Source organism: Acanthopagrus latus, chromosome 7 (assembly GCF_904848185.1).
Source record: "Acanthopagrus latus isolate v.2019 chromosome 7, fAcaLat1.1, whole genome shotgun sequence".
Taxonomy (NCBI): Eukaryota; Metazoa; Chordata; class Actinopteri; order Spariformes; family Sparidae; genus Acanthopagrus; species Acanthopagrus latus.
In genome coordinates this window covers 1,853,597-1,916,957 of record NC_051045.1, presented here as the reverse complement: position 1 = coordinate 1,916,957, position 63,361 = coordinate 1,853,597, and the positions used below count along the sequence as shown (strand labels likewise).

Below are 63,361 nucleotides of genomic sequence, written 5' to 3'. Positions count from 1 at the left end.
CAGCCAGAAAGGTGATTGAATATTTTTAATATATACAGACACATTACAGCACATTATAAACATATTAAGATATTAAATATTAACATTAAAACACAAAAGAAAACAGGACAAACTGCAGCCTAACTGATCGTAACGTTCAAACAACAGAGAGCTTCAAAGATGAAAAACTAACAGAGGTTTTCAGGTGAGAACGACACTGAAGGGATGTTTCATACAGGCGGTGATGAAAAGGTTGCAGGAGAAAAACAACAGTGTCGAAGGAGCGACAACAAAAAGTGACGCTCACTGAGACTGAAGAGGTGATCTGAACTCACCTGGAGGCTCCAGGTGTGATGAATACAGTCAGACACGCTCCCAACACGTCCGAACAGAGAAGGAGGAGAAGATGACGGATGTTTTCCTGTAAAACAAACCACATTTATTCTTATAGTAAACTGTGTTCTGTAGCTAAATAAGCTAATAAACTAATTATCTGGTACTATTGTAGTTCAATTTTTAGCCGTCTAACAATGTACAAAACCGTTTGTTTATTCATTTGTATTATTCTGCACTGAATCATTTCAGTTTCAACCTGCAGCTTCTGTTAAAAACATTTCATACATTATACATTATATTCTGCCTGAGCTCCTTTAACACAGGAGAGGTTCATGAGGAAACATGGACTCCGTTTTGGATTTCCATGACAAAATATAACAATAAACCATCAATAAACTGAATATCTAACTGTCACTGTATTCTGAAATGAGGAATTTGTCCTACAGATATCAGACGTTAATTCAAACCAACCAGAACACCAAAATGAACAATATATAAAATAAATAAAACAAACATTTATTCAACTAATCTATTAAGTGTTCAGTCAAAAAGACGTTCAATTCTTCTCAACTTCAATCATGCCGATCAACAAAGCGCTCGATCATCTCTTGAACAGTGTTTGAAATACGATCACACCAGGTTTAATGTTCTGCGATTAGGTTTCGATGTTCACTCGTAGCTCGTGATATAATCAGTAACTTCCTGAACATGTGAGCGTTCATTTTCGCGCTCGTTATCAAGCCTCCAGCGAGGTCACGTGACCGCCGTCGACCACAGATATAAACTGAACGCCCCCCCAGTGTCCCAGTGTGCTGGTACGATTCTCACTGCCTCTCCTTTGTTTCGGTCCTGCGTCTCTTTCCTCTACATAAAAACATCATCAGCTTCTTTTCCTCAGACAAACCACAGCCATCTGGTCGCGTTCAGATAAGCTCTGTAGATGTGCAGTTGTGTCTCTGTGTGGTCCACAGCTTAGACGACACACACTGAGTTTGCCTGCACAGCCCACACATCTAGAGCAGCAACCTCAAATCCCCAGGAAGGAGTCGGCCTCTGAGGACTTCAGAGGAGAAACGTTTTGTTGATTTTTCACATCGTACTTTGGGTTTTCTGTCTTATGAATGATGGTGAACACAGTAAACTGCATCTGAGTCTGAGCTGCATCTCCGAAATGTATCATGGCTGGAAAACCTACGATCGTCATCTCTCCTGTCTCATCGGCATCTTTCCTTCATGACAGAAACGGAGTTAAATACAAGAATCAACTGGAGTCAGTCAGATTAAACACGTGGAGGAATTTAGCCTTCAACCAGAAAGCTGGCTACAGTCAGCTGTTACTGTTTCAGTTTATTGATCGCCAGATATTCTGCTTTGTTAAACTCTGAGACGTTATGATTGTTCCAAATTCATAAAACATTACATCAGGTCATAATGTCCAGTCGTGCTGATGATCAGGTTAGCTTCTGACGCACCTTAAGATGCTGCTTACAACATACTTACTTTTTAAAGTAAACGGACTAAATAAACCGCCCTGATTCGAGGAGAGGAGGACTTTATATCATCAGGAGGAGGAGAGGAGGACTTTATATCATCAGGAGGAGGAGAGGAGGACTTTATATCATCAGGAGGAGGAGAGGAGGACTTTATATCATCAGGAGGAGGAGAGGAGGACTTTATATCATCAGGAGGAGGAGAGGAGGACTTTATATCCTCAGGAGGAGGAGAGGAGGACTTTCATTTTTGGGTTAACTGGTCCTTTAAAAACATTCCCTTGAATCTTTAATTAACTTGAATCTCCATTTTTTGCTTTTTCGCATTCTAGATAGATAGATAGATAGATAGATAGATAGATAGATAGATAGATAGATAGATAGATAGATAGATAGATAGATAGATAGATAGATAGATAGATAGATAGATAGATAGATAGATAGATAGATAGATAGATAGATAGATAGACAGATGGAGGTTTATGTGTAGAAACATGTAGTTGTGTGTGTGTTTTGTGTTGTTCTGTTGGTGTCGTACAGTCTGACAGCACCAGGTAGGAAGTCACAGCCTGTAACATAAAGTCTCATTAGTTCTTCTTAGCAGTACAACAGAAGTGTGTCGGTCTCAGATGAATGTTTTGTCTTTTTAAAGTGTTTGAACACTTATAACTGTGTCACTGTGTGCAGCTTTGTATCACAGCCTGTGATTGGTCGCTTACACAGCAGTTAAAGAGGCTTCGCTCTATATGCACCACATGATTACAGCTGTGCTGCAGAGCAAACACACACATACACATTTCTCATGAGCTAATAAGACGGACAGCTCACACACACACACACACACAGCATGCATTCATATTGGTCTTTGTCGGTTACACACACACACACACACACACACACAAGCAGCCAGGCAGTAATGAACCGCTGCATGTAAAGCAGGTTTAATCATCCTGCCGAGACTGTTTCTCGTCCACAAAAGCAGCTTCCTGTTGAAGTGCGACCCGCCTGCTGTCAACAAGCCACACATGCAATCCAACAAACACACACACACACACACACACACACATTTAACCAGAGACACACACACTCTGACACATTCACCTCCTAAATCCCTGTCAGAGCAACTTCTCCTCACTACACTACAACCTGAGCTCTGTGGTTCTGTTGAGCACACACACACACACACACACACACACACACACACTTCTTCCAAACACCTTCACAGGCACATAAAGATGCCCGTGCATAATACACAGTAAACACACCCTCCCACACACACATTACTGAGCCGCCGTATGTAAAGCGTGTTTATTCTCCGTGTGGAGACGGCTTTGTGTTCATGAATGCAGCGTGCTGGTGGAGCGTGACCTGCAAACGATTCCCTGCCTGCTGTCGACACACACACACACACACACACACACACACACACACACACACATACAACTGAATTATCATATGTACCGTACACTGTGTTGTTAGTCTAAAGAGAAATATACTTTTATTAAGATTTGGTCATTTTACCTACAGATTTTCATCAGTTTTAGAACAAAAAACATGAATAAAGTTTCTAAACGAGAGAACGAGATCGGATTTAAAGTAAATCCACAGTTTACCTTTATTCATGCAGACTACTTAATATGGATGTGACAGTTTAGGTGATACCAAATAACAGGACGGGACATTCAAAACTGTCTAAAAATGATGGAAATAACAAAATTAAAAAAATATGTCCTTTAGATGTTGCTGATTGATATTCACTTCCTGTCTTTCTGATGGGAATAAGGGATCATAATATATATAATAGCAGAAAGAAGATTATAAATGGTCTTTGGAGATGTTTTTTGTTTAACTTCACCTGCATTAATTGAATGTTTGGAATATGAAGGAGCTGAAACAATCAAATTAATCTGTTAGTTCATCTACAGAAATCAGCAGCTACACGTTCAGTCTGTTCTGCCACGTCTACTTTTATATGATGCATTTAACTTCCAGGTTCCTCTCAAACACTGTCGTGTCATGAGTGATTTCATTTATATGGTTAAAGATGCAAAACGAATTTTGGTTGAAAACATTCAAAACATTCACTAAAATCAACAGAGAAGCACAGTCGTCCTCAAGAACGACATCAAATTCAAATAATACGTCAATAATTGAGCATCATACACAGTTGTTTTAACTGAGTTGCGATATTAAATTGCAGACTAAATAAAAAAGTGTATTTTTTCATTCCATTACTTAAATGTGAGTCATTTCCTAAATAACTGATAGTAACAATGAATATTTTTGGGATTTCGAACAGTCACGAGTCATCTTGGGTTTTAGAAAACTGGCAAATATTATTTTTCACCATTATCTGTCATTTTTAACCAAAAAAGTAACCAATCAACTGAGAAAATGATCAGCAGATGAATCAATAACTGTCAGCTACAGCCCTCGTTTATATTCCCAGAGAACATTTACATTTACTGCACTACAGTTAATGTTTTATGAATAAACACCAACAGGCTCATAATTATAAAACAAGCATTTTAAGTAACTAACAATATAAATAATAATAATATCACAGATTTTTATCTGATGATATTGTGGTTTTATCTGACTTCCACCAGCTTGAACTGTTACTGTTACATGTGATGTTATTCTGTTTAATCATTAATGATATTTTATTGATTGTTTTATTTGTATTTTACCTCTCATGTCATCAAACGTTGCTGCTGATGCTGCTGCAGTGACTCTTCTGAAGCAACACTGTGAAAGACAAAAAAACTGTGTATTCCTTATTATATTGAATATGTTTTAATATTTGGCTTTCGTAAATTACTCACAACATTAATTTACTTGTACAGAATGTTTTATAATCTTTAAGGGTGATATTTTTCCCTTCTCCTGTGAGTGTTCTGACTTTTATCAGACACTCTTTGTTCCAGTGTCCCTGCTGTCACACCTGGATGTGTCTCGCTGATCAACAGTGCCCTCTAGTGGTCCGGAGCCCAACATGTCTGTCAGTAAACCTGTTGATCCTCCTCTGGTCTCACTCTTCATTAACTTCATTTGTGATTTTGCCTGATTAAGTTCAAACCACGTGTAACACACTCCCTTTTGTTCCGGCTTCTGAGCTTCTGAGCGCTGTGTAAAGATTTTCTTAAAGAAAGGATCAACGCTGACATCACCGTCTAATCCCTGAGTGTTTACAGTCACACGAACGTGAGCAGGTCATTTTCTGATTATCCATTCTGAGTTTGTATGAAACAGTGTGGGACGCCGACTGAAAGAGTGTCAGTGTTTGTGTTAGCGGGTTGTCTGTGAATACATTATCACCCACACACACACACACACACACACACACACACACACACTGCTGAATCACAGCGGTGTGTCTGCAGCGGCTGATTGCTCCAAGTCACAATTAACTGTTTGTTGTTTTGGTTTTTTTTTTCACAAGTGAGAACCAGAATCTGCAAGACCTGAAGAGGAGGAGGAGGAGGAGGAGGAGGAGGAGGAGGAGGAGGAGGAGGAGGGAGACCGGATTAAAAACAAGCGTCGTGGGTGGGTTAGAGATAAATTTGATTATTAATGAGGTATTAATCCCTCACACACCAACACACACACACACACACACACACACTCCACAGGTGAAGGGAAAGCTTTGTGGTCAAACAACAACAGAGCTGTTAACAGGTGTGTGTGTGTGTGTGTGTGTGTGTGTGTGTGTGTGTGTGTGTGTACCTTTGTGTAAAGACTCAACCCCCTACCTCCCCACCAGGAGCTGCTGCTGTGTGTGTGTGTGTGTGTGTGTGTGTGTGTGTGTGTGTGTGTGTGTGTGTGTGTGTGTATTGTTGGGACAGGCCCACCGCGGCTGGAGCGCCACGCACTGGGATGGGTATGGTTGCCAAGGTAACCCCATCAGCCCAAGCAACCGTGGCAACTGGTAGCTAAGTAACAGGAGCCCGGCAACCAAATGGAGAGGGGGGATTAGATAGGTACCTCTGAAGGGGGTGAAATTATAGGCTGCCGCGAGTGTGTGTGTGTGTGTGTGTGTGTGTGTGTGTGTGTGTGTGTGTTGGTGAACATCAGAATTTTCCTCTAAAAACACGCAGACGTCCGTCCACCTTACAACACGCCTGAATATTGGGATGCAAATATTCAGCAATTTCTTTAACCGATAAGCTGATTAACAATCAATAATCGGTTAATATGCTGGACGGTGTTTTATCAGTAGAATATTGGTTTAACCCCCGACATGATGTCATGATCTCTGTTCGATGTGAAATATCACAAACGGCGACATTACGAGATAGAAGAGCAGATAAAGTGAACACAACGTCACCTGACTGATGAACTTAACAACACAAAACAACTAGAGAAGGAAAGCTGACAGCGAACGGGCAACGCTGGAGGTTACACAACTTAAAAACACAAAATGGCAACTGACCCAACAAAATCTGACCCACACTGATGCGACTAAATGGATGAAATGCCATAATATCCATTTATATAGAATATATTTACTTGTATTTTAATGAAAGACGCTTGTAGATGTATTTGTGTCTCTGACTGTCGATTAAAAGCTTTTTTTAATCCGTTAAATACTTAACAACGATTAATCAATTAAACAATAACTTCCCTGATCTGGATAAAACATATATATTGTTTATTCAAGAAGCTTTTGTTCAGTTTCTTGGTACCAAGAGACCAAGAGACTGAACAAAGTCATTAAGGAGGCTGGTTCTGGTTCTGTTTCTGGTTCTGTTTTAGCATCTTGACATTGGACACTTGTGTCTTTTATAACAGATCTTTTCCCGTACACCTTCGTGCAACAGCTTCAAGGCATCAGATCTGTACAACACAAAGTTCCAGTCTCTAAACTGTCTAAACTTCTGTGCAAAAACCGTTAAACTCTCTCGTTTTCTGTGCATCTTTATCCACAAATACTTGAGGATCAGAGGCCCCTTTCCTCCGGGGCCGAGGCGGCACTGGAGTGTGTCGGGCCGAGATAACAAGTTCTGGGTCTGGCCTGGACAGCAGCTGTGCGGCCCCCCCTCGGTCCTGCAGACAGGGCGGTTGTTCTCACAGTTTGAGGCAGGAAGACATTAATTACCATCGGCAGAGAGAAAGAGAAAGAGAAAAACCACTTTGTCAGTAAATCCACATGAGGAACAACTGCATGAGTCGAGACAAAAGCCTCACTTATCAATAAAACACACATGCAGAGACACACACCACACACTGCACCTCCACAACCTCCATGAACCAGATGTTTCCCCCCACTGACTCTGCAGTTCCTCTCCTGTTCAGCAGAGGGAGCTCTACAACAGGTGCTTCACTACCTCAGATCAAACTCACTCCACTCACCATTTCAAGCATCAGGTTTCTTCTAAACATCTTTTAGATTTTCTGCACCAAACACAACATTATCTTCAACACATTTCTCCTGGACGATCCAAGGTGATGATCTCCAAACACGTCACCTCCAGCACGCAGCTGTTTTCGCTCAGTGTTGTTCTTTTGAAATGTTTTTACGCATCTTTTTGTGTTTCTCAACAACACCTCAGTGATTTCCAAGGCTTAAATTAAGGTTTGACCATCAGTCTATTCTTCCCCATCATGCAACAGGTTGCATCCAATAGTTCAACAATGAAAAATAAAGGAAACAAACAATGTTGTCAGTGCTGGTGTTCATGTGTAGAGACCCTGGTGATGCTACCAGCAAAGTTTCATGTTGTGTCGAGACTTCTTACTGTTTTAAAAATACAGATTTTGATTCTATCGTAAAAGCGCCCGTAGCACTCCCACTGAAAATGAGTTTGAACGGAAAATGAAAATAAGGTAAATCTTAAAAGTTCCTCTTTCATCATAATTATGCTTTTACATGAAGGTTTGACTGATATACATTCACAAAATATATTGCATTTTGGCGAGAGTTTCACTTTAAGAGACATCTCAAACCACTTTGCACAAATATTGAAATAGAAATCAAACAAACACTGTTTAGGTGATTTACGTGTCAAGAAACATCTTGTAAAGGTTTGGTCAAAAGGTGACGACCCAAATGCAGACAGATATTTACCGAGCTGTAATCCTAAGATTAAAATGAAGTCAATAGAATAGGTATGAGTGGTACAGAGAAAAAGAGGTGGGAAAAAGACAAAGACAGGAAGTGGAACGTAACAAGAAGACAAGATGAATTCTACAAAATAAAACAATAAACATCTAAACTGAAAACGAAAACCTCGACACATCTCAACACACAGGGATGCTGCAGCAGAGAGGGCTCGGAGGAAAGATGCACAACTCAAACTTTAACATAATATTTAATTGAAGTATTTACTAGCAGCTTGTTTAACCTGTGCTACACTCATGTCAAAGTAAAGCTGCTGCTGCTTCCAGCGCCGGTCTCGGCAGCTGCCCCGGTCCCACCCTGTCCCGAGGGGCCAAACCTTCCACTTAAAATGACAATTTTATTTCCTTGTTTTTCAACCTACAGAGAGGCGGGTTTCCTCTGCAACCGGCCGGGTGAAACCCCTCTGTCTTCCCCTCCACTTTAATAATGTCAGTGTTAGAGGTGGACACTTTCACCTGCAGGGAAAACTGCCTCAATAAACTTTATGATGGTACGAATAACTTGGCCAGCAGAGATTCAGGCGGAGGCCGGACTGGACTTAACATCCAGTCTCAGGAGGGAGGAAGAGGAGAAAAGGACTGAAAGACAATAAGGGCAGTTTAAAAAGCTGTTTTCAGGGATATTTGTGCTCTTGTGAATCCTAATTCGTCAGCTAATACTGACACTAACGCTGCTCCTGCTTTACTTCAGCTTGTCAAACACGAAACATGCCCAGACACAGTCCTCTATTTACCGTGGGGCAAAAATGTAGTCCTCTGACCTCAAAGGTGTAAACTGCGATAAATAAAGCACTCTCGTCTTTCTCTTCAGTCTCTGGGTTTTGTCTCCCTGCACCTGGACTGAACACACACACACACGCACACACACACACACACACACACACACACACACACACAGATAGACACACAAGCATCACCTTTGTTCTGACCAGACAAAATCTTGAAAAAGGAAAACTCATCACAGCCTCTCTCTACATCAGGTGGAAGAAATAATGCATTATAGTAACTGTGCTGAACAGGAGAACACACACACACACACACCCACACACACACACACACACACACACACACACACACACACACACACATAGCACACATTTACAGCTTGTAATGTACATCCTGTGTGTTCTCTGCTTGAGGGCACAATGAGAAGTGAAGTGGCAGCTGTGAGCTACTGGAGTTAGTTCCCATAAACTTCCTCTTCCCTCTGTAGGTCCAACGGTAAAACGCACACACACACACACACACACACACACACACACACACACACACACACACACACACACAGTTCTTTCCCTTGAAAGCATGTGGTTATTCCCCACTGGGAAAACACAGACACACAGCATCCGTGTGGACATGAGGAAGAAAAATACACAAATGAGGCTGCAGGTGAGGGACGAGCTTATCATTGAAGAATTACCCTTCTCACCCCCGATGAGAGAAAGTGGACAGAGATTTCCCGCAAATGTCCAGCTGTCAGGAATACAAAAGAAGAGAAAGAAAGCCATCAGCAGCACAGGAAGTTAGCTATTAGCAGATTGTGACTGTCAGACAAGATGAGATCTCTACACTCCTGCTCCACACAGTCGGAAGTTAAAACAGGATAAGAATAAGAAACAGAATAAATCAGATGAAGAGATTCATCAGATAAAAGTCACGTACAAGCTTAGTGTTTCTCAAAGTTCAAGAAGAGGAACATCTTGGACCATTAGGACATCATGCAACCGACTACCGGACGCAGCTGCGTGGCCTCATAGGGAAGTAAGCAGAGTCTGAAGCAAGAGACGGTCCTCCGCTCTCTGTCCAGCAAAAACTCACGAAATAAAACACTAGCTGCTAATTTTCAGATTCGTAATTTTACTTCAGGTTGCTACTTGAACAGGTTTGAATGCTCTGATCTCTGTTTCAGCTGCTGTCTCTTTAAAGCCCCTCCTCCTGAACACTCAGTCTGCTCTGATTGGTCCACTCACACACGCCTGAGTGAGCAACGCTAGTAGCAACAGAGCAGCTGTGCTAAATTAACTCTCACATGTCAAACGAGTCGCTAGGCACATATCATGCAAATCTGTGACATTGTGATGTAGCGTGATGTCATGAAGTTGTGGGATTAAAGGCGGGGCTACTGACGAGGCGTTCAGGAGCTGTGTTTTCTGTGGGAGACAGGAGCTTCTGTTGGTGAGAACTTCAGTTGGTCACGCTGTATTTATATTTTTTGTATTGTTTTGTGGTTTTAAACCTTCAGAACACAAATGCGAATTCTCTGGATGTGTAAACTTACTTGGCAATAAAAGCAATTCTGATTCTGATTCTTTTACATGCACAAGAAACATAAACTTATAACATGCTTAAGGAAAAGAAAATAAATTAAAAAGCAAAACAGCCTCCAGCCTGCAGCCTCTGCAGACCTCAGGCGACGTGCTGTGACGTGTTTACTGTCAACACGTCGAGTCTGCGAGGGCGTGAGACCGTGACGCTGTAATGAGCCGCTGACAGACGGACCTACATAACGTCCATACGGTGACCTCTACAGCCTGCGCATTACTTCAAGTAATGTTATGATACGGTGATTGTTTTACACATTCGTGACTAGTTTTACAACGTCACGCCTGTATCGTGATGAGCTGTTGGTTTGGACAGCACTGAGCTCTGCACGGTCTGCAGGAACGGTGAAGTTTGGATATTTGGATGCTCCTTTAAACACATATCAAGTCTGTGAAGTCACATCGGAGGACGTTCCTTCATCTCTTCACGATGACAAAGATGTGTAAACACAGAAGAATGACGCCTCTTTCCTTTACAATCCAGGGTTTTAATCCAGTGACCTGCTCCTCAATGCTCTGAGTTGTTTTAAAGTTGTTATGTTTCTCAGGAATATTGCATCAGTGGCACTTACGTAGTCACAGACAGGTTGAAAGAAGTTTGTTTGATTATTTTGGTTTTATCCCAATAGACGGAAACACGATGACAGAAAGAAAAAACAATTGAGAGAAGCGCAGGAGATCTCTACAGGTTTACCATGTGGACGAGAGCGTGCAGCGACACGCCGGGTCACACGATGAGAGGAAGGAGGAGCAGGAGGAGGAGGAGGAGCAGGAGGAGGAGGAAGAGGAGGAGGAGGAGGAGGAGGAGGAGGAGGAGAAGGAGGAGGAGGAGGAGGAAGAGGAGGAGGAGGAGGAGGAGGAGGAGGAGGAGAAGGAGGAGGAGGAGGAGGAGGAAGAGGTGAAAGAATGTGAAGGTAAAGATGAGAATGAGATGAGGCAGAGGGGAATCCCTTGGAGACGGCAGTTGGAGTTTAATTACTTTCATTTCGAGTACTGAAAAAAAAAATGTAAAAATGAGAAAGACATTTTTGAGAAAGGGGATATTCGCTCCGTTTGTAGTCGGACAGAGTCAGCACAGGATTTGAGGTCTGTCTGCAGAAATAACTCACAGAGCGAAGATAGAGGGTGTCTGAGGAGTCTCTGGAATCTTACATATCATATGCAATCCCAGAACCTCCAGGCCTGCAGATTATTGGCAGACAGAAGAAGAAATAAGTTCGACAAACCCGCTGATAACAAAGTGAAAGAATTTGTGAAAATTAAACTGTTTCCAAAGAAAATGCTTCATCTGTAAAATGATTTTAAAGGTGCTGTTCTCGTCGACAGCTGTGACTGCAATAACTACAATAAACTTTTTGCTCCCCTCGTGTAAGACTTGACCATGAAGCAGAACTTTATAGGATTGTTTACTGTAACTTTGGGTCGTGGGGAAGTTTGTGGACACGTTTCAGGAAGACGACACGATGACGCGTTCGTTTATGGCCGGATGAGGAAATGAGGAAGCCATATGTTCAGACTTCCACAGACACAAAGACAGTGTGAGTGTTTCCATTTTCTTTATATATTCCTCTCTACAATACGTTTATCTTACTTTTTCTCCCATATATTAATTTGATAACTTTTGTTTATTAGTTACTTTGCTGCATCAGAGCCAAATGAGTGGATTTTAAAATATTCAGACAAAAAAACAAAATTCGAATAAACAAAAAAATGCTGAGTCCAGTATAGTGTCGGCTAATATGTAGGTTAATGTTTTATTTACTTTTACTTGTATCTTTTATCATGAGTATTATTGAAAGTAACTACAAGGGATCTTTTCAGTCAAAACATGAGGAGATCTTAAAGGAGCAGTTCACCTCAGTCCTCCTCTCCTCCTCCTGATGAAGTTCCTCTGTTTGTGATGGCTGACTAACTAACTTGTTATATTTCATGTCTCCTCTGTGTTTGAATGTTCAATCTGTTCATTCAAAATGTCACATACTGTCAAAAGTATGTGAGCGTGCCACACCTACTGACAAGAGGTAATTTATGATCTCTCGACTAACATGAATTTTTGTCGCGCACACATATTTATGTCAACTGAAACTGCAGCGACGCTTAAGATCAAGTGAAGGTGTGAAAGGAAACACTGACGAGCAGAAACAAGTGGACAGTTGAAGTTATAAATAATGTGAATGATACGGTTGGAGCTGGGGCGTGTTCAGACCGATTCCACGGCGGCCATGTTTCTTTTTTCTTTTGATTGAGACACATTCATCAGTCTGTCTGGCATATTAAACATGATTAGAGGGAAGGATGCATCATCAAACACAGTGATGGTTGTCAAAGTTATATTTCTCCTGAGGGTAAAGCTCATGGAGAGGAGTGAAGGTCGGGGTTACAGACAGGCTGATAATGGTGCGCCACGAGGAAGAGTTCTAAGTCTGATCTTGCTGCTGATGATGATAAATTGCACAATTGAGGAAAAACCTGAAGTGGGTTGACACGATTTGAAAGAGAGACAGAGATTATCACAGATGTGCAGCTTCAGGCTGTTAGAAGAAAATACAGGAGCATCTGAGTGCTGCAGTCTGTGTGCAGACCTCTCCAAGCATGTTAACAACATAGAGCCAACTGATCCCCAGGTTATGGTGTTTTTTATGGTAACACCATCTACCTGTCATCCACACCCTGTGTTGTATCGACCACACACTTGCCTGTGTGGCCTTGTGCTTCATGAACTCCCTGCACCACTTTCACCTCAGACTCTTGGGACCTCCCGTCCCCTGAGGTGTCTCGTCCCACCCTTGCAGGTGAGCTCCCTCCCTCCAGATCCATGTTCAGCTGTTTCTGCAGCTTCTTGCTGGCAGGTTGGGCTGGACCGATCTCGAGATCTGGGTCCAGCATCTTGTTTTTGTTGCTTTGGAAAGCTCCACTGTCCCCTTTCTGTGGTACCTATGTACCCGACTCTGGGTGACGACCCTGTTCCTCTGGCCTTGAGGTTCATCCTCCTTCTGATTCAGACTTCTTCACAGCCTGGATCGGGCTGTTGGTGATGGGTTTGAGCTCTTTCCTGATGATTCCTGTGGTACTCAGCTCTTTTACTACTATGTCCATCTCTTTGACAGCTTCTGGTTTCAATGTGTACTGGCAGAAAATGGTGTGAACAAACTCAGGTCATAAATCTCTACAATCATTCTTGAACCGAGCCACATTTGCTTCTGAGATAATCTGCTTCAACGCCTCTTTCCCAGCCGGGGAGAAGTCGCTTTCTTGCACTTTCAGTTCCGTCGTAACTGGGAAGTCCACTGACTTGTTCCGTTCTTCATGCAACTTCCCCTCTGAGGTTCTTGAGGTCAACAGGCCGGGCTTCTCGCCAGTTGGAAGATGGTTAATCCTTGATATGTTCTGTTCCTCTTACCCTCAGTTGAGAATCTCTTAGAGTCGTTTTCTCTTCTGGATGTTGAGGCTGCTCACGTTCTCCGTCACATTTGTTGATCTGAGGAAGAAGCGAGGAGGAACAACTCCGTTCACTCTATCCTTCCCTCTTTTGTACTCTTTTTCCAGTCATCCCCTTCTTTCTCTCTCTGTCTCTGTCTTCACACACCAAACTTCATGAATGTGTGTGCGTCAGGTGACTTCCTGTGAGTCCCGTGCAGCTCTGGAGTTGCTTCAGAAATCAGCCGTGAGCCTGTTTTTCCTTTTCTAGCAAAGCACCTCCAGCCTGCAGCGTCTCGACTCCTGACCAGCCGATGTTTTCTTACTGAGTTCCTGCTTCACTCCAACCTCAGCTCATCTGAACACTGATGGTATCTGATTACTTCTCCGTTCAACTCATAACTGCTTCTTTTATTTTAATTTAACAGAGCTTTTACTGCAGGTGTTACTTTATCGTTGTTGCAGATGGTGCATGGATCTAAACTCTTTTGACAACAGATAAACTTATAAATGGATAAATTACTACATTAAATGGATAATAAAAGGAGAAAGTAAATACATAGGGAGGATAAAGACTGAGGTATGGATCATTTTATTTAATTCATTTATAAAAGCTATTTTGATTTCTTGTATCAATTTGCTGCATTTCAGTGCCCAGAAAGTGGATTTTTCAGTATTTACTAAGGGAGGCTGTGACTCGGGGGAAGAGCCAGCGTCTTGTTATCGGAAGGTTGCTGGTTCGATTCCCTTGGTCTGCATGTGGAAGTGTCCAAACTGCCCCTGGTGTGCTGGTCGGCACCTTGCATGGCAGCCACCACCATCAGTGTGTGAATGTAGGAATTACTGTGAGTCACTTTGGACAAAAGCTTCTGATAAATACCCTAAATGTTGATGTAGATGACAGTCATGTAGTAAAACAACAGAGGTTTTATATCTGTGAACACTTAAAAAGAATTTTCCTCATGAAGGTTATAATGTTTGGTACAGTTTCATTCATGGTCATTTAAGAGTCTGCGGTTTGTTGTTAAACTCTGGTGTGATTAATTCGGCTCTAACAAGCAAAGTTAGACAATCTACAATCAACATTACGAGTTCAGCAGCAGAAAACACTTTCGAGCTCCGTTATTCACCGTCCAGCAGGTGTTGTTCAGCAGGATTTTAAGCAGAAGATTTACATCTTAATAAACCCAAATGTCACGTTTTGGGTCAAAATGTCCACTTTTCCAGATCATTTTGTACAAAGCAGCATAAACATATGGGACAATAAAAGACTTTAAGAGGAGATGCGTACCTTGCAAACAAGTCTGTGACTTCCATGAAACTGAGCGACTTGATCACATCCCTGAGTCCGACAGACTGCTGGAAACAGTGACAGACAGTGGATTTTGTAAAAGAATAGAACTGTTGAGGAATGACGAGGACTAGTAGCCACACGTACGACGGACCGCTCTCTCCGAACGCTGCCTGGAGGTTCAGAAGTTTCTGTGTGTGGTATTTATGGCAATTAAAGCTTTCAACGCGACTCGTTTGATCTGTTATTGCTGCTAATTAGCAAGTTGATTTGTACATGAACTGTCTTTAACATTAACAGGGTGTTCACGTGTGGGAAAAAGGTCAACAAGCTCCATCATGCGTGTGCAGTGTCGTTTGATTTCAAATCAATTCATCATGTTATTATTGATGCAACAATAGAAACATCTGGACTGAACTCGATCAAACAGGTGTGGCTGAGGTGAAGCTTCTCTCTGCATTTTAATGTTTGTTTTGGATTAAAATGTCTCCACAGTTCCGTCTCAACAACAGACAGAAAGATGTCAGACCTGCTCCTCAAACAAACACTTTTCCTGTGATCACCGAGGAAGACACACACACACACACACGACTGCGGCTTCTATTCCCACATAAATCAACGCTGTGAGAAGACGCAGACCGCGGTTGTTTTCATTTCATTCATTTTTATTAGCAGATTTCCGTATAAACGTCTGGCAGTAAATAAATTGTATCTCGTGTTGAGCTTCAGTCGCTGGGAGGCCGTCAGAGCCACACACAGACTCAGAATGACGTAACACATACCACACACTGCCCTGCAGCTACAGCCTGACATGAAAACACACACACTCTCTCTTACATTCACACACACACACACACACACACACACACACACACACTCAGCTGAAACACTCCATGCTGGCCTTAGCTCTTTCCATCTCGTGCAGGAAGTTGTAAAACTGAGGGAGCGTCAGCTCTGGATGAGAAGAGGAGAGAAAACAGGAAGCAGTCAGCAGATAAACAGACTGAGATTAACTCATTATGACTCTCTCACACAACCACACAAGAAATAAAATGTCAGTTTTATGACTTTCTTTCACACTTTGGAATAATCAACCTGTGGTACATCATGTTTCATGAGTTTGGTCGCTCCAGATTTACAACCCTGATTCCCCAAGAAGTCGTGACGCTGTGTCAAACTAATCTAAACAAACACAAGATATTTAATGTTCAGACTGATAAACTTTACTGTCCTTATTTTAGTAAATATATATCTTTTTAAAGACCTTGAAGGGCAACATGGCACCATGTATGAGCTCTTTATTAAACTGGTCACAGAGTCGCTTACAATGATCCAAGTTCACCAGGAAACTCTACATTTGGGAGAACTGCTTTCAGATTCGATGCTCCAAACTCAACAATTTTACAAAGTACAGTTGAACTTGATACAGTTAAACCTGCAGGTCAGTTTAAGACTTTTATTTCAAACAGCATTTAAATTAAACTGTCATCAACTACGTGCTTCCCTGTATGTTTGTCTGCCATTTATATGATACGCACCTCAGTTTTATTTGTGTTTTGTCACGTTCGTCTGCAGTTTCTAATCATTTTCAAAAACTTTTCTCCTTTTTATTTGTCTTCTGTCATATTGCTTCTTATCTGTTATCATTTGTATGTGCTCATTCTGTTTGTTTGCTCTGTGATTGTGTTCATTGGTTCTGTTTGTTAACACCTGTTCTGTTTGAATGAATGAATGAATGAATGAATGAATGAATGAATCTGGTCTTCATGTTTGCAACACACAAAGTGGAAAGAACCAAAGCATTCCAACTTTTTTGGGATCAGGGTTGTAGATCCAAAGTGTGATTGTGACAATATTTGCTGTTAGATAAAATGTGTTTTCCAGCACTGACCACCAGAGAGCTCACTCAAAAAGGGTCACTTCACTCAAACTAACATGTTTTAGCACTAGCTGTAGTTTGCATGCGGCTGCACAACATGGTCAGAAAGTGATACTGTGACTATCTGCTGTCAATGATTTTTCGAGATTTAAATAAGGGTTGAATGAATGGAGACATAATAAACCAATAACAGGCATTAATTGTGCAGTTTTAGCACAAAAACAACTCATGTTGATCTCCTGGTAACCTCTGAATCATCATCTGCATCATGTGACTCTGCAGCCGCATGTCAGACTGAAGACAGAGAAAGTAAATTACAGTCTCCATGTCGGCGGGTCAGACTGTACATTCCTGCTGATTATAAATATCTCTGCTGCTTGTGTTCAGCGACTCAGCAGCAGTTTGGGGTAATGTACGAAAAAAGAAGTGTTTGGTCTTTTTCAAATATTTGAACAACTTCAGCTGCGCTTCGTATCTGATGCTCCGAGTATGAAACTCTTCTGACACGTGACTTCCAGTATTAAAGCAGCCGTTGGAGGAGGACTTTACCACATACAATAAATTACGTGAACACATAATTAAAGGTTTTCTGTCTGTTTGTGTCAGTAACGGCACACAGTCACTCACCCATGTAGACGTTTTCTGTGGAATTCCCCTTTCTGACCACCAGCTTCAACTGCAGGAGGACAAAGTTTGAGTTCAACACAACTGAACAAGTGTGTGTGTGTGTGTGTGTGTGTGTGTGTGTGTGTGTGTTTGTGTGTGTGTGTGTTTGGCTTTAATACCTGCAGGAAGATGTTACCCATTTTCTGTACTTCACTGGTGCCGACTGTCACTGTGGAGGTCAGAAACGACAACGATCATCAGTCAAACGAGAACACCTGATCGTTCTTCTACTTTCTTCTGTTTATTTTAAGAAAGACTATTTTAGAAATAAACGCTTCACTGATAGTTTCCCAAAGATCCACTGTCAGATATTTGTGGGGATATAATGTTATATAAATAAAAAAGTGAAATCTGTTTGAATCACATGTTCGAAAAGAACCAAATCAGTATAATCTATATTATTTTTTCCTCAAGTTGCATTAATCTTTTTAGTTCCTGTCATCTGTCTACTGATAGCTGTCAAATAAAGACATTAAAGAAGCACAGTTGTGTAACCCTGAGGTGTTAAAATTGCCTTTTTGGATGTTATGTTCCGAACATTTTAAATTCTAAATTATTTACATCCATCCTGTCAATCAGCTGAGGAGTTACAACATCTAGCAGACGCTTTTGTCCAAAGCGACTCACATTAATTCCTACATTCACACACTGATGGCGGTGGCTGCCATGTAAGGTGCCGACCAGCACATCAGGAGCAGTTTGGGGTTCAGTATCTTGTCCAAGGACACTTTGACATGCAGACCAGGGGAACTGAAGCAACAACCTTCTGATAACAAGATGCTGGCTCTACCCCTGAGCCACAGCTGCCATCAAACACAACATAAAAACAAAACTGTTTATCCTGCAAGTGTTCCAAACTCCACAGAAATCCTTTAAATGCTCCACGAGTACCATAATGTGTGATGCAGTGGTGGAGGAATACTACACCTTAGAAATACTCTGTTACAAGTAGATGTCATCGCAGTCAGCTGATTGACAGTGACCTGATCTGATCTGAATAAAATGTGCAAAAAGACCTTTTTGTGGCCTTCACACACACTCAGTGTTTATCTGAGATGGTCCACTTGAATCCCAGCCGGTGAGAGCGAACATGCAGAGACGCGACCCGTCAGCCGGTCTGAAGGTGATTAACATGTCACTGACTGTACACTCACAGAGAGAACATGTATGAGTGCAGCTCTTCAGACACTCCCTGTCCACTCCTGTATGAAGATCGGCTCACCACTAGCTTAGCATACTGCTAATCACTCTCCTGCCCAGTGGTTTAGCATTTCTTTTATCTGTGAGCCTTAAGAGGTCATTAGGCCGTATGAATAAACACTGAGGCCTGATAGAGACACATCAGAGGCGTTTCAATGAAGCCAAAACAAAGTGTTAAAGGACGGACGCTGTGCTAACGACCGTGTTAGACTGCAGCCTCTGTGCTGATGAATATGAACTGTCAGAGTGAGAGGAGACACGACTGCAGCCGTCCTCCCGCTGTGATCAGACTACGATTCTCTAAATGTCTTGTTTTGCTTCGTCTTACCTCCAAACTTCCACTCCATGTCGACCAGCTGGTTCACCATCAGAGTCTGTCTGACAGCGAGTCTGGACAGCGCTGCGTAGTGCTCGCCCCACTGCAAGTACAGATAATAATGTCACAGACTGCATAAAACAAATAACACCTGGTATAAAAAGAAGAGACGGTTCACACCAAAACCACCAACACATATTGTTCCTCTAACCAGTTGTGTTATTTATCCATCTAGACTGCTCCGATGTGAGTTTCAGAGTCCTGGAGTTAGAAAAAACTAGATGTCACTCAGCTTGTGGAGCTCAAAGCGTCAAGTAAATTCATTTAAAGACGTAACAACAACGTCTCCTTCCAGAAACTGGATAACACTTTCTTCTGCATGGCCACACAGAAAGAAAATAGTTCCTACATTTTAATTTTTTATTTTTCTGCTTTGAGCACCACAAGTTAAGTGAGTCAGGAGCGACAGTGAGAGGAAAAATATGGATTTTTTATTTTTCAAGGACATCAAGGACGGTTTTCTGAATGTTAATAACTACATTTTTTTTATCAGTGAAGGTGCCTGAAAGCCCCAAACTGTCTCATATGACGTCTTCTAATGGCCGTGAACGAGTAGTGTAGTGTGCAACATGTAATATGGTCATTTATGGAGCGTTACCTGCTGTGAAAATTGAGCTGCCTTGTCTTCGTTAAGTCCTGAAGAATCAGCAGATTGAACAGGTTTGGTGTCATGAGTAAAACCATCACAGTAACAAGGAATAGAAATGCTGCTCGTGGGAATTAGCTGCCACCTTTTCAACCCGACAGGTTTATAGGAGAACAATATCCAGCAGCTATACTTAACCCCAGTTAATAATCGAGTGTGCGGTGATGGACACGGATGTGTACCTAACGTGACGAGGTCTTCTTTGATCTGCTCGGCTGTCAGGTTTTTCTTCAGGGCTCCTGAAGGAGAAAAGAGGCGTATCGCTGTCACCCAGGCGGAATAAAGCTTCCTGCAGCTGAAGCTTTTCTGACACTTTATAGATGAACCTTCAGGAGGAGTTGGGTTGAGCCATGTGGGAAAACTCAAAACCAGTGGTTAGTGTTATATCGTGTCGTGTTGTGTCAAGACCTCGAGAGCAGAAAATGTTCCAGTGATGTCAAACTAAATTTTTTGGCTCCTTCAGAGACAAAAGAGTGAGGAATCTGTTTCTGGATCCTCTAATCTGCACTGATCTACAACCACAAATACACTTTGCCTTCCTTGCTGAGAGTTTAATGTGAACATCACATGTTTGTGTACTAAATATGAACCTACAGCCAGCAGCCCGTTAGCTTAGCTTAGCATTACGATCTAGGGCAGGGGGAACAGTTAGCATGGCTCTGTCCTCTAGTTAAAAAAGCTCTGTGAAAGCTTTGTAAAGGTTTTATTCTATCAAACAGCAGGTACAGGTGAGCTGTTTCTGTCTGCATCCAGTCTTTGAGCTAAACTAAACAAACATAAGCTAAATACTTAGCATAGATATATTGATCTTTTCATCAGACTTCAAAACAGAAAGCAAGTTAGATTATTTACCTAAATGTCAAAATATTTCCTCAAGACTTATCTGCTTGAGGACTGAATGACACACCTGTGCTCCCCACCTGCAACAATGAATGTTAAGGTTCAGGTGAGTTTTCCAGTGGTGCATTCTGGGTCGTGTAGGAGATCAATAACTGAAGCAGAAGTAGATGAGACCGGCAGAGTAACAGAGGAGCAACCAGAACAAAATTACATTACCACCAAATTATCTGAATCTAATTGTTGATTTTGTTTTTCTCAGTCCAAATTAATCAACTGTTCGATGTGTGTGTGTGTGTGTGTGTGTGTTTCCCACCCTGTGGCACCAGCAGGACGCTCTTCATCAGGTTCCTCAGAGGACCGGCACTCATCCCATGTTCCCCTGCAAACTCACTGAGCTGCTGCATGAACCTCTCCGTCTACACACACACACACACACACACACACACACACACACGTACACACACAGACAGGCGCACAGCACCACAAATGCATGCATTCATTTGCACACACACACAATAGGACAGGCAATGTTTTACCTCGGTTCAGTTATCAAGGCTAATCACTGAGTCCAAAGTCCCATTAACATCTAAATTGTGTGTGTGTGTGTGTGTGCGTGTGTGTGTGTGTGTGTGTGTGTGTGTGTGTGTGTTCACCTCTTTAGGCTCCAGCAAGAACTGGAACAGAATTTCAGTCAGACGAAGAAATTGCTGCAGCGAAAAAAGAGTGAAAAAACAAAAATGAAAGTCTTGTTAAAGAGCAAAACTGAGGTTTTCTTTCGTCTGTTTTAAAAACAAGGAAGAGTACAACATTTTATATTATTCTAATATCTATCTACCAGCTGAAATATACACATCTTTGTACTGATTCCTCAGATTGGGTTCATAAAGTAACAGAGGATGATTCATAGTTTCAACAGTAAACTTCACTTGGAATTTAATAATCAGTTACCTCAATCATCTGTTTCTGCATTACACACCAATACTAATATATTTGTGGCTGGACAAACTATCAGTCAGGCTCTAAAATCATGTTTTACACTTGCAGTATATAAACAAATGATTAGATTAGATTAGAAGGGTTTTTAGATGCACAAATCACAGCGACCAGTGTGACTTCAGAGTCGTCATTTCATTTTTACTTTAATTTCAGGATTATAAGTGAGTGTAAGAGCTGTTTTTAGTTGATATAATAGAGCCAGTCTCATAAATTGGCTGATTTTTACACTGAAAAATGTCCTGCTCCATCTTGGTCATGTTCTTGATGAGGGTTAAAAATGTTGTTTTTCAATTGATTAATTAGTTGTTTTGTCTATAAAATGATCAGTATTTCCCAAGATGGCATCTTCAAATAACTCATTCAGTCCACAACCAAAAGATCGTCAGTTTACGGTCACAGAGGAGGAAAGAAACCAGAAAATATTCACAGCTGAGACGCTGAAATCAGAGAACTGGAGTTTTCTTTTCCTAAAACAATTTGACAGCTAATCGATCGATTGTTGCAGTTTAAGAATTACGATCAGCTGACATGTTATTAGCTATTGATTTTATAATCTCTCAAATATTAGTATCAGTATTGTTCTTAAACAAATCTGTACATACAATTTGATACATTTTACAATGAAAATTTAACTTTAATGACTTTAAATGTCCTTAAAATCAGCTGTGGGTATTTTAGTGTTCATGTTGTGTTAGTTGTGTACTTTAAATTGAACTTTACTGTATTATAATGTATAACACACAGTCACAGTTTATTTAGAGTATTTATTGTATGATACATGAGAACTTACAGGACACATGTGGACTGTAAGTTTTGTCTTATTGATCCAGAGTGAATATTGATCAGCTGCTGTCACATGACTGTCACTGTCCACTGGTGCGTTCACTGACAGCTCTCTAAAATCAGATGAATCCCGCATTTTCACGACCACGCGTCCTTTAACTGAACTTTACAGCCTCAGAAACTATGGCAGCTGTTCAAACTTAAGCTCGAAGCACAATTAAAGTTAGTTAATTGAACTAGTTGAGCTCAGACAAGCAGTTCATTTAGCTAAACTGACGCTTTTTTCCGATTAGCCGTCTGAACAACAACCCCGGTTCGAGGTAAATCGCGGTCCATTTACCTGCTCGTTGAATTTGTTGAGGTTCTGGAAGTCGGTGCTGACAGAGTCCGGTAAAACATTTTTAGTGAAGTGAAGCTGCATCTTTTCTAATCAGCAGTTTCTCTGAAAAAACAACAAACTGCTCTGCTCCGCTCTGCAGTCCACTTCCGGGTTCTTCACTGCGCATGCGTTCAGAGTGAGCCGCTCCTGCAGCAGCTGGAGGCAGAAATCCAGATGTTGGATCATAAAACTGTGATTTACATGATGAACAACCAATCAAAACTGTCAATATGAGATTATTAGATGTTGTTTATTTCACTTTAATGTTTAGTTGACAGAAAATGTTTCAATAAATGATTCAAATTAGCCCTGAAAGAAAAGACTTTTCAGAATAAAAGCACTTAAATAAATGAAGGTAATTCGGTTATAAACACTAATATCAGTACTTCATTACTTACTTAGTGATCAAGTCTTTCAACAACGGCACTGACTTAAGTCCTGCCAGGAGCAAAAATGTGGTCTGCAGGGAGTTTAAAACTGTAGAAGCCAAATGTATTTAAACCTCAAAAAACAAATTCTAGTGAGCCACAACAACAGACCACAGATACATTAGTGAGGAAAACTCAGGAATCCTTACAGACAGCAACTCATTTTGTGTGAGTTCTCACTGTGTTCTGTTTAAAAACAAGATACAAGCTACTTCAGCTGTTTATGAGAACGCTGCAACACTTACTCTCCGGAAATGTTTAGAAATCTGTTTAGAAATCCTCAGAAATGTTTCTCCTCTCATGTGCAGAACTTGCCTTAAAAACATCACGATTTTAAGTTTTCCTCAGTATGAAAATAAGTCATTGATGGCCGTCTGTATATACCTGAGTACACTGCAAACAGGAGGCCGTAAAAACTGATTCAGCGAAGCTTTTATGGAACATACTTGTTATTTTCTTTTTTGTTGTTGTTGTTTTTTACATTTTAAATCAAGTCTCCAGCTGCTTCAGTTGTTTAGCAGAATGCTGCAACACTGTTTTGCAGTGAAGCTCCAGAAATGTTTTGTGGACCATGAATCTTCATCTGACTTTCCCTCAACAGGAAGGTGAGGAGATAATGTCTCTCACGTGCAGAACTTGCCTTAGAAACATTACGTTTTTAGGTTTTCTTCAGTATTACAGTAACCCAGTGATGACTGTCTGAATCTGCATGAATACACTGCAAACAGGAGGTGCTAACAGCTAATTCAGCAACGTTTTAAAACAAGTCTCCAGCTGCTGCAGTTGTTTAGCAGAATGCTGCAACAGCTGTTTTGCAGTGAGGCTCCAGAAATGTCTTGTTGAAAACTTCACCTGACTTTCAGTCATCACAGAGGGAGGAGATGATGACTGGATTTTTAATTTTAGGATAAACTTTTCCTTTAAACACAATACTTAAAACCTACTGTCATCCATCTCTCTACTTCTTCCTGTAAGAAACAGTTGTGTCAACTGGTCGGCTCCTGTAGTTTCTGTTCAGCTGCAGCGCGTCTCACCTCCCTCTGGACAAAAAGGGGAAAGTCTGTGTGTTTTTCTAGGGAAATATGGTGAAGCGAGGTTGACTCAGACTGGGAGGTGAGAGAAAGAGAGAGAGAGAGAGAGAGAGAGAGAGAGAGAGGGTGGAGGTGGAGGTGGAGAGGTGGAGAAAGTAGTTCCTGCTCACTTTTATTAACCCCCACAGGCAGAAAATGGGAGTTGACTTTCTCACCTGGGAAACACTCGAGCGACCAATCTGCTCCCATCTGCCCCCGCGGGGAGGACTATAGAAGGGCCGACCCGCAGCCAAGTTCACGCAGTGTACAGCGGGACACACACGCACAGAGCACGCGAGAGAGAGAGAGAGAGAGAGAGAGAGAGAGAGAGAGAGAGAGAGAGAGAGAGAGATCTGCAGCAGCATGCTCCGACAGAGTGAACACCTCCTGCTTGAGGACTAGACGGACCTGCTCCCTGCTTCCAGCTCCGACACTCGCTTTTCACCTCTTTTCACTCCATTCCTCCTCAAACTCGACTCTCCGGACACCGACTCACCTTCTCCTCACTTCCCTGCCGTGGATGAGTGCAACAAGCGTGGATGGTTATGTAAGTTTTTTCCCGGGGGAGGGCGGTTTTTCTTTTTTCTTTTTTTTTTTCTGTCCTGTTTGAGCTGAGTAATTAAAAGAGCCGCAAGAGTGAAACTTTTACGCACACGTTCGTGTTTTACGCACACAAACAAAACTCACAGTGTTGCGTTTGTGTGGAGGCAGACTTGTTGTTTCTGGTGCTTTTAGTTTATTTCATCATGCACTTGTTTAGTTTGGTGTGTCTGTGTGTGTGTGTTTGTGCCCATGTGCACGACAAACACCGAGCTGCATGTAGATGTGCTGACAAGAAAAATCTCAACAGTCATCCTCGTCATCGTGCAGGCGTCCACATCGTGTCGTGTCGGGTTTGTAGAGCAGTTATTATCGTGTTCTTACAATAATCTGATGCCTAGAGTCACAGTTTGGAGTAGTTTCATCTCTTTCTGTCATCACTTTGGACTCAACTTTGCTCCTGGTGCAGAGTTTTCATTTCTGTGCCTTTGGAGCTTAAAACTGTTTGAACAGTGATTTTGTTGTTTTTTTTAATCGCTCCTGCAGGTTGTGTGGTTGGATCTGGTTTGACTTGCAGGATTACTCCTAATTGCATTTCGTTTCTTTCGTTGCACGTCGTGGTTTCCTGGTTTTGAACGCGCTCCAGGGCTTGAACATGTCGCTGCTGCTCATGGCACCCTCGTTGTGTTTCTAATGAACAGAGCCGTTGTAGGCAGGACATCCAAAAACAAACAAATAAAAAAAAAAAACCCAGATGTACCAGACACGACTAATGAAAGCTGTCTCTCATTTGGAGAGAGTTCAGCAGAGGAGCCACGCGGTGGATGGTGAAGGGGAGGAGTCACCTGGGAGTGAAGTACAGTGAAGGAGCGTTAATTCACAGGAATGTTGACATCATTCAGGTGGTTGGATAACACACAGACCTCCTCCCCCCTGCACGGCCCAACAACCCTATCAGGGTTTTATGGGAACTTATTTTTAGCTCATAAAAGAGTTTATTTAGAGAAATATCTTTAAAATCAATAAAAATGCAGAGGGACTTCTGAACAGGCAGACATTTTGACTCCTCACAGCAGGTAAAGCACATGAGACTGAAGAGTGAAAAACTTTATTTACATCCAAAACATTAAAACAACTTAATTAAAAACGAGTGAGCTCAGTCTTCGGCCGATTTAGTCGACTTTGCAAAAATTGCGCTGAGACTCGACGCCTTAAACTGAGAAGATGAAACTGAACACGTCCAGTCGTACAAACTGAAACAGATGCTCAAAATCATTAGTTCACAGAATAACTTATAGAAGTTACATAAAATAAGATTAATCTCTAACAAACTGTTCATATCTTAGCTGTCAGGTTCAAAGACTGAAGACAGTAATAATCTTTATCATGGTGAGTGATGTCTTCAGCTTTTATATCAGCTGGCATGAAGTTTCAGTCAAAAAGAAATCTTCTCAGGAGAGTCTTTACTCTCATGCAACATTGCATGCTGGGAAGTCCTCATAATATTAAGTTATATGTGCTTAACATGATCATTGTGCTGCATATTTCATCTGATTAGTGCAACGACTTATTTGATTTTCAGGCAGAAGGGTTTCACAGTGGTTATCTCAGCAGTTTAATTTAAACTAAATCTGTCACTTTTCTTCTTTTAACTCTTATTGTTTCAACAAATGTTCAGTTTTTGTTTACAGCTGATATACAAACGACTGTCGCCAGTTCATTTATGTTCATTTATGATCCAGATCTCCACCCAGGATTAGCTAGGTGAATAGGAAGAGCTCCAACACGACCTCTCCTCATCCAAATACCTGACAGAAACATCTTGTATGGACAGTTTTTAGATTTCTGACACGTAATGTGACTAAGTAATGTGACCGTGCTCGCGCTTCAGGGGCGAGAACTTAACTGCAGTCAGCTGAATATCTCCGCTCAGTTGATGTTTCTGATGAGTGTGTGTGTGTGTGTGTTAGTGTGCACTGATCCTGAGATCACATCTGTGGATTCAACTGAAACAACTTACTACGAGATAAATGAGTCACACGATGATGTTAATGAGACGATGAGTCCTTTTATCACGTCAATGTAAATCTGACTTGTGTCATGTTAGATCATTTCATTCACTTACAAATGGAGTTGAAACGTTGAGTCGATCTGCAGAAGATAGTGAAATGTTGCTGTGTGTGATGGTGAAGTCAGCGTTGGCGTTGTGTTTGGCTGTCGGGTGTTCTGATGGCACTCAGGTGTTTTATGTTTACTATAATAGTTGCTGCTTGCAGAGCCACAAATGCCTGAAATCCATATTTTCTTGACTTTGTCCGAAGTGTAAAAAAAGTTTGTTTGTGTGTCATAACTGCTGAAGTTGGTGAAATGAGAGTGTTTGTCCAGAGTTGGTGGTGAGCGAGTGTCTGATTCGCCACACTCAGTTTGAACTCTTTATGTTTTACAGCCAGACTTATTTCACACTGTAATCTCCTAATTGCTCACTTGTCAAAATAACGTGCAATGCCAAGATCTTTTTTGGAAGAAGTTCAATCAGCTTGAACCACAGGAACCTTTAGGCTCCTCTCGGCTGACAGTAACACTGCCGCAGAATTTATTGTCAAGTGTGAGGAGAACTTAGGCCGGACGTTTACAGCTCGTAGTGGTCGTTAAAAGATCGTGATGAAGGAATTTAAGACACGATTAATATTGTAGCTGCTCCTACAGCTGCTCAGGGTTTTGAGCTGGATGCATTTGAAGAAGAATATATTGTGGCGACTATGACGGGAGTATAAAGGGGAGCCGGATGATGATGAGTGTCTGTGAGAACGCCTGTGAAACGTGTTTTGTCGGCCGTATGTCTGCCTTTGCTTTGGGACGCTGCTGTGGGATGTTGTTGAGCAACAGAGAGCAGCAGAGATGAGATCTAATCCAAGCTAGCATCGCTCTGCTTCCCTCAACAGAAAGCCAACGAGATGTTTCAATTAGTGTTTGGATAACTGCAGAAAATGAGCTTTTTCAGGTTCACGACACTCGCAGACTGATCTCTCTCTGCGCAGACCAACAGCACTTTACACAGATTTATGATGCGCAAATGAAATCTCAGGCTAACTTTTGGCTAACTGCATCACGATCACATGACTTCAGCGTCACCGATGCTAAGTGCTAACAGCTAACAACCTCTGTAGTCACATCCAGCTGCTCAGAAAGCTCCCCTCTGTCGAGCCACGCAAGGTTTCTGTCCTCGTCTTCGACAGTTAACTGAATGTCTTTTGGGTTGTGGATAGAAACACGACCTCTGATGACGTGATCCTGGGCTTTGAGGAGCACCGATTGACATTTCACAACATTATCTGACATTTTATAGATCAGACAACTCATCAGATCAATTGAGAAACTATCGGAGAGATTAATCAACAGTGAAAATGTCACCGATACCAAATCCTGATGAGTCGTCACTGGTATTTTTTATAGTTGCACTGGTAAACAATTACCAGGATGCATCCCAGCACACTTTGTCTACGACTTTATTTATTGTGCATCGCTGAGATTCTCAGTTACTCTTCTCTCTTCTTGTGTCACCAAATGTTTCATTCAGCCGCAAAACTTTCAGTTCAATTTCCCAATTTCACAGAGTTAAAACGAGCTTCGGTGCATTGATGTCGTAACAGAACGCTGGTAAATTTCATCGTCCAGAAACATTATTACAAGTAATTTAATCTTCAGCAGTCTTGACGGTTGCTGTGGGTCCCGGCTGCTGAGTGGACGGTTGGCTGTGCGAGCCCGTGTTCCCTCCAGTCTGTACAATAGGCAACAAAGTAGACAGTGTATAAAGTGTAGGGCCTCGATCGGAGCTGGAAGGGGCCATAAAGTACATGACAGACAAGGAATGCAGCCCCCAGAGAGAGACCCTGAGGAGCTGACCCCCCCTCACACACACACACATTCATGTTCATACCCTTTGGGGAGTGAACAATCCCCTCTTGCAATGCGGTCCCTAATCTCCAGCCACCAGACACAACTTTGATGTGAAGCCCACCCCCTTGTCCTCCGTGTCCCCCTTTCCCTGGGCCCCTCACTCACTCTCTGCCCTCCATCCTTCCTCAGTTCTTCTAATTCATTCTCGCCCACCACCTCTCGCTCTGTCTGTAAAGACGGAGCCACGTTTCTGCAGAGACCCGCGTTTCGAGCGCCTTAATGCAAGAAAGGGATGCCGAGCGCCCGACTGGACGCCCGCGAAGCGATCGCCCGGGTTCGTGCAGCACGTACAGAATTTGCGCTTGAGTTATATTTGTTTGTGCTGCAATCACACGTGTCATAAATCAGAGCTGTCATCAGAAACAGAAAGTCAGCATGGGGCCTTTTTTTGGCGCTGCTCGTCGTGTGTAGGTGAAAGGTCGGAGGCGTGGGGAGTCGACTTCCTGTTTGAGCGGTGAACTCATTCACCTGCGTGTTGGAGGGAGAGTCCCGCACGGATTCAGACGTGTTGATGTCAGGAGACGGAGTTTATCTGCCCCTGCACACTTTGACTCACACCGAGACACAAGCCCGTCACGTGCCACATGTATGTAAAGAGAGTCATGTGTCACACTAGAATCTTTCCTCCTCCTCATGCTGCTGCTGAAGGTTCCCCTGTGTAGTGGGACTGTAAGAAATGAGGGGTAAAATCCAGAATCCCTGATCTGTAAAACTCATGTTTCTGTGGTTGTTTTGGGGATTTTTTTTTGTTACACACACAAACAAACACCAGACTCATCTGCATTTTCGCGCTCCATGTTCTTTATTCACTCTTTTGATTTAGGCGGCTGGTTGTCTTCTGTTAAACTTTAAACAGACGTATCCTCCACTCTGACGTGACATCCAGCCAGTTTTGTGGATCGACTTTAAGAAAGTTTATCAGTTTGTTTAGGAAGCCTTGCCAGTTTTTATCTAATCTTACAACCAGTCTGGCAGCTCACCAATTTCATGAGTGTGAGAAAAGACGATGCTCGGTGGATTTTGTAATGCTGGATGCTGAGAATTTTTCCCAGAGGTGATTAATGTTCGAGTTTCTTTTTTGTTTAAAACCAATAAAAGTTCCTTTTAACTGGTGATGAATTTATCTCTTTATGATTTACAAAAGTAAAGACTGTCAGCTACCAGATTGGATTCAGACTTAATCTGAGTCGAATAAATCATGGGAAGTGTGTTTCATGCTGACGATGGATTGAGGAGAGACTCTGTCGTCTGTTGGTGCGACACTTAAACTACATTTACTTTACTTTTTTCCCGCTGATGTTCAAAAAACACAAATTAAAAGTTCCTTATTGCGGCTGAAATCATTTAGTTTAGAAAATGAGTGAAAAATAAGTCAACATCCGACATGGTGACTTCAGAACAGCCCAAAATCCAAATACACAGTTTACAATTCCATTTTTAATGCCTTTGTGTTCTCTGACCAGCAAAAGGCAGGAAACATTGTGATGTGATCTACTATTTATAAGTGCATAATGAATAATTTATTAACTTATCAATCACTTAATCAATCTTTAGTTTATACAGCGCCACATTCACAACAAAAGTCACCTCATGACACTAAACAAAAAGTGTTGATTAATGAACCAACACAAGAAGAAAACTGCCTCCAACAGGAAGAAACCTCGAGCAGAACCGACTGAAGGCGGCTGCAAAAAGCACAATTAACCATCGAAATAAAGTATTAATCCTAATAAAGAAAAGTTCAGTTTAGCATGACATAATGGGTAATTATTAATAACACTTACTAATGTTAATAAGCATCTAATAAAGACATAAACAGTCTCATTACCATAAAAACTAAAGCTTTTTACATGGACCTTAACTTAACATAACTTCAGTATGTAGAATCAGAACCTGGTCAAGTTCAAAATGGTTCCCCTCAACCCAAAATCAAGCTCCTGTCTAAAGTGTGTCAGTTACGTTTCTACAGTGCAGTTTGTGACGTTGTGTTGGACTTTATTTGTTTGTTGTCTCAGTTCCGTGTTGGGATCATCTACAGTATCGTTCTCTCACACGGCGAGAGCTGCGATTAAATGACGCCCTGATACAGAGCTGCACTTTCAGAACTGAATTAATTATATAGCTTTACGCATTTTCCTGCTGACTCGGGCCGTTTTCAGCGCGTTTTCTCTCTCCGTGTTATTATCAGTTTGTTTTTGTGTCTCCAGGCGGATTAAAGTCGGTGAAAGTAAGACTGACACGAGGTCTACCTGAGGTCTGCAGGTCGCTCTGCACGGGCTTGTTCCACAGAGCTGTTGACCTGTCACCTCCCTGAAATTTAAACCTAAACACACACACACACACACACACACACACACACACACACACAACCTCACAATTACATATGCACTCACACATTTGCAGCAGCGTGGCGTCTCCGAAGAATGACGACACACAAAATGCAGAAGATTTGCATATATAATGCAAGTACTAACACATACACCTTCACCTGTTAAGTAACTCACGCACACACACACACACACACACACACACACACACACACACACACACACACACACACACACACACACACACTGACAGACCTGTGTATCTGTTTACCTCAGGTTTGTTTGGGCATGTAGGATCTGCTGCTACTCACTCATGGAGGCCGGCGTTCTCCTCTCCTCTCCTCCTCTCCTCTCCTCCTCTCCTCTCTCCTCTCCTCTACTCTCTCCTCTCCTCCTCTCCTCGCCTCCTCTCCTCTCCTCTCCTCTCTCCTCTCCTCCTCTCCTCTCCTCTCCTCTCCTCTCCTCTCTCCTCTCCTCCTCTCCTCTCCTCCTCCTCTCCTCCCTTCCTCTCTCCTCTCCTCCTCTCCTCTCCTCCTCTACTCTCCTCCTCTCCTCCTCTGCTCTCCTCTCCTCTCTCCTCCTCTCCTCTCCTCCTCTCCTCTCCTCCTCTCCTCTCCTCTCCTCCTCTCCTCTACTCTCTCCTCTCCTCCTCTCCTCTCCTCCTCTCCTCTCCTCCTCTCCTCTCCCTCTCTCTTTCTTTTCCTGCCTCTACATATTTAACAGTCTATTTCTTACCTTCGCTCTTGTACAAGCAGCGGCCGCAGAGTTTCTGATGCACAAACCGATTATTCGTCAGAAGGTTTTTTCAGTGAAAGACGGACAAATCTGAAGGAAAGAAGTTCTGATGTGTTAAAGGCCAACAATTAGTAGATCAATCGATTAGTCGATCTAAACAGAATTAATTGTAAAGATTCCAGCTGGTTCAAGTTTCTTAAATGTGACGATTTGCTGCTTTTCTTTCAGTTTTGTCAGTTTGGGTTTTGGGGCTGTTGGTCGTCACCCTGTGATCTAGTGAATATGATTCACATTTTCTTTCACAAGTTTGACATCTAATAGACTGAAACGATCAGCAGATCAATCGATAATGACTCAGCTGACCTTCAGTACTGCGTGATTGATGCACTCAAAGACAGAATCAAACCCGAATAAAAAGACACAACAGTAGAATAAAAAAACGACAAAACAGCAACAAAACAATCATATTCATGTTGGATAAGTTGTTCGTCCTGATGGGCCGTTTATCCAGCAGCGATCACCTCAGATTGATCTGTTGAACTTTTAGTAATGATGTTGACTGAGTTGTTGGTGCAGCAGTGAAACTGGAAGCAAACCGTTTAATTTTTGTGTATTTTGTCTCCTCAGGTTTGAAAAGGAGTCAGGACAGACACTGGACCAGTCGACCGCCACAGCGATGCCTTCCAACAAATACTCTGCTGCTATCATGGAGGAGAGCAACAACATGGCCGCCACCGTGAGTCTCCCACACACACACACACGCACACACACACACACTTACACACACACACACACAGGTTTCACAACAGGCAGGAGAGGTCACAGTGGGCTCCTTTCCTTTGTGACTTTGGAAATAATAAAAGTCAAAGTGAAAACATTTACAAAAACCACAGCCCTCTCATTTACACACACACACACACACACACACACACACACACACACACAGAGCCACTCCCCGTAACTCCTCTCTGCCAGCTGTGGTTTCAAAGAGTGTGTGTGTGTCAATGCCAGGGCAGATGCCCGGACAAGAGCGCCAGCATGTTATACGAGTCTAATTGAGAATGCATGTTGGCTGTGAGGGTGTATGCATGTGCCACACACACACACACACTGACACACACACACACACTGATACACACACAGCTGCATCTACACAAAGAGGAAATGCAGGATAGAAAGAGAGGATGGAGGATGGCAGCAGCGAAGGAGAGAGGGAGGAAGGAGGCGAGAACATTAGGATTCACGGAAGGATGGAGGACATTAGAGCGGCGGCACACTGGAGTCTTTATGTTCTCGTCCAATGGGCTCGCTTCAAGTGTTCACACACACACACATACATACACACACACACACACACACATACACACAAACACACACACACACACACAGACATACACACAAACACACACATACACACAAACACAAACACAGACACACATTTCCTGATTGACACACTCTGCAGAAACTTTCTCAACCTGTACACACACTTTGTTTCACATGTACCAACACACACACACACCGACACACTGTCACGCTTTCATTACGTGCAGAGCCACCCACACACACACACACACACACACACACTCACAGAGTTAATGGGGCTCCTGTTGTCCGTTACCACTTCTTCCTCTTTCTCTGTCTCGTATATCACTCCGTCTGAGAGGGACACTTCCTTCCTTCCCTTCACCATCTGCTGTTCTCGCTCTTCGTTCTCTCATTTGTTATCTTCTTCTTCTTCTTCTTCTTCTTCTTCTTCTTCTGTCTGTTTGTCCTTCCCTCTCCTCTTCTGTCTGCTCTTCGTCTCCATGCAAACCGTCTGATCACGCGTGGCATGACGACTGGAGTCTGGAGGTATTAACTTCAAGTTTAGGCAGCGTGACGCCGGGCGCGCCGTTACTTATCGCTCTGCAGATCGCAGGCTGAAGTTTTTGCACTTGAGGTGACATGATCTGCTGGGTGATTTTATCCAGAGCACTTCCTGTGAGAGCAGCGCAGTTCTCACAAGTCGTGTTGCTCTACCTGTTCAGCTGTCAGTCCGACGGGTCGAGTGTGACGGTACCAGCATGCAGCGCAGGTGCAGGATCCAGGAACGAGTGGATTACAGCAGAAAGATGAAAACTAAACAACTTATAAATATTCAGGTTCAAAGTTCACAAAGTTCAGTGTAACTCTTCTTGAGTTTAGCCTTGTAGGCCGCTCGGCAGCCATGTTGGAAGACCAGGACTTCACTGTCAGTGTTCACCGGGATGTAAAAACTGTGATCACCTGTTAAATCTGTTCAAAACAACTTAACAAGTTCTAGAACTTTTCCCCAAGAAGTTCGTCTGCAGCTCGGTTGAACCTGTTGTGAGTCTCATCTGTTCGCTCACGTCAGCGCGTCAACACGACGTTCTCATCTGTTTCCCTGCTCGGCTGTGACGACGCACACAAATGGCTTCAGGTCGTCTTTTTTCTGGCCTGACGGACGTTTATCTTGAAAATGCTTCACGTGGTTTGTCTCCTCTCGCTGGTTTAAAGCTGCTTCGACAGCAAGGCTCCTGTTGAGAATCCCAGTTTGAGCTAGAAAATCTGATCTCAGTGCTGTTAAAGGAGTGAAACTGCTGGTTGTGTTAATTATTGATTATTGTTGTGAAGCGTCTTGGGTCTCGGAGGAAATATATCAACCCAGGAACAGATTCTGACACAACACCGAACGTTCTCCATCTTGTGATTGTCCGTCTGTTCACCTTGGTTTCTGTCGCTCTCCCTCTTCTTCTCCTTCTTCACCTCCTCCATCGGCGGCTTCTTCTTTTGCAGCGTAGAGTTTCCGCAGTGATTAACGCTGTTCCTCCATCCGTTGTTATCTGGGGATAACGACCGGGGAAAACAGCGCCTCTTCCTGTCTCGGCGGACTCGCTTCCTCTCTGCTGTATTTTGTCCCTCATTTTTCCACAAACGTGGTGAAAGCAGAGTTTACAACACAACAGAGAGTTGTCTTCTGCTTGTTTAAACACCTGTGGACGCTTCATTTCCTGTTGATGATCAGGTGATTCGATCAAAAGCTGCAGGAGCTTCAATTTCAATCAATCATAGATAAATTACATCAAGTCACTAGTTAAACTTTATTACCTACAAGCTGAAATAAGAAGGTGAACATTTAAAGACTTGTTCAACTACATGAATGTTGTAGAGATGTTTTGAACCCTGAGTTGAACAGATCAGGTATCATCCACTTCAGCGCTGGATTTAAAGTGGAAGCAGTTATTACATCTGAGCTGCTGCCGTCCCAGATGTAGCAGTTGATGACACATTAGCGTATTATTCCACAGTGATACACCTCAACACCTTTAATCCTGTTTAATCTCAGATGACAGACCAACAGCGTGACATTTAAAGAAAAAAAAACAAAACAGAGCTGACACGTTGGTATGTGTGTCCGGGCTGAGTTTGGTTTTCTGCCAAATCAACCAAAAAAAACAAAAAAACACTCTATTTTAGAAAATTGTTGGTTTTTCACTGAGCTTTGGATTCGCGGGAAGGTGTTTAGCACTCTGGAGTGGTTTTTGGGGTCACAGAGGACACATTCTTAGTCGGAGCAGCGGCCCGAGGGCAGAGCGAGAAAACTGGACGGCGTCAGCAGACTGTCTGTGGGCGAATTAAAGAAAATACAACTTTATACTGTAGCTTAACGAGAACTCTGCCGTCCCTGGGCCTCCACAAACACACTTGCTGTTGCACAGTAGTTGTGCAAATAGACTTTTTTTTTTTAATCAGATTTTTTTCAGACAAAGCTGAAGCAGAAAGAATCTGGATATCTGATCATCCCATTGTCCCTGTTTTGAAACTACAGGAGGTCAAATATTCAAGAGGTTACAGAGCGAAACACAAACTGACAGAGAAACAAAGTCCGACACGACTCTGACTTCACAGGAGTCAAAGGATACGACTGCAGTCATTTCGCTGAGGGGGAAAAATGGAAGTTAATTGTGTGCATCTTTAAATTAATGCAACTGTAAAGAGTCTCAAACAAGGTAATGAAAACTGAACTTCACGCTTCATTCCACCCTGTAAACGACGTGACCTCGTCTTTGAGTTGAGACTTGCAGCATCGCGGACCAAAATGACCAGAGGCAGAAATTTTAAAAGCACTCGTGGGTGTTTTGTTGTTTTTACCTCGCAGGTCTTTTGTTACACTCTGTTGCACTCGGGCGTTTTTGGGGTTTTTTTTGGATCAGTCCTGTTCAGATGTTAGCCGTGGACCTGCGCTGCTAATCATTTAAGCCTCGCTAAGATGTTTTGACAGCGCCGTCAGAGCGCCGCGGGGCACGCTGCCGCTCAGAGAGGAATGTGTGTGTGTGACGTCGGCGCCAGGCTTCACACACCGCTTTACCGCACAGATGCATGTTGAACACACTTGACTCGGAGGCAGTGGATGTAAAAGTAGTTGTAGTGATCGTCGTTGTTGTTGCGGTATTTGTGTCATAAAAGAGAGTAAAAGGGGGAGACAGAGTGGAGGGGAGGATCATTTGTGCTACTTTAATGCTTCATTGGGCATGACTGCCAGCAGCAGGGAGGAGGAGGAGGAGGAGGAGGAGGAGGAGGAGTGATGCATATCCAGGAAGGCAGGTTAATGAAGGATAATAACAATAATAGTCTAAACAGCTACCTGGCCGACATCACCGTTTTCCATTCACGTCTCATAACTAGAATGAAACATTTCACAAATCACACTGGAAGAGTTGAACTGACGCTGAACACTGCCAGCAACCACCGAGGAGGAGGAGGAGGAGGAGGAGGTCAGAGACTGGAAGTATAAAACAAACTGAACTTATTTTAGCAGCTTTCTATTTTGTCTTCTGCTTCTACTTTCCAAGAAGTTTGGAGCAGCACCGTGTCGTCTGCTGCTGTCAGAGTTTCCTCCCTCGGTGTTTACAGAAGACGACCTGAGGAGAGGAAAGGTTTAAACGTGACGGAGGCGGGAGCATCTATAATCACCACAGTGCCTCATCTATAATTTATCTCGAGACAGATCCTTAGCTTGTTTATATCAGTCCTGTGGGAGTGAAGATTTTATAGTTCTTTGACTTGTAGAAGGAGAAATCGCTGTTCCTCGTACATCAGTCACTGAAGTCGATTCGTGTCAGCTGCTTTCACACGATCTGTGTGATCATTTAGTTGTTGTACTTCTTCCACATTAACAGCGTAGTGTTTGAGGAAAACCTTCATGTGTTTCCTGTTTGCTGTCTCTGAAAAGAGGATTAAAACTTGTCTCCTGTCTGTTGGAAGCAGCTCGTGTGAATCTGCTGCACCTATAAATCTCACAAACCAATGTTATATAATGTTTTTTAAGCTTTACATTTAGATCTAAGTGTGTACGGAGGGTTATATGTCAGTGAGGAAGTTACAGTCTGGTACACAACCATCCAGAAAGCCTCCAACTTGCACTTTTGTTGAGAAATATATAATTTCCAGCCTTTTCCCCGGCTCAGAGTTAGCAGTTGGAGCAGGAAGGCGGCGTGAGATTAGCAGAGATTATGGGTGGAGACGGATGGAGGCGCCCTCAGGTGTTTTCTTGTCTTTCCTCTTGTCCGTCTGTTTGGACGGCTCGGGAGGTGAGTTATGGGTCGAGTAAAAACCTGAAGATGCAAATCAGGTTCACACACACACACACACGGCCTCCAGGTGTGAATGTGTGTGTCCTCCTCTCTGCTTCCTGTCTGCTGTGATGAATGAATGATTGTTCTGCCTCACAGACGTTTATCTTCATCATTTTTCTTGTCCTCTCTTTGCGTGCGTCCAGATTTGACAAACGTTTGGAAGGATCTTTAACCAACTTTGCTCTTTAGAGGTAATCCGAGCTGGTTCGAGTCTGTTTACTTTGCAGTCAAACTCGTTTGTTAGGGGTTCAGATTCACAGGCAGAAACAGCAGCCGGCTGATGTTTCCTCAGATAACGCGACCTGCGGATCGGTCGTCACGTCCTCTCACCTGACACGGTTGTTATCGCTCTGTTTTTTCTGGTACATTACATCTCATAAATGTATTGTTTTGTTTGTTTTTATGATATTTTATCAGAACTGGTTCTTCAAGCTGTGATTTGTGCCTCTGAGGCCGGCGGGTAGCAGAGAAGACGCCGTCGTTTAGAGTCATAAATCATTTAATGTTCAGACGTTTACTTTCACTGGAGGTGTGTTTTCTATTATTTGCTGCTGAGTTTGTGGCCTTTGACATCCAGCAACAAACATGATGGAACAACCAAGCAAACAAGTTTCAACAGGCGACAGACATCTTGGTTTTTTTTTGTTTTTTTTTGTCTGCTTCCTTCTTCTCCTTAACAACGAAACCAAACGGCACAGAAACTCGACCCTTTGAAAACTTGATTTGCTTGTTTAACGGATAATTTCACCCCGAAATATCTACAGGACAAGAGAACGAGACACATTTTGGGTGATGGAACAAGTGAGTGTTTTGATTAAAAAAAGAAATGTTCACCCAAAACTGAAGAATCCAGTCATCGTGTCCTCCCTCGATGCTGATGGAAAGTCAGGTGAAGTTTCGTAGTCGGAGTCGAAGCATTCAGACGACGGGGAGAATCCGGGTCTCTTGAAGCCCTCAGATCCCCGAATTGATTTGAAAAGAGGTTAAAAACCGTCACTGTGGCAGCCGAGGTCAGATAATTCACTTTTAAGTGGGTGTGCAAGTGTGGGCTGTCTGGATAAATGCGAGGAGCTGTGTGGAGCCATTCGTTGCTCTTCGGTTGTTTTGTCTCCAGCTGCTTCAGTTGTTCAGCAGAATATTGTCTTTTTGTCTTGTGGACTACGACACTTCACCTGACTTCCCATCAGCGTCGAGGGAGGAGAGGATGAGTGGATTTTTCATTTTTGGCCGACTTGTTTTGGTACTTCATCCTCGCTTCTTCATGGTTTGGCTGTCTGTCTGTAGCTGTGTAGCACACGTCTTCCCTGTCGATCAAGAAGTCAGGAGGCCTTGAAACATAAAACTACTGAAAGTCACTGACGGACCGACGAAACAACAGCCTCCATCAGCTGTCTGGAAATATAACAATTCGTCATCCTTTTAACATTATTCTAACACTATTTCCACAGTTGATCTGAACATTTTATCTGAAACAGCTGGAGCGATCAGTCAGTCTGAGCGAAACAGCTTCTTAAGTGTTTTCAAGAAATCAACAGATAAAACGACAGTGAACATAATAAGATGCAGCCGTGATCTGTAGATCCTCCGTGTTTCCTCGCCCCACGTCGTCCTGCAGAAGCGTGTTTTCTCTGCCCGACCTTTGGACTGTTTGCAAGCAGCCGCTGTGGTGCAGACATCAGCAGGGAAAACCCCGCTGGAGTTCATATCAGAAGCCTTTTACTGGTGGTTTGGTGGTTTTCCTGGACGGCTGCCAGGTGCGTCGCTACATGAGAGAGCAACAGGAAGTTGCTGAAATGAGCCTGAAGGTCAGTGTGTCTGTCACATGTTCTGTTTTAATGTGTTAGCTAGAGTAATGGGAGCGTGCTGTGGCAGCCGAGGCCAATAAAGTACAGCTGTGCTGCAGGGATTCAGATTTCCTCCAGCTGCGATCTCTCTCTCAGGACCGTTAAGTATCCGACAGGACGCGAAGGTCGTGTCCTCGGAAATGTACTTGTCGAAGTTCATTTCTCCGAGAGGAGGTGCAGCGCTCCCGTTTCAAATTCAATGCTTATTAAGAGACATTGAGAAAAGTTCAGCTTCTTTAGACCGAATAACATCCTCAGTGTGAGCGAGTTAAGAAGCTGAGAGCGCTTTAATAAACACACACTGCTCTGATTTTCTCCGGGGTTCAGTTCCCTGCCATCAGAATATTTGATTTGCGGGGAAATCACGCGCTAAACTAAACTAACGTCACAGTTTCAGCCCTGTTTTCACTGAAGCCGGTTACTGAACAGATCCTCCTGCACACAGTAGTCGTAACACGATCGAAACATCTGCGACGGCTCGTACAAACAGCTGTTGCTCTCTCATCTCTCTCTCCACCTCCTTCATCACTCGTTCCTGCTGTTAACAACCCTCCGCTCGCTCCTCGCCTCCGTTCACCTCCAGCACCTCCTCCTGCTGTCCGTCCTCCGTTCCTGACATATGACAAGAACACACACGGGTTGTTTTCTTTCTTTTTTCTGCCTGTGGGGGAAGTTTGTAGTAGCTGAGAGGTTGCTGGTGTGATTCCTGGTGTGTCCAAAGAAGCAACTGTGGGTTGATAGTAGTAAAGGGAGTTACAGGTTGCAGGTTTATGCTTCCAACTGTGAGTTTAGTTAAAGGACTAAAATGATAAATCAATCTGGCAATAGATAATTATTCAGTGGTAATTTTTGTTTGTAATTAAGAATCCCAAAATATCATCTGGTTCCAGCTCGACAAGGAAAAAGATTTACTGCATTTCTCGAGTTTGGATGAAAGGGAACTGAATATATTTGTATTTTGGGTTGTTGAAGACAACATCTGGTCAGATGTGGTATTTTTTTTTTTACTAGAATCTGACTTACGAGTCAAACCTTCGTGTAAAAGCATAATTACGATGAAAGAGGCACTTTTAAGATTTACTGTATTTTCGTTTTCAGCTCAAACTCATTTTCAGTGGGAGTGCTACGGGCACTTTTACGATCGCATCAAAATCTGTATTTTTAAAACAGTAAGAAGTCTCGACACAACATGAAACTTTGCTGGTAGCATCACCAGGGTCTCTACACATGAACACCAGCACTGACAACATTGTTTGTGTGCACAGAGTTACTAAAAAGAAAGTTTTTGAACAGCTCATGTTAGCAGCAGCTTGTTCCGCTCGCCGCCGTCCTGCCAGTGGAGAAGAGTCGACCTCAGAGTGAGACGTAACCTGGAGGACAGTTAAGGTGGAACAACTGCAACAACTATCCACACCAGATCTCACGTGACTTTTCAGTAACGACAAAACAACGAATTATCCACATTTATATGGAACTAAGCTTTAGGAGCGTTCCACCTTTTGGTGAGAGTTTCATTTTCAGGGATCAGTGTCAAAAAATGTTTGTGTTAAAGGTTAAAATCCACCATCAGGTGTTTTTTTTCCCCTGGCTAATGTGCTGCGTCTTAAAGACTATTGTCAGATTTCTTAGCGGCCTCTGGATTATTATCCCTTAATGTGTCTGCTGACCTCGCCGACCTCTCTGTCGCTCTCAGTCTCAGCCTCTCTCTCTCTTCAGCCCCGCCGGCAGCTCTCGCTCTCAGCACTCCCTCTTTATACGAAGGTTCAGCGAGTTCATTTATTACAGTGGAAATTTGGCATCACAAAGACACTCACACACACACACACACACACACACACACACCGCACGCATTCCCTGTTTTACGACGCCTAAAAATCACAAACAGCCTCAGATATGCGTTGCTGTGATTTGCCTTAAAAAGTCAGCACAATCTCACAATTTCCATGTGCTGCACAGCTGCTCGCTCTCTCCGCTTTGTTCCATCTTCTGTCTGTTTTGCACCAAATTGTTTGAGGGATAAAGACTCAGTGTGTGTGAGACGGAGACACGACCGACAACCCGGTAGTTGCAAAGCTTTTCTTGAGTTAAATTTAGCAAAGTTAGTGGAAACGCTGGTAAACTTCTGTTCCATTTAAAAAACTCTCTTAGGTGCATGTTTTATGTAATTTAACATGTGAACATGAATATATATTAAAACAAAGCAATGTACCTTCAACAGGGGTTATAAATAGGATCTAAAGCCCGAACATCTTTCTGTCTTATTTCTGATGTAAACAGATGAATTTTCAAAAAATCATGAGCAGGAGCTTCTGATCCTCAGGATTTATTCCTCTGTAAGCAGTCTGTCTTAGCATGCAGCAGCTAACAGCTCGTGTTTTGTTCACGTCCCCAGGAAACTGGATCCAGAAACCTAATAATTCAACTCTCTGGGTGTAAAATGACCCGCATCTTCGCAAAAAAGCTTATGGGGAAAAAGTTTTTTTTACAGCAGCGTGCATCACATCAGACTGTAATCACACAGTTTGGCCACTATGTCAAACGTGTCACATCCCCTTGATTGGTCCGGTGACACTGTGGAAAAGCTTTAAGGAGCTTCATGGACCATCATCGTGTCCCCAGGATCCACGAGGCCCCTGATGCCTTAGTTTTTTGGTTTCGTGCACCATTGAGCAGCTTTCATAAGAATTAATGGAGCCTTAGCCCAGATGCTGTATTAATGCATCCCTGGTTTCATTTTTCTCTCTTATACACACACACACACACACACACATACAATACATCACAAGCGCACACCTGTGCACATGCACACACATGTAAATCTCGCTAGGTGTTTCCAGTAAGAACAACTAATGTACATCCTTTGTATTCGTTCCGCCTGTGATCTGAGCGGGCAGCAGGAGGGATTAGGTGGAATCACAACTTGAAGTGGAGCGATGGAGGTTCAAGTCCGAACAGAGCAGCTGAGCGGAGTTGCAACAGAAACGCACCGGCAGGTTTCACGTGGCGTCTCTTCTTTCACCCGCGGTGACGTGTGCGATGAAGTGACGCGGGAGAGAAACGCCTGTGCTTTTTACCTGGCTGATCCTCCTGGCAGCCGGGCCGAGCAGTCCGGACTGATGACTCACCGCGAGCAGATTTATCATCGCCGTGTTGTTCTTGTACGCTTTCTATAATGTTTGTGTTGAGTCAGACGCCGCAGGATCTGCGGGCGTGCCTGACGGTCTCTGACACGTAAATGTGTTTGAATGTAGCGACACATTTGGCACGTTTGTGTTTGATTTGGTTGCCTTCACACCTCCTCTGTGCCCCGAGGTGGAGGAGGGCAGGGCTCCATGGTGCAGAAGTTATTAATCCCCCGGAGCTTTAGGTGTAAAGCAATTTATCTTATAAACACTGTTCTTTTTTTATTTTTTATTTATTTTTACAACAAAGCAGAAGACAGAAAACAAGGCTTGGAGTCGGTACACGATAATCCACTTTTAATCCTTTTATCGTCCGTTCTCTTCAGACTCTGATGGGTTTCATATACAGTCGACTGCTCCCTTTTTTCATGGCGTGCAAACTGTTGCAGTCTGGACGTTTTTTAAACCAGCGGTGATGTGACTTTGCTTTGAAGGTGCTTGAAAGTCTTGACATCATAGTGTTGGAGATGTTAGTCCTGCTTCACCTGTGAGACGTAGCTTGAGCAACATGATTTGTGTCGGATGTCAGATTTGGGAAATGCTCCAGGAAGCAGGTGACCCAGTTGGAAAGCCGACAAACGCACCCGGCACCGTTACGATCTGTTGTGGTGAAGGGGTTAACACGTGTTTTGGGCGTTCAGCACTCTGAGCTGTGATTCAACTGGTTCCTCTCAGCTCAGCATGGTGTTAATAGTTGGCGATTATAGAATTACAGTAATATCTGGTGACAATTTAATGGCAGGCGCTTTACCTGGAGGCTACGCTGCTTACCGCCATGCAGACGATGGTTCTGATGCACAATGAGCAGACTGACAGTCTTAATCTGAGGCTTTGGGGAGTGATGTCATCACGCTGTCGGGTACTGAATGTGCAGCCAGAACCTCAAACACGCCGTCCTCGTCCTCAGCTCTGGGTGGGCTGCCAGGTGAAGGCGTGGAGACGTGTTGTTACTGGCAACACTTCCTGTTTGTCTGAGTCGAGTCTGAGTTAGACGAAATCCAGGAGACACGACAGGTGAAGCAACAGATATCCTCCACGAAACTCCTCAGCTGACGACTAACTTTGGAACAAATCATTATTGAATTAAAAATGCTCAAATAACTGCTTCAAATAACCAAACTTTTAACCGGATTATCTCTTTTTATCCATCCATAAATCATGAAACACACTTCTTATGCACAGGCTGGTTTCACTGAGCCGAATATTAAAAAAACAGCTGTTCCGTCTTTGTTCCTCTGAGAGATTCAAGTCCTGAAGTTCTCCAGTTAAAAAGGCTCAAACAATAAAAACTAAAAAACACAAATTCTTTTCTCCAAACTCATTTAATCGTTCTCTCATAACTTGCTTTCTTCCTCGACGTGTTCCAGAGTCGTCTGGTATCATCAAGCAGAAAATGAACAGGGGCACAAAGAAAGACAGAGGAAACATCGTGAATAGATAAAAATGCCAAAACAGAACAAGAACAATATCCAGTCGGTCTCACTTTTACACCTTTGCCACCTTTCATATCTGTTGTCCTTCTTCCTCAAAATCTGTCAATCAATTACTCGATCGATCTGGTAATCAGGCGTCTCTTCAGTCTGAAGTTTATGAATCACTTCCCCTGACGTTGCTCTCTCTCTCTCTCCTCAGGCGCCTGTGAACGGAGACACGCCTCCAGCCGAGGGCCTATCAGAGAACGACAGCGGCGTGGAGCTGACCAATGAGAACAGCCCGCTGACGGCGGCTGAACCGCCCTCCCCCTTCAGCCCCAAGCAGAACGGAGACGCTGCCTCGCCTCAAGGTAAAGTGTGCAGCGATTGGTTAAAGAGACGGTGATGATGTGGCGCCACTTTTTATTTGAAACACCTGAAAAAGATCGAGAGAGATTAATATTGTAGCACTTTTTGTCTTTAATTTCCTTCATTCCAACTTCTACAATTTTGACTCTATAAATCCAAAGCTGTAGAGATCGTTGTGATGACCTGAGCAGATCATTTGATAATTATTACATTTCACTGTTTCTGGGCCCTAAAAACAAAAACAATCCAGTGTGCAAAACAACAGCCGAAGTGACCGTCCTTCTTCCGTCCGTCTGAACTTTATCTCCTGAAAGAATATTGAGTTTCTGTCCTGCCATCTGTCTCACCTTCTGCTGACCCGCCGCGCTCTCTCCTCCCAGATGATAACCAGTGTACGAGGGGCAACAGGAAGAGGAACAGGAAGAAGTCGGTGGAGGAAGAGACCACCTGGGACTCCTACAGCGAGGTACGAACACTTCACCGTTTAATGTGAGTGTGTTAACTTAAATCTTCTCTGGAGGGGGAAAAAGAAAAACAATCCGTGTGTGTTTGTGATTCCAGGACAAGTCTTCCGGAGCGCCTCAGCTGAGTTTGAGACAGACACCTCGACCCAGAACCATCTTCCAGGCCGGTCTGACGCCGCACTCAAACACCAAACCTCGCAGACAGAACCGCAAGCTGGAGCACAGCACGTCACTGGTAAACACACACACACACACACACACACACCATTCATTTTTTTACCCCATGCAGAGAAGTTAATAAGAAGTAAATTCTCCTGAAAACATGTAAATAATTAAAAGATGTTTGGCCGCTGTAAGCGTTTCCTCCTCCCTCTTTGAATCTCTTCACTGAGGTTTCTCTGAGCGCTCTCTACCTGCTGCGTGTCGGCACACGCCAGGATAAACAGAAAACAGAGCTACATGCTCTTTTGACCCTCCAGACTTGCTGTAGTTTTGCAATGCAGTGGAAAATCATGACTTGACAGCTCAGCCGGTTCAGCTTTTTCTTTCCCCCCACATGCTGCTGTGAAGCGAGCAGAGGCGGGACGCCGTCCAAAAACTGTCATAACGTGGTCGTAAAAACAAATAACCTCCATCCAGTAAAATCTGGAGTTCAACTTTTCTTAATAGTTTAACTTTAATTTCTTCTGTTTCGTGGGAAATCTGTTGAACAGTTTTTCTGTAATCCTGCCGACAAACAAACGAACATTAAAGAACTTTTTTGATACTTATATTTATATATTTATAATCTCTGTTTTAATTCCCCTCAGATTTTTGTCTGAATGTAATTAAATTTGATTAAAAAGAAACAGCTGGATACAAACATGAACATCCTCTTTGAGCCTTAGATTAGCAGGCGAACTGGCTGCAGGTCAGATCAGGGTCAGGACTTCCTTCAAACTGCCTCTGAAGACGCTCTAGAGATTTGTGTCAGCTGATGTGGGCGGTGTGTGTCGACTCCGTGTGCTCTCGATCTGAGTATATTTTCATTGCAGCCTGTTTTCAGGTGAAAAGTGCTTCCAAAAACACACTTAACACTGGCAGGAGGGAGGATAATGACAGCCGAGTGAATGGAAATGCAGCTTAATTGTCGGTGTTGAGTTGCCGTTTCCTCCGACCTCAGTTGGGTTATAAATAAGTTGAAGTGTACACGTCGTTCTCTCGCTTCCGCTCATGCAAATATTCAAAATAGCCTCATAATTCTGTATTTCTTTCACCCCTTCTCTCTCTCTCAGTGTGTTGGTGGTCCCCGGGTGGCCGGCGGTGTCCCAGAGTCCCCCCGTCTGGAGCTGATGGAACAGGACTCCAAGGACTCGGCCCAGAGCAGCATCACCTCGTCCAGCTCTGAAATCCAGCCAGAGTACAATGTAAGAAGTGTGAGAAAGTGTGCGTGTGTGTTGAGAGAGACGTCGACTGAGCTTACGTGCACAAAATATTCAGTTTTATTGCCCTAATCGCGGAAAAAAAGATTATTCCTACTAAGCTGTTCTACATGGCTAATGATGAAAATGAATAATTCAGTATTTCGGACACAACCTCCCTCTTTCATTCCGTCAGCCAGCCTCTTGAAAAGCTCGCTGTTTACGATATTTGTGCAGAATCCTGCTCATAATGATCAAAAAGTCCAGAAATGTGGGATTAAATTATGCACTGTTGGCTCGGCAACACAGAGAGCTGATCGTAAACAGACGAGACGCTTCGTGTCGCAATCTGCAGTAAAAAAAAAGAGAAAAAACAACCGGGACACGTTTTCAATGCATGTCGAAAGAGCGCCCCAAAACATAAATAATATCGGCTTATCCAACATGTGGTAATCGTAAAGTTCGTGTTCCAGATGAGGGTCTGATGGGCTCGCATCCAGATCTGAATATGGTGAATTGGGAATGCATGCATACATTAAATCCAGAGGATGAAGGATGGAGGTGGGAGATGAGATAACAGGACGAGAACTCCAGACTTCCTTCTGCTCATCAGAGCGGAGAGACGGCATGAAAGATCCTCAAAGAAATGAAAGAGAAAGGAACAAACAGTGCAGGAGCAACAATGCTGCTGGAGAGGATTTTGAATTTTTCCTCAGTAATGAATTTATCACCAACCTTCCATTCACACCTCGTATATTTAACATGTTCTCGTTCTCCTCACTGACATCGGCTCTCTGTTCTCCGGGAGGATTATGATGCGTCTGCAAATCAGCTCCAGACTCCCTTAAAAAAAAAATCATTGAATTGTTGATTTAGTGGAAACTTTATAAACTTCGTGTAACGCTGCCTGCAACAAATTCTTAGTTATTCGCTCTTCCCTTGTGAATTCTGCTGATTCCTTTCTGCTTATAAAGACATTGCGTCAGGTTGTCCTGGTGTGTTCGCAGCAGATCAGCTGTGATTTCTGACTGTATATCTTCACACGTTGCTCACATTTTTCACGCCGTTCTGTTAAATAACACAACTTCTGGCACTTTTATGACAGTTCAGACGCTGCGTCAGAAACTAAAGCCACGTTTCCTTCAGCGCTGTCTCTCTCTCTCTCTCTCTCTCTTGTTCCCTTTAAATCTGAACACCAGCCTACATTTTACTAAAATCAGATCAGCGTCATGATGCCTGCAGATGCCAGCACGCTGTACACGTTACGTAAACACTCACCTGAGATCCGAACACAAAGCGATCACGTTCTTCTTGTGACTCACTCACAGCTGCACTCACATGAATTTTTCCCTTATTCACTTAACGTGTCCAGATTCAGATGACGTGTTAATACAAGGTGCAAATTCCGTTTGCACCCTTTTTCGATTCAGATTAAGGAGGCAATTCAGAGTGTTTTACAGAGGCATGAAATTGGATTTAAACACATTAAAACAAGTTAAAAAATAGAACAAATTAGCTAAAATATAAGAGCAGTTTAAGGCTGTGGCAAACAAAAAAGTCTTGATTTAACCCTCCAGGGTCAACCGATGCACCAGCACGTCCAAATAACTCGACCGATTTAAGATGATGTATCAGCAAGACGCAGCCTGAGCGAGTCTCGGCCTTCTAACTATATATCAGTTTTTAAATTTTGTTGATAGGCCAAGTAAAACTGGATTTATGATAAATAATGTACGCCGAGCTTTCTCGCAAATATTGCCGCCATGTTTGGTGAGACCTGAGCCTGAGGCATTGCCTGCATTTAAATGTAAATAGTTATATGTGACAAATTTAGCAAAACAGCAATTTATCTTTCCATACTGAGTAATAATGGGATAATAAATGGTTCGTTAAACACTGATTTTATGTTTTTTGTGTGATTTTAGGTCCATTGTGTTAATACATTATGTCAAAGTGAAAAAATAACTGTACAGTCACACAGGTGAGGTTGTGCTGAAAGTAATGACACCAAACAAGTCAAGTTCAAAACAGTTTTTGAGGTGAAATATGATGGTAAAATCAAAAGTAGTCAAAAACGGCCAGTTGGACCCCAGAGGGTTAACAGAGTCTGACCTGCAGCTTTGTGGGAGTTTGTTCCAGATACGTGATGCGTAATGACTCTCGGGACTGAAAACAGACGACCTCAGAGGTCTGGACCGTTCGTGACGCAGCAGCAGATCAGAAATGTGTTTAAATGTATAAACCAAGAGAAGGAAATCTGTTCTCTGACATACAGAAAGTCAGTGTTGAGATCTAAGAACTGGTCTTTGTCAGGACGCCAGCAGCAGCAGCAGCACCGACACTCACTCGCTCGGATATTTTACGGAAGTTACAGACGTCGTGAAATCGGTCCGGAGTCGTGACGAGATGAGCGGAGGGAGAAAGTTTAAAGACGATCAAAGGGAGAGACATAAAAACAGTGTTTTCTAAAAGAGGAAGTGGAGGTTTGGCAGCGATAGAAAGAAGAGGAGGGTGTAACTCCCTACACACAACCTCCTCCACCTGGCCTTGTGTTAGTGCAGGTGGCCACACACACACACACATACACACACACAGTCTGGCTGTGTTTGCTGTGTATCAATAGTTTCATTCAGGTCATGACGACCACCAGTCTGCACAGTGTGTGTGTGTGTGTGTGTGTGTGTGTGTGTGCCTCTCTGCGTGCACGCCCTCTTCCCGCATTATGTGTGTTTTTTTGTGTACGTTGTGTGTTTTTGTGTGTTTTCACTGGAGCCTGGCTGAACTCAGCCGAGCGTGGCATCCTTTAATGGAGTCCTCCTCCGTTACAAAGCCCTAATGGGTTTCGCTCTCTTTAGGATCACGTAGCCCGAGCCGAGGGGGGGCTCAACTGGGATTTGTTCGCAATAGAAATCCCATCTGCTCATAAACCGGCACACATAACTTCCACAAGAAACAAAAGACAGAGAGAGGGAATGAGTCGATCATGGTGTTATCGGGGCCGGTGGATGTTTTCTTTGAGCGTTCTGCCCACAGAAAGACTGAGGAGGAAAGATTACAGCTGCAGTAAAAGAAACAGCTGAGCAAATGAGGAAGCAGGAGCACGTCCAGACGGGCGCGGAGTGACGGACGAGGCGGACAAACAGCTTCTAATTCACAATCGCGATGCGTTAAAGATCTGGATACAGCTCGGAAATGTTATCGATCTGAGCAGGGAGGAGTCTTAATCTCGCTCCTCTCTTTTCCACGAAGAAGTCAAAAGCAAGCTGTGAGATTCAGCGTAGAAATACGTACAAAAAAAGTGTTCGTACTTAATTAGCTTCATAAGTTGATTCAATTAAGTTTCTGTCCGGATGTCATTTACCACGGATGTGAGGTGTCGGAGCTTTTCATCTCCGCCTTTCTCTGAGAAAACAAACATACTTTTGCACATTCGTATTATTTTTGCGTTTGTCTTTCTACTGTTTCTTCCTCTCACATCACATCTTTTACATTCATCCGCTCATGTTTTTTGTTTTTTTTGACATGATAAACGAGTCTTGAGGATTCTTTTCCATCTTTTCTTTAGGACGTCTTCCTCCAACACCAGAAAGGTTTCTGGCATCTTAAAACTAACATTGCCAGACTATTGTTTTTCATTTTCCATCTTTTTTTTTCTTCCGTCTCTTCTTCTCTCTTGTTACTATAACTGGAGTAGGGGGGTTTTCAGCTTTTGCATGATACAGATATGATGGCAGATTTGTTTTTGTCGAGCCGCTCGTCTGCCTCTGTTGTTTCTGGTGTCTTCGTGCTTCCACTGATATTACTTCCTTTTTTTTCATCGGCAAGACGAGAAGACATTTCTGCCAAAGTGTCCAGTTTTCTCTCCTCTGTTCTCAACACCTGCAGTTTGAGGGAAAGAAAAATATCAAACCAGACACTTGATCTACTTCTCCACCCTCAATCCCTCACATCTAATCAAATCTTTGCTCCACCTCTGCATTTTTTCTGTACGTCAGAGAAAGTGAGACGTGTTATTTTTGTTGGTAAAGAAGGATGAAGTACACGGCCGTGACCTTCTCCTCACTCTCTCTGCCTCCTGACTTCCAGGACAACAAGGGTTTCGGCATCGGCGAGCTGGTGTGGGGGAAAATCAAGGGCTTCTCCTGGTGGCCCGGCATCGTGGTGACGTGGCGCGCCACCGGCAAGCGGCAGGCCAGCCACGGCATGAGGTGGCTGCAGTGGTTTGGAGACGGAAAGTTCTCTGAGGTGAGGAGGGAAGAGAAAACAGACCGAGGGAGGGACGGTTGTGGTTTTAGATGTTTGTTTGATGCCACGTTTTTTTTTGTGTGTGTGTTTTTTTCTCTCTCCAGGTTTCAGCAGACAAACTGGACTCCATCACTGCCTTCCCCAAGTTCTTCAGCCAGGCCTCCTACACCAAGCTGGCCTCCTACCGCAGAGCCATCTTCCAGGCGCTGGAGGTGAGTGTCCATCTCGTTTCCAATCAGCCAAGAAAGAAGTTTTCCTGTTGGATGTATCAGAGAGTAAAACCCACTTCATCTCCACGTTACTTTTATTTTTGTATGCAGAGCAGAATCAGGCCTCGTCCACACGGACACGAGTATTTTTCTAACAACACGAGTGAAAACACATCTGATAGACAGTAACACACAGAGATATATGAGATATGCATATCTTCTTATATAACTTCACTGCAAAACATTAGTTTTTGTCACTTTTTCTTCAGCGTATCATCAAAGTCTGCTTGAGTCTTTCTAAATTTAACCATAAACAATAAAACTTCCATTCTGTCAGCATACAAACTCAAAATACTGCGATTTCATAACACGAGCTCCGAGTTATGAACGCGTGTCTGCGTCATCGTTTCCAGAAATCTCAGTTTCTGCAGCGCAAATATTGTTTTTGAATATCAGATTTCAGTTTTCTTACTGAAGTAACAGACATTGTGAACAGTGTAATATCAAGTAATTTGTGAAAAACAAACAGATTTTGACCCACGACGATTTTCTTCTCATTTCACTTTCACTGTATCTCACTGCCAAGTTATGAAAAGGTGATTCATGTTGAAACATCTCAGACGGCGCCCGAGGGTCCGTCCACATGGAAACGCTTTTGTGTGTAAACGCTCATGTTTTGCGCCGCCCTCGCGTTCTCGTGCGGACAGCGAATCTGCGTACTCTGCGTATCGATGACCTCCAGCCTCCGACCTCTTCACCCTGCGACTACACGCTTGTGTTCATGCTGCAGAAGATATCGAGCGTTTCAGGGTTACTACGACAAAATATTCTGCTGCTCTGCTGCTACGCTGAGCAGAAGAGGCTCATGGACAACATACACCACGTCGTCTTCTTCTTCTTGTGTTCGGTTTCTTCTTCTACTGTCTGTTTGTGTACAGTGTGCAAGCTTTACACACAAGCTCCGTCTCTTCGTCTCCATTTTTGGTGAATTTCAAGCGCCACCTATAGGCCTGGGATATGAACTACAGCGTGTTGAGTCGTTTACAATTGATCAGTTTTGATGCAAATATTCTTGAAACGATGCCGAGGAAGACGGGGGGGAAAAAGATCGTTTTGGTTCGTGTGGACATGACCTGAGTGGTGATTTGTCAGAATATGACAGAAATGTGTCAAGTCGACGTCGCGTTTATTGAAGAAAAAGCAGAAAAGGCTTCAGCGTCTGCTTCAGTACTGGAGATGTCACATTTCTTTTGTCCCGTTCTCTTTCAAATGAAAAGAGAGAGAGATCTTAATAATTTTAGTGGTTGAACAAGTTTATCAACCACGGCTCAAATAATTGTTATGAGTGGATGTCTGTACAGTGTGTGTGTGTGTGTGTGTGTGTGTGTGTGTGTGTGTCAGATTGGAGGTCCTCTAAAAACATGCTGTGTGTTTCTCCTGCCAAGAACACACTGGTTCACTTCACTGGAAGTGCATTTAGGCATGTTTACTGACAGTGTGTGTGTGTGTGTGTGTGTGTGTGCGTGTGTGTGTGTGTGTGCGTTCCAGTAGCCAAGTAAAACAAACTCAGATGTGCGTCTGAAAGGGATTCCTCCTCGCTATCTATTCAATCTCATCCTGTCGGTAACAAGTGTCGTGACAGAGTCTGTTGTCGTCTGTTGACACGACGGAGGTGAAGAAACAGAAGAGCCGCGCCGCGGATAATAAATCTGTCACTGTACAGTCATGCAGACACACATCAGGGCTGTCTTCACTGTCAGGCGAAGAGATAAATTATACCTTGGATGTATTTTAAAAGACTACAAAGAGTTTTACAGCTGGTTATGAAACAGTCTCAGTTTAATACTGACGCCTCTGTATGACCTACATAAGCAAACAAGACCAGCAGCGAGAGTGAGATACAATAGAGATACAATGAGATACAATAAAATGAAAAGACAGTTAAAGTAGAAGTTCTGATCCAGCTTGTTTCCTCCAGCACAGTAACAGAGTTCAGGCTCTGACATGGACTCAGAGTATCAGAGTAAAAAGTCTCCCTCTGAAGGACATTTGTGCTCAAAGCTAACTGAAGCTCACGTCATATTAATAGAATTCAAAGACTATTAAAGTTAAAGGTAGAATCAGTAGGATTTGTCCCAGCTGTTCCTGAACGCACCACAAAGACAGTTGATTGTTGAGTCTCATTCCCAGGACGTCAAATAGACACATGTTGGGTTGGTAAAGCGTCCCGAGCAGCAACAAAGAGAGAAAATCAGAAACTCTCTGCAGATCAGGAGCTTCAACAGGACGCGGTGTTGTTCCACTTTTGTCCACAGGGGGCGCCAGAATCAACGACAAGGACATTTCCATGTAGCTGCTTTAAGTAAGGCTAAAACAGAGCCATTAAAATAAGCGAGTTTAAATGGATGATATAATGAAACCTGAATGTCTCTACTGCAGCAAAATGATCCCTCAAAATCCACAGACGAGTCACACGAGAGCTTCGCCTTAATACACAACCGCAGCGACAAACTGCTGACGACCAACAAAAAGAAGTTTCCATTGAAACATGAGTGTATACAAATATATTAGAATACATTATATAAATACATCACAACGGGAATATTTAATCAAAGAATAAACAAACCTTTTTTGAGCATCTTTTTGACATTTTTTCTGTTTAATTTGACAGTAAAACATAAAAAAAATACTCATGTTTGCTTCTTTCCACTAAAACATGCTCTGTCTTTCCTTTATTCTTTCTATTGTCTCCAATGTTTTTGTTGTCGGTACGACGTCTTTCATTCTCGTCTGTGTTTGTTTTTGTGGTTGTGTTTTTCATGGAGACTCCTGCTTGTGTGTGTGTGTGTGTGTGTGTGTGTGTGTGTGTGTGTGTGTGTGTGTGTGTGTGAGTGACTGCAGGCCTCATCATGCTGCTGTCTCTCTCTCTCCTTGTGGCCGCTGTGTTTTGTCTGCCTCGGTCGCCCCGTCTGCTTCCTGCCATCCGTCTGCTCTCAACTTTCCCTCCTCCTCCTCCTCCTTCTTCTTTTTCTTCTTCTTCTTCTTCTTCTTCTTTTTCTTCTTCTCTCAGCCCGTCAGTCTCTCCTCTTGATGCACCAGGGGAACTATTTAATCTGTGATCAGTCTGATTTTGTTTCCTTGCTCTGACTCTCTGACACGAGTAGATCAGGTGTAGTGATGACTGACCGGTTTTGACGTATGTATTGCACACAGATGGCCAGCATCCGCGCAGAGAAAACCTTCACTCCCTGCGAGTCGGATAATCCGGACGACCAGGTCAAACCCATGCTGGACTGGGCCAACGGCGGCTTCCTGCCCAAAGGAGAGGAGGGACTCAAACCTACACACACCGCCGGTGAGCAACGCTGCCATGAGCTGTCCATCAGAAACAAGCTGTAAACGTCTGAGCGCCTCAAATTTAAAATCTGAGTTTATCCTCTGTGTCCCCCTGCAGACAGTAACCCTCTGGACCACCAGGTCCTGGATGTGGCCCTGCCAGAGTATTTCCCCAGCGCCAAGCGGCCCAAAGTCAGTCTCTGTAAGAACAAGGCCGCCCCCGAGGAGTCCTACAGCAGAGGTAGAGCTCAGAGACAGCTCTGAAAAAAATACTTGTTTGGTTTTCGGTCATTTCTGCTCACTGACATGTTAAATGTGTATTTCTATCCTGGACTTTCATTTGACTTGTCTTTGTTCTTTCACGGATCCCTACTCGCCTCTGACAACTGAAACTTTGGAAAGAGATCTCCTGTAAACATCCTCCAGCCTTGTTAACATCGTCCTTCTTTTTCCCTCAGAACAAATGGTGAATGAAGTTCTAAAGAATAAAAGAAGTATAGAAGGTAAACACTCTGTCCCTCACATCGTGTGCTTCTGCTTGTTTGTCAATGACTCACGCAGATTATTGAGAACATTACTAACTGCTGACTGATGTGTATTGGTTTTGGTTTTGGCAGATTTCTGTCTCTCTTGTGGAAAGATGAGAGCAGCAACCTTCCACCCGCTGTTTGAAGGAGGCCTGTGCCAAACATGCAAGGTACAGCGGCGACAACACTAACGTCAGATCGTTGTTTACACGATCCTGTTTGAATTCCTCTAAAATGCCGACAGTGACAGTTAGAACAGGAAGCTCAGACTTCAGTCTTCTGCCATATCACGTTGTACGCATGTGATGACATCATCACGCTGTGTGATGTTCGCTGCAAACAAGAAAAAAAACATCACAGTGAAAATACTGACGCAGGCACAAAGAAGAGCTGCATGTCTGTTAGAAAACATCTTTGTACTCTGCTCGTAAAAATCCACATATCACAGAAACTAAAATATGGACTAAGTTCAAATGAGTTTTAGTGTGTTAAGAAATATTTTGTGTCTGTTTCTACTTTTAGGAATCTCTAGATTAATATCTTTTGTGTTTTTATGTTGAAATTGGGCAAACGAAATGTCCTTCTTGCGTCTTTCTCTTGTCTCGCTATAACAAGAATCCAGAATTCACCTCAGATGCATCAAACTAAAGTAACGAGGCTGTTCTGAAGCTGTGAGGAGGAGAAAGTTCAGGTGTTTGTGTTCAGGTGTTGAGAGGTACAGATACATGAAACATGTACTGAAGTACAGTAACTAAGTATTTGTACTTTGTTACTTCTCATCTCTGGGTTTCAGTAAAGACAGACGTGAATCGTGTCGATAAAGTTTTTTTCTCCGTGTGTGTTCAGGACGTTTACCTGGAGATGTCCTACATGTACGATGACGACGGTTACCAGTCCTACTGCACCGTCTGCTGCGGAGGTCGGGAGGTTCTGCTCTGCGGCAACGCCAACTGCTGCAGGTCCGACACACACACACACACACACAGAAACAGTTCCTACATCAGCTCCTCGGTCTCCACTCATGTGTTTATCTGTCCGTTCACCTCCTCTCTCTCTCGCCTCCTCCTCCAGGTGTTTCTGCGTCGACTGTCTGGACATCCTGGTCGACCCCGGAGCGTCTAACAACGCTCGGTATCTGGACCCGTGGCGCTGCTACATGTGCCAGCCGCTGCTGCAGTACGGCGTCCTGAAGCGACGGCACGACTGGAGCCTCAAGCTGCAGGAGTTCTTCGCCAACGACAAAGGACAAGAGTTTGTGAGTCTCTCTGTAAAATCTGTTTTTATGCTCTGTGTCAGTGGTTCTCAGTCTAGGGAAGGCAAGATAAATCTGAGGGGGCTGTGATATGATTTAGGTTGTATTTCCTGTTGATGGGTTGATTATTTCTGAATTAATTTCTTGTTTGATCCATTACATGTCAGATAATGGTGAAAAATGTTGATCACTGTCTCCCAAAATCACATCCTTAAATGTCTTGTTTTTTATCTGCAACCCAAAAATGTTCTTTTTATAATGGAGGAAATAAAACCACGTTTAAGAAGCTGGAATCAGAGAATGTTTTCTATAAACACCCGTTTATTGATTTAAGAATGACAACTAATCATTAAATCATTGCAGCTCTAATGTGATTGACAAGATGTTATATTTTTCTAACTTTTTCTAAATCGGTTTTACATCCCCGGACCTCTAAACATGATGCAAATAAAACAATTTGTCTCTTTATGGAGTCACGTGTCAAAGAAGATTGAAAGTTCATATCGAACTTCTCTTTATGTCTTATTTCTTCTTCGAGCCACATTTCTGAAACACAGCACTTTTGTTGTTATCATTCAGTGTTCATGTTGTGATCACAGTTCTGAGGCAGAACGCAGTCGGATTGCATCAGAATGGAACATTTCAGCTTGCAGGTCAACAGTCTTCCAGTAATGCAGATAACAAAATGTTTTATCGTGAAGTGAAAAGAAAAATAGTATTTTTCATGGCCGACACTTTTGGACTGTCTGTTCCTCAGAAGGAATGAAGCAGCGGAGCTTTTAATCCTGATAATTCTGACAGACACCAAATGAATTAAAGCTAAAATGTGATTCGTCTTCTTCTGTTGATGTTGCAGGAGAAACCAAAGATTTACCCAGCAGTCCCTGCAGAGCAAAGACGACCAATCAGAGTGCTCTCCCTGTTTGATGGCATTGCAACTGGTGAGGAGAAGTGTGTGTGTGTGTGTGTGTGTGTGTGTGTGTGTGTGTGTGTGTGTGTGTGTGTGTGTGTGTGTGTGTGTGTGTGTGAGAGAGAGGGACTGAATGTGTCTTTTAAGTCATTTGTTTGAATCTGTAGTTGGCTTCTTCAAAGGGAAACGATTGATTCATACTAACCAAATGTTTTGGAATCAGTCCAGTAAAATGGCTGCAAGAGAAATCCTGCAGAACGGTTGTTCACATCCAAGATTATGGAAATGATTCCTACAGAGACAGACCTGTTTGTGCACCAGACAGAAAAGTCTCACTCAACGAGGAATCTCATTCTAAAGTCTGCTGTGGAAACATGGTCACAGTCTGCACGAGCTCACCTCCCTCCAGATTTCAGAATGAGACGAGCGATTAAACGATTTATGATTAATCACTAACATCCTGAATGTGATGTAACACCGCCGGCCATCGTTCAAACTGTGTCTGTGTTTGTTTCCAGGCTACCTGGTTCTGAGGGACCTTGGTTTTAAGGTGGACCAGTACGTGGCGTCGGAGGTGTGTGAGGACTCCATCTCAGTGGGTGTCGTCAGACATGAAGGAAAGATCCAGTATGTCCACGACGTCAGAGACATCACCAGGAAAAACGTAAGAAAGATTAACAACCTTCAAACTTTTACTAAACAACAAAATAAATCCTGAATTCACAGTCAGATGTGACTGAGCAGTCGGTTTATTAGCTCAGACAAGACAAGAGAGTGTTATCCATATCAGTGTATTAACACACACACACACACACACACACACACACACACACACACACACACACAGGCAAGCCGAGCAGCTGCAGTGACGTGGCTCAGGGCAGAGGACAAAGAGCAGCTTTAACCTCCGTAAATCTCCTCAGAAACCCTTTCACTTGTTAGTCACGCTTTAAGTGTGTGTGTGTGTGTGTGAGTGTGTGTGTGTGGGCGAGCGAGCGAGCAAGAGAGAGAGAGAGTGAGAGAGTGTTTAGGGGTTCACGGCTCTGCTCCCTATTAGCTTTTACGTAAGAGAGATTAAAAGCACCCCACCTCCACCTCCTGTTCTTTCTTCTCTTTCTTTCTTTCTTTGTCTTTCTTTCTTTCTTTCTTTCTTTCTTTCTGTCTTTCTTTCTTTCTTTCTTCCTCTTCTCTTTCTTTCTTTGTCTCTTTGTCCTCTGTAAAAGGACTCTTGTATGGATGGAAGGGTTTGTATGTGAAAAGCTGAGCGAGGACAAAAGGGGGAGCAGATGTGAGACTTCAGATTTGGGGGTTAATTGGTCGTCTAATGCCGTTTCTATGAATAATCTATATTTAGAGTTGCGTTTATTCATTAATCCGTCAATAAAAAATATATTAATCAGCAACTATTAATACATATGTTGCAAGAAATTACTTAAGTAAGTTAACATAATTTTTTTATTGTATTAAACTGAATTTATTTGACTTTTGGACTGACTAACTTGGGCTTTAAAAAGTTTTGATGGGTGTTTTTTACACCAGTCAGATGTTTGTTTTTTGATCAAACAGTTAATTCACAGGTCTTGGATATAATCAACAGATTAATAAATAATAATTAGTTTGAACTTTAAAGCTTCTTCAGAGATTTGTGCTGAAAGGAGAAAACATCTGCAGACATCACGGTCTGGATTTGGATCATTTTTGGTCCTTTAATCTAACTTTTGTCAAAGTAAAAACGTTGTGTTGATTTATTCATGCAGTAGCTGTCGTTCCCTCAGTCTAACACTTGGTGGTGCTGTTGTCTCCTTCAGCTGCTGGAGTGGGGTCCGTTTGACCTGGTGATCGGAGGAAGTCCCTGCAACGACCTGTCGATCGTCAATCCTGCCAGGAAAGGCCTCTACGGTAAGAACCAGCCAGAGGAACTCATATCACTGAGGATTTAATTCTTCCATTCTATATTTGAATTTTAATCATATAATCTGAGTGTATTTTGCGAGTTTCCTCTTCATTTAAAGGCAATTTAATTGTTGATTGTTAATTATTTAAAGGCTGTTTCTGATGCTTACCTTCTCTGTGGATATAATCGATTGGTTGACGATGTTTTCTTGCTTTCCTGACGCCGTCTTTCTGCTCCAGAGGGCACAGGGAGGTTGTTCTTTGAGTTTTATCGCCTGCTGAGCGAAGCCAAGCCCAAAGAAGGAGAGAACCGGCCGTTCTTCTGGATGTTTGAGAACGTGGTCGCCATGGGCGTCAACGACAAGAGGGACATCTCACGATTCCTGGAGGTGAGTCAGACGGACGGACAGTTGATATCACAAACATGAACCAGAAGTCGACCAGAAGATACGACCACGTTAACATTTAAACAGCTAATGAACATAAAACTGTACTTCCTGTAAGCATAAGTATCTCTTTCGATCCACTGACTGTATGATCATCACGAGTTAATGAGTTAATCGCTGTGTGTCGTCATGTGTTTTATCCGCAGTGTAACCCTGTGATGATCGACGCTATCGAGGTCTCTGCTGCTCACCGTGCCCGATACTTCTGGGGAAACCTGCCGGGCATGAACAGGTTGGAGAGGGAACTCAACTCAGAGAGACGCTTGAGTCCTGATCTCTCCTCTATGACAGCAGACTTAAGACTAAATGTGGTTCCTCCTCCATGTTTCAGGCCTCTGTGTGCCTCTGGGATGGACAAGCTGGAGCTGCAGGACTGTCTGGAGCACGGCAGAGTCGCCAAGGTTCAAACTCTACAGAAAAAGACGCTCTTCACAGTTCTTACTCGCAAACTTGGTTGCATTTGCTTGACGGTGTATTTGTTTTTTTTGTGGTATTTTTTTAGTTTGGGAAGGTGCGTACAATCACTACCCGCTCCAACTCCATCAAACAAGGGAAGGATCAACACTTCCCGGTGCTGATGAACGGGAAGGAGGACATACTGTGGTGCACTGAGCTGGAGAGGTGAGCAGGAAAAAACACACGCTTCAGCTTTTTAATGAATGCTTCACCCAAAAATTAAAGTGTATTCATTATCTTAATACCTCGATATCTTGTGATTCTAACGGTGGTTGTGTGTCTCTGACTCCTGCAGGATCTTCGGCTTCCCGGTCCACTACACAGACGTGTCCAACATGGGTCGTGGTGCCAGACAGAAGCTCCTGGGCCGGTCCTGGAGCGTCCCTGTCATCAGGCATCTGTTCGCACCACTCAAAGACTACTTCGCCTGTGAATAGACTCCACCGGTCACCAGCGTACGGACGCCAAAACACCAGCTTTTCTATCCTGATACTGGCTCCAACAAACAAGCCACATTTTGTGAAGAGCTGGACGTTTTTTTCTTTCAGCCAAACAGCCGAAAGTTTCTCTAAACATCAGTGGAACCGGGAAACAGTGAAAGGGGGAAACTTGACGGTCAGTTTGTGTCGAGTCCTTTCTGGATCCTGGTGATAATGCACTGCAGCCGTAGACACACGTAACACACACTAACACAGAGATACACAAATACAGCCTAGGTGAGCACCCTGGCTGTGGTTGATCACTACCCCAGAGGGTCAAAGGTCGGGTGTCTGATTGATGAACATGCAGTGGTGATGGAGGCCAGCAGCGCTCCGCCTCTCCGGAGCGACAACAGACGACACCTGACGCTTCTTCTTTTATAATTAACAGATATTTTTAATAGGATATTTCTCTTGTAAGATGCCCCTGGCAGGCATCGTTTTTAAGTTGACAACACTTAGTAGTTGTAGAAAATAGAGAACAAGATGGCACCGACGGTACAACTTTTTGAGTGGCAACCGTATCGAACTTATTTTTAGGAGGTGTTAAACATTTCAGAGGTAACGCGTGTGACGACAAACAGGCTGCTGACATCGAAACAGAAACACTTTTTAAGCTCACTTGAACCAAAGTCATAAGATGGACCGTTAAAGTCCAGCGAACCTTTTTGAGTCACCTGCTGATCCACTCACCTCGCCTGAATGTATTTTCCCCAAAACGTTTGCTTCATCGATCCGTCTTGAAAAGCAGAAACATGTTGGTTTTTGTCCAAAGTCAGTCTTTCATCTCGTTGCTGACATTTTCCCACCCAGTGGAGAATTCGTGCAGATTTAGATGAAAACACGGAAAGAAAACCTCCATGTTTGAGTTTTTCAGGAGACCAATGAAAGAAGGAAAACACATTCAGCAGTGGAAGCTAGTGGACCAAAAACCTAACTTGAAACTGAAGCAGGATCTTGGCTTTATATGTAGATGAGTTCATATTATTTTGTTATATTTTCTTTCTTGTTTACTGTAATGGCTGGATGCCAGTGTCTCCACATGTGGGTGATTCTGGTGAGAAGAAGTTCATTTGAATCCAGGAAAGAGTCGAGCGAGTGTCACTGTGTGTAAATGTGTTGTTATGGTGGGAAACACTGGTGAACACAATGTTTTTATGTAAACCAGCACTGACTACTTTTTGTTTAAAGGAGTTTTTTTTTTTTTTTTTTTTATTCAGTTTCCAAAAAGATCTGACGAGGGAACTGCCATAAAAATCATCTCTGTGATGGTGGTGATACCGAGCTTTGTTCTGTGTGGTGCGCAGGCTTTAGTGTGTACAGTGTGTTAAAATAATTCAGCGTGACAAGAGTAAAATCAGAGGATGAATGTGAAACTTAAAGATAAAGTTCAGTCATCATCTCCTCAGCTTCATGCTGATGGAAGTCCAGTGTTCTCCTGAACAACTGAAGTAGACAGAAACAATCTGTCTTCATACAGCTCGTCTAGCATAATCCAAGTATCTGGAAGTCCCAAGATCCTGTATTCATTTGAAAAGATGTTTTTTTATATCGTCTTTGAAGCCAAAATCTTCACTGTAGCTGTTACGCTCAAGGTGTTAACTCGCACCTGGACTGAAGTGGATGCACGCGGGTGTAAATAACATCTTTGCGAATCAATTTGGGATTTCAGGATCTTTTTATGCTTCAGTTGTTCAGTCGAATGCCAGTTTTTTTTTTGCTATGACGCAACTGAATTGTTTAGTGGACTACACAACTTCGTCAGCATGCGGGTGAGGAGATGATGACTGAATTTTCTTTTTATGGGGTGAACTACTCCTTTAATGGATTGGCAGGTGGAAGGGTAACTTCTCATTCTGTACGCTCGAGCCTGCTCACCATACGGACGTATTTTACTGAGCTGTTTGGACCGACTCACAAAAACTCTTCGTAGTCTTTCTTAAAAAACATCTTGTTTATTTGATAACTGGAAGATTTTTAAATGCTGTTGGCTGTCACCAAATCATACTGAATGGGCATTACCTCAGACAAAGGGGCAACTGTACATCACTCCTCCTCTAGGATCTCTGTTCTGTGAATACATACTGTAGCTTTCTGCTCCCATATGCCCTGTATATATATATAGAGCTCGTATGTTTTTTATCACTGGAACCTTTTTTTTTTTACACAATGTTTAGCGTACTGTACCATAGAAAGGTTTACAAGCGTTTTGACTCTCTTGTTTGACCACAAGCTACTTAAACAAACAAATATACACCAAAATGCACAAATGCCTTCTTGACGAGCTGTTGTCTTTCTTTAAATGACCAGTTCGTCAAGAAATGTAAGAATCCTCGTTGGGGTTCACCAGACCCCTTAAAGTGCCAGGAACGTCTTTTAGTTTTCAAGTCCTTTAAAAAACCAAAAAGTAATTGTTTACATGCTTCATTAATACTGCTGAACCTGTCGAATGTTTTGCTTGAAAACAGTGCGCAAAAAATATATTTTCTCAAGTTTTCTCAAGTTTTTCTTTTCTCCTCGTAACTGCTCCTTTAAGACTTTTTATATTGATAACACATACAGTTTTAACACCGTATAAAACTTGCTTGAAACGTGTAATGTTACAGTACGATATAGAACATATTAATCGATAGCTTTCTGAGACCTTGTGTTAGCTGTAAAACATTTGAGTGTTTATTTGTAGACTTGAGTGTGAATGATGTTTTAACATTTCTGTGCTTTATCTCGTGTCAGAATCACATTTGAGGATTTTTTTTCTTTTGCTTTTTTATGAACCTAAAGTGCAAAAGCATTTAAAAAGAACAGATTCTGTACTATTTTTATACGTTATTTGAAATGTTAGTGGAAAATGTTTGTACTTCTTATAGCAACCTATATATGATTTTTACTCAATAAAACGCAGCTCGGCTGCTGAAAATCAGCCGCGTGTCCTGTGTGATGTTGTTCATTCATTAATGTGCATTTATGATTGGTTTGAATATTCATCTCAGGAGTGACAGCTGTATTTCTGCAACTTCTCCTCTCTACATCGTAAACAGACAAGCCGTAAACAGACAGAGAGGGAGGCTGGAATGTGGAGAAAAGGCGTGTTAGTGTCTCGTATCTGCAGAGAGTTTCTGATTTTCTCTCTTTGTTGCTGCTCGGGACGCTTTACCAACCCAACATGTGTCTATTTGACGTCCTGGGAATGAGACTCAACAATCAGCTGTCTTTGTGGTGCGTTCAGGAACAGCTGGGACAAATCCTGCTGATTCTACCTTTAACTTCTACTAGACTAAATTAGAACTATAATTGACATACTTCTTAGATTACCTCCTGGTTCAGAGCAGGTGATGAATGACACATAGCAAATATTAATATCCTTTGCAAACGGGGATATCTGTGTGTCAGAGCAGCGTATGGACAGTTCAGTTTAGCAATAAACAATAATAATAGTACAAAATAAACAATATGATAAAAACATAAGTAATAGATTCTTATATACATAATATGTTCAAGTGCCCCGCCCCTTTCTGTGACATCACA

The 63,361-nt window shown here is 42.9% G+C and overlaps 2 protein-coding genes across 3 annotated transcripts; one reads left to right on the top strand and one right to left on the bottom strand.

Annotated features, from left to right (window-relative positions):
• Nucleotides 1-15,601: 15,601 nt before the first annotated feature.
• On the bottom strand, nucleotides 15,602-22,868 carry commd7 (COMM domain containing 7). Its single transcript, XM_037104411.1, has 9 exons — nucleotides 22,681-22,868; nucleotides 21,215-21,268; nucleotides 20,875-20,977; nucleotides 19,904-19,960; nucleotides 19,674-19,711; nucleotides 19,028-19,118; nucleotides 17,619-17,668; nucleotides 17,461-17,509; nucleotides 15,602-15,908 (listed from the first exon to the last, which is right to left on the bottom strand). Exons 1-9 carry the CDS (start codon nucleotides 22,759-22,761, stop codon nucleotides 15,832-15,834), a joined length of 600 nt encoding a protein of 199 aa, XP_036960306.1. The 5' UTR covers nucleotides 22,762-22,868; the 3' UTR covers nucleotides 15,602-15,831.
• Nucleotides 22,869-24,474: 1,606 nt separating this feature from the next.
• On the top strand, nucleotides 24,475-62,756 carry dnmt3bb.1 (DNA (cytosine-5-)-methyltransferase 3 beta, duplicate b.1). 2 transcript variants are annotated; one of them, XM_037104410.1, is made up of 22 exons: nucleotides 24,476-24,764; nucleotides 32,404-32,512; nucleotides 44,071-44,221; nucleotides 44,600-44,685; nucleotides 44,781-44,918; nucleotides 45,958-46,089; nucleotides 50,170-50,328; nucleotides 50,433-50,540; nucleotides 53,751-53,892; nucleotides 53,992-54,114; nucleotides 54,332-54,376; nucleotides 54,491-54,570; nucleotides 55,247-55,359; nucleotides 55,472-55,655; nucleotides 56,509-56,593; nucleotides 57,081-57,226; nucleotides 58,371-58,461; nucleotides 58,696-58,844; nucleotides 59,048-59,133; nucleotides 59,233-59,302; nucleotides 59,404-59,522; nucleotides 59,653-62,756. In XM_037104410.1, the coding sequence occupies exons 1-22, from the start codon at nucleotides 24,757-24,759 to the stop codon at nucleotides 59,792-59,794; spliced, it is 2,466 nt and encodes an 821-aa protein (XP_036960305.1). In that variant the 5' UTR covers nucleotides 24,476-24,756; the 3' UTR covers nucleotides 59,795-62,756. The 2 variants fall into 2 exon arrangements, with proteins under 2 accessions (XP_036960304.1, XP_036960305.1); XM_037104409.1 differs by having other exon boundaries at nucleotides 24,475-24,764; nucleotides 59,048-59,302.
• Nucleotides 62,757-63,361: the final 605 nt, after the last annotated feature.

What these genes read in the sequence shown, in the direction of transcription:
- dnmt3bb.1 (XM_037104409.1), top strand. An exon ending in TGGAGCACAGCACGTCACTG is followed by an intron (nt 44,919 to 45,957) that starts GTAAACACACAC and finishes TCTCTCTCTCAG; the next exon opens with TGTGTTGGTGGTCCCCGGGT. An exon ending in CCATCTTCCAGGCGCTGGAG is followed by an intron (nt 50,541 to 53,750) that starts GTGAGTGTCCAT and finishes TATTGCACACAG; the next exon opens with ATGGCCAGCATCCGCGCAGA.
- commd7 (XM_037104411.1), bottom strand. Translation starts at nt 22,761, where the DNA reads ATGCAGCTTCACTTCACTAAAAATGTTTTACCGGACTCTGTCAGCACC. An exon ending in CATGGAGTGGAAGTTTGGAG is followed by an intron (nt 17,669 to 19,027) that starts GTAAGACGAAGC and finishes TGACCTCCACAG; the next exon opens with TGACAGTCGGCACCAGTGAA. An exon ending in CACAGAAAACGTCTACATGG is followed by an intron (nt 15,909 to 17,460) that starts GTGAGTGACTGT and finishes CTTCTCATCCAG; the next exon opens with AGCTGACGCTCCCTCAGTTT.